This window comes from Lepidothrix coronata, unplaced genomic scaffold (assembly GCF_001604755.1).
Source record: "Lepidothrix coronata isolate B3197 unplaced genomic scaffold, Lepidothrix_coronata-1.0 Scaffold2, whole genome shotgun sequence".
Lineage (NCBI taxonomy): Eukaryota > Metazoa > Chordata > Aves > Passeriformes > Pipridae > Lepidothrix > Lepidothrix coronata.
Window position 1 is genome coordinate 302,230 of NW_016690182.1, and position 72,089 is coordinate 374,318.

The window sequence follows — 72,089 nt, forward strand, 5'->3', positions numbered from 1 at the left end:
TTTTCTTGCGAAGTGGCAAATGGAACGCAATATGCATGGCTCACAGATTCACAGTCACTGAAACAAATCCAACAGCATGCAGTTGTCATCAAGAAATATGTCTAGGAAAACCTCTACAGCCACGCAGTTTCAGCACAGCATGCGAGTACCAACCAGTTCTTCGATATTCAGACAAAGAGATTGCCATATATAGTGCACATGAGGAGTGCTGTCCTTTGATTTCTCCTTTTAGAAGAAATCATCCTTGCAGCTGTTCTCTATTGTCCCTCTGTCTTGAATATCTTCTTTATTTAAAGAGACCCTGGAAATCAAAAATAGAGTCAGAAAGGGGTCTTTGTCTGCCAGTATTAAAATCTTGTGAGTCATGTTTTCCCAAATCTTTCACAAAATTCAGTCAGAATTCAGCTCACAGCTTCAACTTCAGGAATACTGTGAAGGTGACTACAAACAATGATATTCATTTAAAATTTGAAAAGCTCATTTAGGCTGAAGTGTGTGATATATTCGCATATATCTCTTTTCCGTTTCATTTACAAAGAGCAACAGAATTGTGGAGTTGAACAATAAAGCTTGAAAGGTTTCAGTTCCATTCCATTTTCAAGATGCAAATGAGGCAAGTTCTGAAATCTGCAACCCAGCTTCTACTTGCTGATTTTAATCTAAGAAATGGCATATTTACTAGGCTACTTACTTAAATAGAAGGTTTACTTAAAAACAATATCTCACTGTATTAGAGTTGCAAAGATTTTCAGACCCGTAACATTGCTGTTCTCTTCAGAAACAAGGAAATATGCAAATAAGTTGTTATTTATAATAAGCTGCCACTTGCTATGTTAGTAAAATAATTATATTTACCAGTTAATTGACCTTGTGTGCACAATAGGGACGAAAATAAAGAAATGATGCATGAAAATTCAGAGTAACACTGGATTGGATTGATTTGGAAAAGTATATTAACTGTTAATTTTCAAAAATAGCAAGCAATTAATTGCTGCTGTAATGAACATTTGTATTTTACTCTGGCAACCATACTGTGTTAACATAATGCATTGCAAGTCAAGGCAGACCACTTGATTGCAGTGTTTGCACTGTAGTAAGTGCAGTTTTGGTTTAATGTTAAATTTTCATCTCAAATGTTCTCACAGGAATGCAGATGTTGTCCTATTTGTCGGTCTCGTTAAAACCTTTGTCATGTGAGTGCCAGTGCGTGTAGTAACACCTAATAAATTATGTAAAGTGTTGCAGTGTGCTGTACTTGTATGACCATTTCAATATACTGTAATTGTTTTCCACACTTCCCCCACAGGTTAGTCTGGCTTCCAGCAGAGGCAGAAGTGAATAACAAGCCAATCAACATACAAAATGTTGAACAGAGCAGCTCAGCCACAGCCATCAGCCAAACATGAGATTAGTGTGTGGTTGCAGACAGGACGGTGAGTCTTTACACTTGGCTTCCTGAGCTTTGCACATCTGCTTCCTGTGTCTTCTGAATCACATTTCTGTTGTTTATTTGTCAAAATAAGTTGTTTCCATGTCAGCAATGGATGATTAATACCATGGCAGAGGTAGGACTAGGTTATGTTCACTACAAATTACCACCTAGGGTCTTCATTTTGCCTGTTTGGAGCTTTGGAACTGTATCTTGAGGAACTGAGGCTGAGCCCCCAGTCTTGATTCTGAATGGTAACTGCAGGTAATGTGGATGATGCTGACCAGCACTTGCAGTGAGCAGCACGTAGGGGACCCTGCTCTGATGTGTAAAGGCACTTCTGGGTTTTCATGAGGAAGTTTGATTGCATTTACAGTGTGTGATTCTGCCTCTGCTGTCCCCAAGTGGTACATCTACTGTGGTAGATGTGACTTTTGGAGGCTGCTGTCCAAAGACATTTAGTTTGTGGCTGAATGAGTTGTCTGTAGAACAAACCTGGGTCTGTTATTTGCACTGTGGTACTTGGAGGACCTGTTCTTGGTAGATGTTTTGGCCTGTGCCTTTCCACGGATCCCACTAAGCGAGCACTTGCACTGGTGCCAGTCAAGGAAGCTCCTTTCTGTAATGGGAAGAGCTGGCACTGCCAACTGAGCTGAAGCCACAGGTCCTTCTAGATGGGCCACTCTTTACAGATTTTAGAAGGTGGCAAATTTCAGTCACTACTAGCCTGTGGTGGTTTAGCCAATAGTTTGAAAATTAAAATCTCTGAATTGTATGGCAAATCCCCTAAGGCATCCAGCATGGTTTTTTTGTGATTTAACATGTTTTTCCCTCCATTTTTTTGCATTTCTGGAATTCACATACTGTAAGACTAGATGGATAACTGCCCATAATTTGGCTCAGTTCTGGAACAGTCAGGTATCTACAAGTTAGGAAGCATTGACTTTTGCTTGTGTAGGTTGGTGCCATTCTGTGAAACATGTAGAATGTTTTTGCTGTATCTTTTCCAAAATGGAATATTTTACAATCCTGCTCTAGTGCAGTACACCCTTATGAAAGCAGCTAATCTGTGCTAGTGATTGTGTAAGAATAAAATGGAAAAAAAAATGAACACAGGAACTTCTCTTCTCTGAATTTATGGCATTACAGTCCTTCCCATGGCAACACAGATAGTCAGATGGTTTGGTAGCAAAGTACAAGCAGGAAGAAAAGGCAAACAATGACAGAGAAAAAAAAGGCAAAGAAAGCAATGTGATTTTCTCTCAAAATGTAATAACTAAATGGTAGAAGAAAATCCTTATAAATGGTACTGTCTACTTGTAAAGAATATCCTTCATGTGTTCATTTCTTTCTATTAGACTGGCTTGTCTAAAACATATACAGAAAGCCCTTTAATATCCCATTATACTGTATACTAAAGCATTCAGGTCTAATACTATTACTGATAAAGAAACCAAAAGCATATTTACAGAGACTGAATGTCTATAAAGAGCAGATCAAGCAAGTCTCTTGAGAAAGGAAAGTCCCATATCAGATTATTGCATGAAAAAAATAGCGTGCTCATCTCAATTACAGCACCAGTTGGGTTTATTTAAAAAGGAAGTAATTCTGGGTTTATATCATAAAATCACTTTTTTAAGCCTGTAAACATCCAATAAATTAAATTTTTAGATAAGATCCATTTTGCAAAAAGCTATTTATGAAAAGCTTCAAATAATAATTAGAGAGGATTTAATAACCTAATCACTGACTAATACTAGCACACAGTAAGTACTCTGAATTAGATCCTTCTGTGGAGTTACTGTTTTACCTCATCTCATTTGGCAGTTTATTATACAATGTAAGTTGCTCAAGCCTATAATCCCTACACCAGTGAATGTGTGTAGCAGAAAAATTCCGATTGGAGTCTCTTGAGTTTGTAAGTAAAAAATCTTTAATAATGTTTGTCAGGGTAACAATCTAGCTGAACCTAATGCAAAAGCAGAGTACAGTGTTATACTGTAAATGTAAGAATATTAATATCTGAAACATAAAAGGAAGTTATGCTGTTTAGCATAAAATAGACAAATTCAATATTGTCGTTATGGTAAAGAATAGTAAAGCGTTTTCTTTAAAACTATGTGCATATTATGGCTTGTGTTAACTTTAGTGCTCTACTAAACGTTGTAGATACTCCACTAAAGATAATATCAGCCCTTTTGTTTATTACAATGTACTTTGAGTCAGACCCTGGAATTAATTTCATTCCTGGTCATGCAATTTACCTTTGAATAAAAATGAGTGAAATGTCACCCTGAGCCTGGCAAGAGAGAGAGAGGGGTGGTGGCCCAAAATCAGAAGCACTAACACAGAACAAGTTATATCCCTTAGAACTAAAACTACCACTCTTACTACTTGAATCTTTTCTAGTGAGATTTAATTTAATTTTTAAGAACTTCAGGGCAGGTTAATGAAGGTCTACTCCGGTAATAGGCACAAGGTATTTAAAATGGGTCAAACCAAAACCCTAGACAGACCACTGCAGTACTTTGGGACTTCAAAATCCTGAACGAAACTTCATGTGTTAGCAACACTTGGCCATTCTTGCTCTTAGAACTGAAGCTATCAGTGGTCACTCCCACCATCCCTCATATTGGAACTGTTTTCAAGGAAGAAAAAGGAAAAATTAAAAACTGCCAGATCAGCAACATGGCCACTTCCATAGGTACTCCTCAGGTGTCATTAAAAAGTTTCCACTGGAGTGGTGATGTGGCAGTGATACAGCCACAAAGATACAGCTCCTAATTACTCCAAGTGGTGTGTGCCCATCGAACTCCACCTGAAAGGCAGTCAGGTGGCCATAACAGGGAAGAGAGAAAACTGAGGATTTTTAGGCTTCGAACAAAAGAGTTTTAAAACGTGTATATATATGCCTGACACAAAGTTAGCACTTAAAACCCTATGTAATTGCATGCACTGTGCTTGTGGAAGTGTCTTATTGCCACTGCATTGCTATTAAAATGCAAAGCAAGTGCAAGCATGTCATGTTTATTAAACCACTAAAAAAAATGTTCCAACAGCGTTATGGCTTCTGTTTTCAAAGCACAGAAATGGGCAGGGCAAAGAAGGGGGAGGAATCAGAAACCAAATTCTCAGTTTACTCTTTCGTGCCTCATTATTGGAACATACAGCGTGGATTATGTAGTCCTTGGAGATGACTGCAGTAATAATCTTAAGGTTTAGAATAAATGATCTCAAAGTACATTGCAAATTTAACAGTTTGATATCAGACTTAAGCACGAGATGACTGCAGCTATATCTGAGATTTTCTAGGGAAAAGGCATACAGCAAGGGAAGAATATGTTCTTTTTTTTTTCCCCCTCTAAGAAACAGCAAAGGAATCATAGGTGTGCAGGATGTAATTATGCAGGCTGAAGTGAGGCCACTTCACTATAGCTAATTCCTTGTCCTTTACAAAATGTGCCACAGATGATTAGGTTGTCAGCTTTAGGTATCATCTGCAAGGTGGCAGCTCCAGTAGCTTACCCAACAACGTGTCCAAGTTTTCAGAGCGTGGGATAAATCCTGGCAGGGCAATGTGCAGCATTTCTCCTCGGTTCTTCATGACCCCACGTTCTGCATCAGTAGAGCTGTAGATCCAGTGCCTTCTCATTCATGCTTTCAGCTTAAAGTTTCCATTTATTAAATCAGCCCTTCCATTATCATCATTTATGTACTATTCATACATCATTTCTATCTATTGTAGTACTTCTTCCCAGGATTTAAATAACTCTGGCACCAAATAGCTTGTGCAATCTGAACAAAGAGTCTTAAGCCATCAGAACAGCTTTATCTAAAACATACGTACAAACAAATGAAAAGAAGAACATTATTTGTGTTCTTTTTCTGTTTTGTGAATAGGAGTTATGCAGGAATAGAGATACTCAGCATTGAGTACCTTCTGGCAACAGTCAGATGCAGCCCCAACATGAAAAAAGTTGCTATGACTTCAGAATGAACTCTCTCTGCAAGTTCTGGAGCTGTTCCTCACTGTCCAGTTAATTACATATCTTCTTATTTTTTATTATATCTGAGATATTGCTAAAGACTTGATAACCTTGGGCTTGTTTTAAATTTTAGCTCTCTCTTCTAAATCCAAGCGTTAATTTCAGTCTGTTGCTAACACACCTTTCTGGTTAACGTCCTTTGCTCTTCTTTAGCTGTTTCTTTCATAAATCTTCAGCCAGCCAGATATCACCAATCCAGCATCCTGTCCAGATTTTTAACTTGAAAAACTGCATTGCTGCCATTTCTTTGCATCAGAACTGTTGGATGTTGTGCAACATCACAAATTGCTCTGAGATCATGAGATAAAAATAGACCGTTGGGAATCCAGGAGAGATTTAAGCCAGTAACCACATATAATTCTTGCACTCCGAAGACTTCATTGCAGATGCAGTTTTTGAGAGAACACGTAAAAAAAAAATGTTTTCAAACTAAAGCTAGGCTCAAACTTGGAAATTCCCCTTCAAAAAAAACAAAAGTCTACTATGTTAGTAGAGTTGTGCTAGAAAAGAATGGATATGGGGGAAATATGAGTGATGTCTAAGAGGGTCTTCTCCAAATCCCCACTTTTCCTCAATAGCTCTCAGAGAGCTGATAGAGGGATGGTTCTGGTCATTGCAAGCAGTAGTAGAATGCACTTTAACCTAGGTTTTCTTAGGCCCTTGTGCAGCAGAGGGTGAAGCTCCCAATACACATCTCCCTCTTCCTGTGTATATCTGAATATGTATATCCAGAATCCTGCTGAAAAAGTAAAATGGGAAGCACTGACATCTATATTCTTTGATATAATGTGTAATGACCCAAGTTGCATGAGCTGTGGCAAGCCCTTGCATGTGGTAGGTGAGGAAAAAGGGAACGAGGAGCAGCTGCTATTTAGGCATATTTTACAATTACAGTAGTTTTGTTTCATTTCAGTTTCAAAGTGCATATTGTATGTCAAGTTTTGATGAATGTATATTCAAGACAGGAACATTTCATTCATACCTTTTGTATTTTAGGTACAAATTTCAAACGGATGATCAGAAATTACTTTCCCAAACCTGTCAATTCATAGGCTTCTGACAAGGCAATTCTCAATCCATTTGAACCCCCTCTGTCTTTCCTTGCACTCTGTTTTGCTGTGTGCTTCTCTGCATTCTGCAATGTTTCCTTTATGAAATTATACACTTTTATGTCCTACCTCAAGGTGGTTCATAGCATGTAGGAAGTCTGAGTCTGTGTGAAAGGGAGAACCTCTTTCACAGATTGTGGGCAGGACACAAGCACTTTTACTGTCAGTCATTTAGTTTTGGAAAGGTGGGAATGCTGGCTAAACACATTGCAGCTGCCACCTTGGCTCTCAAAATTGAAATGGCACTGGTACTATATTTAAGAGTACATATAAGAACAAACATGGTTTGTGGTGTTTCACACTTGTGCTTATCTGTTTTTCAAAAGGGGGAGAATTCGTTCTTGCATGTCCTGTTAAAAAGTTGTACCATAATAACTTAATGCAGGCTGTGCACACCTTCCTTCTCTGGGTAAGCCTGGTCAGAGAACAATGGTTTCAAATTCCTGAGTTAGAGTGTTCAGAATGGAGACTTGCTAACATTGTTTGCTTTTTACTGTGGAGTTCTTGTGTCTGTGATTTGGTTTTGTGTGATAATTTAAGGACAGATGTAGAAACATTCCTTCCTTGCATCCCTGGAAGTAGGCTGGCAGTATTCAATCTTTATTACATTAAGATGATTCAAGGCTGAGAATACTGATGCCACCCTTCCCCCAGCACTCTGTAGACACACAGACACATGCACACAGGCGTGCACACAGAGTATTATCTCTGTTTGCCTTACTAATGTCATTGTGCAATATTCCATTTTTCTCTCTCTTCTTGTCCCCAGGGTCTGTAACAAACCCCTGCTGGACCTTTTATCCACCCACTAAGTCCAGATTAATTTATTATACTCCATCTAGTTTTTGAACTGTTCCTTCTAAATGTGTGATGGGGCTTAGGGCTGTGCAAAGGGGATTCAAGGATAAGGGGAGAAAACATCCTCAGGCTCCAGCTTACAGTGAAAGGTTGTGTTACAGTACGAACACCTCTACTATTATTATGCATAGCCATGGAAGATGATGCAGGAGGAATGACTGATTAGAGCTCATATTTAGCTAAATTAACATCTCAAGTCCATTTTTTGTGTAAATCTGAGTTCATCATAATCTAAAAGCAAATATTTGCCTTTAATATCTCTGATTTATGCATAGAATACAGTGTACTCTTCATTTCCTTCTTAATTATTATTATTTTTTTAAACAGCTTCCAGGCAGAAAGTCAAAGCCTGCTGTGTTTTATATTATACTCGGCAACTCATTTTCCTGTTTTTTTTAATAAAACATCTAATTAATCCATGTAATCTGAATGCTTTCTGTTTAAACTCAATGTGCTAATGAAAGAACTGAATTAAAATGTAGCTAATTTGTTGTACCTATGTAAGTAATAGATAGGTAAAAATATATAGAGATTAAAAGTTGAATACTTTATGACTAGTATGTGAATGGTGACTGAAAACAAATAATAATAATAAGGGTAGCTTTGAGTAGAAAATGTCTGAAAAAAAGGTCTTTAATTAAGTGAAAATTATGCTCCTCATTTTTGCCATCTCATTTTTGCTCCTTGCATTACATAAGCTGTGTCTGATGATCGTGCATTGGTACCAATAAGACTGCTATTTCTTTTCCCTTTTTGGGAAGTCTCAATGGGAGCTTTTTACAGGATCCTGATAAAAAGAAAGCTTCAAAGATTGTTGCAACTCAGGCCTCTTTATCTTGGGTTGAGCACAATGAATGACTAGTTATGTTAGAAGTTGCTTTATCTCTGTTTGACTCAGCATCTTCTCTGGGGAAAATACAGTCAAGAGGAACTGGGGCCAATCATGTATTTAGAAATTAAGTGTGTAACTTCAGGTGGCAAAGTCTGTAATAAAAGAAAGGGATTAGAAAAATGTGCCTTTTGATGAATTATCACCAGTACAATTTTTAATGGAATGTTTGTCAGGCTTTTGCATGAAATACCAGCAGCTCTTTAGAATTATTACCTAGACAATTTCCAGTAATGACGAAGTTGAAAATCGATGTAGGAAATATTACTATAGTAAAAGTAAAAAGATGCTTCCAAATGGTAATGTACGAACCCTCACAAGGGAAAGCTTACTTGCCTATGAAGCTTTCCCAGTAAAAACATTATAAATCATACATAAGTCAGAGTATGAATGAGAAAAAGACAAATAACTATCAAGATAAAGTTTAGAATTACTTAAAGTGTTCATGGTGTGGCACAGACAAATGCAAAGAGAACATGTTTGTTAAGCACGGTCAGCAGAAACCTGGCACCTCACAGTGCCTGAGTGGAAGCTTGGAAGTCCTGTTTTTTTGAAAAATGCATTAGATCCATTTCTCTGCCCTCTTTTACATCTGCACCAAAATCAGTCATGACACATCACTGCTAAGTAGTTGTGTAGCAAATGGAGAGTCATTTTTTACCCAGGAAATCTCACTGTTGAGGCAGTGTGATTTTTGCATGGTCTTGCTTTTGCCTATTTTTGCAATTGAGCCTACCAAGACAGAAAAGGATGTGTGGCTTCCCCTCTAGCATAGAGTTGGTAATTCACATTTAGATTCCAGCATGAAATCTCAGCCCTGTTGTACCAGTGGCAAAAATCCAAATGACTTAAACAGGAGCAGCAGCCTTCTGATCCCCCCTCCTTTGCTAAATTCAAGATACCATTTGTTCTTTGCAGTGACTATTTACACTGCAAATACAAATGGGCACATTTTAAACTACCCAGGAATCTCAATGTTACCAAATCAGTTGGATTTTTTTTTCTAGATCTAATTTGAAATTACGATGAGGAATGTCATCACTGATACCATCCTATGGCTTCATTCCTATTGTGCCCAGGATCACTTTGTCTTCATATTGTACAGAACAGTAACAAGAAGATTGTCTCCATCCTTCTTATGGAGTTTTATAAATTATGTGCTGAATGAGGGAGAGCAGGTGGCAAAACAAGGACATGAGTGACGTGGGAAAATCAAATAACAATAAAATAAATGATGTTCAGCAGGGGAGCTTGGGCAACATTTTCTCAACAAAACCACTCTTCTGGGTGGGAAGCTGCTAGAGACATGTACCTTCTGCTGTGTAGGTACAAACAGGACCTACACATGGCTGGCACCTGGACAGTAACAAAAATAGGAATAGTGACTGCATCCATTTTCCAAGAAATACATACGTATTTATACTGCAATGTTTTGTAATTAATGATCAACTCAAAAAACATCCACGAGATCATAAAAGCAGCTAATAGTGAGCAGTGCAGATGCCCAGATTAGTTTCTGTCATAGTTGAAGCCAGAATGACTAATATAGTATTCCACTTCAAAAGAAAGCTTTCTAAAAGATAAGAAAGCAAATAAAGATCCACCATCTATTTTAACTTTTAAATCGCCACCAAATCATGCTCTTGTATTGCAGAATCCTTACAGAAGTATCTACAAAAGTCTTTTCTGTAGATACATCCTTATTTCAATGTCACCATATCTCACCACTGGCTACAAGTTACCTTCATCACCAACATGTTTCATGGTAAGAGAGTTGGTAAGATCTCAGTCACCTGCCGAGGTAGCTCCACATGGAGCCTCCAGAAAAGATTGCAGATGACATCAGAATTGTCTTTCAAAAGGTTCCTGTTTTAATTTACACAAGGACAGAGGGGTGAATACTGAGCTATTTACAAATTCAGCTGTGCCCTATTTCAGTCTGAGGCAAAGTCACATTGCATAAAGGTAATGCTGTATGCCTGATTCAGATAATTTCTGACAGTTTCCACTTCTCTCTTCTCACCTTGCTTTGGTATGAAGGAAATGCCTTACCAGGGATTTGGGTTGTGTGCTCTCCCAGCACACTGCTTGGCCAAGCACAGCAAGAGCTGGTAATTCCCCTACTATGAAAGCATATCCTCTTTTTTATATGATGAGCAGGATAGCAGAGTTTCCTGGTCTTTAAAGCCCCGCAAGAACAGCTGGTCAAGGCTGTAAAATGGCAGAGGTGCTGGGAATCAGCTATGGTCTCATTCCCAGCTGGCAGATTGAACAGGCTTCCTGCCTGAAAAGATGAGTGGGTTACATAGAGGGAGATTTTGCAGAAGAGAAGGCAGAGAAAGGCTCTATGGCCAGGGATTTCTGGGGTGCTGTAAAGAGCTGGGTTTTGCTGCCTAACTTGCAGAAGATAGGCAGCCCTGGCAGTTTGTCCTGTTCTCAGACTGAAAATAACAACTTATTCTAGAGGATTTTTACACCAGAGTGCTGGTAGCTGTCCCTGCATGGTGAGCTCATGTGTGCTGCTCTCTGCTCCTGATGTGAAAGGTAAAGGCATTGCTGTTATTGATGCTATCCTGCTGTTACCCTCTCTTTTTGTGTCATTTTGTCATTCTTCTTCTGCAAAGGCAAAAATTTAGCTGCTTTCTTAAATCTTTGCTGGCAGAGGAAATGTCTTTGGAGCTGCAAAAATGCAGAAAGCCCTTACAGAGGTTCACCATAGCCTACCTATTGCCCCTGCAGGCAGTGCTGCAGGTCTGGCCTGATGGTGATTCGTCTCTCCCTTGCTTTGAAAAGAAAAGAAATAGGAGAAATCATAAAACACACTCAAGTCACTTGATTTGAGGTGGAAGTGCAGTTGTGAGAGCCATTATATAATGACACTTGGAAAATGTAGTTTTGGACACTTGTCTTTATGATTTCACCAGGAAAAAAAAAATGATTCCTTTTAACTTGTATATTGACCTTTACTTACTTTTATATTTACCTTGACTTATGTAGATTTGGGTCTCTGTCTACTGCTGGCAATTTCGATGGCAGCTTTGTGTCCTTTGGTACCAAGCACTAGTAACAGACAATCACATTCCTGCAAAAGTAATAAACTGCTGCATAGTGGTTTTAGTTCATCAAAATGGGGCTGCCATATCTTTCCTGTTTTAATCCCTAGCATAGTTCAGTCTCCCTTTGAGTGGGGAAACCACATAAATAGAGGAAAAACTTCTAAAGAGTTCTCTAATAAAAGTCCTGAGATAAGGAGGAGGCTGTTTCAGGTGAGGATTGTTCTTATTTTTTTCTACCCATTGATGCAGATGATTTCATGTGGCAACACTTTCATTTTAGGAATTCAAACTCAAATAATACTGTTTTTTCCAGTTATTCTGCTCTTGTTAATGACTGAAGCTTAGGCTGAAGCTATGAATTTATTTATGACTTTGACCTCCTTTGAGCCCCAGTTTACTTGGAGTCAAACTGATGATTGCATAGAGACTATGCCTTTTTATTTTAGCTAACAATCTGAGTTATAGAGGTAGCTTATATTTGAAGCCTTCAACAAATATTTACTAAATGTTTGCCATTTGTGTGGGTAGAAAGGCCCTAGGAAAAAACATTGAGAGGAGCACAAAAGCTGTAATGCACAATAGTGAATGAAGACTAAGCAACACAATTTTACTAGACAAATCTGAGCATCTGTTTAAGAGGAAAAGTCTGAAGGGGGTCATCCAGTCCTATTAACAATCCTAATACAGTAAATGTTCTGCTCTTTCATACATAAAACTTTTCAGAACTGGTCACACGGACTGGAACTTTTCAGTGTTTACATCCAGGACCAATTGGACAGATGTGTTTAGGGAGGATTGCTGTTTGCTGATGTGATGTGAGGGGGCTAAACACAAGTTCAGCAGCTATTTCTGACTAAACAGGAAATAGCCAAAGCCAGGCTGGCTCCGTGCTTTGTTGTTCTGCAATGTGTCACCTTTACCAAGGATAAAAGTGAGTCAGATATTGAATGTCAGTGCTGAAATTACTTTTGTTTGTTAAAACAGGAATGCAAGTTTGTAGAAAACATAAAAGTATCTTCATGTACACACATAATATCTTTTAACATGTTTGAAGCTCTATTTTCAGAAGCCTACTTCAAGTGTACCTAATGCAAAATGTTGCAAAATAATTCTGTAAGGCACAGTTGTTTACTAATAATAGATATTCTATGCAAAGCTGTTTGAAGTGCTGCTTTACAGTCATCTGCTGAATTGAAAAATCCTTTGCAAACAACATTTTTACATTTCAAGGTAACAGTTAAATTATCTAGACTTGGTATCCCACACTCAAAATTCCTCTTTACGCTGTCACAGGGAATACTTATTTTAAGCACATCCAGTAAAATACATATTTTAAATGATATTTTACAGTTCAGTGGTTTCTCTAACCTGGAGATCCCAGATGGAGGTGAAGTTAGCTTAAGAATAGTCCTGTGAGCACAATTATTTCCACTTTGCATACAGAGAAAATGAGCAATGAAAACTGATGGTTTGTTGAAGGTTGCACACAGGTGCTGGCAGTAAGAATAGAACCTGCACTTCTTGCCTCCCACTCCTGTGCTTTCACTGTAAAGCCGCTCTTAGGCTTTGCACATCATCCTGTGATTGAGTAACTTTCATTATATCAGTGGAGATTCAGGAATTCTGAGCTAATTAATGCTCTGGCACTTTTCAAACCCTCGTCTGCTCTTTACCTCTGATGGTTCCATAGGGTTCGATGACTTGCAGTGATGTGTCTCTGAAGAGACAACAAAGAAAGGCAAATAAAGGATGGGGATTCACTAACCTTGTCTGACAAAGGTAGGGGCCATACTCAGAAACATTTGCTTAGGTTTTATAGGCTTCTTATTCTTTTTAAACAGAGGGTGTAAAAGCTTCTAGGAGGGACCCTGTCATGTTAAAATCTGATAGTTTGAAAGTTATTCCTTATCACTGCCAGCTGCACTGCTCTTCCCCTGATTACAGTAAATCACCTGAATTCTCTTTTGAAACTCTGCCTTTTCCACGAGACCAAGGTAAGAACCATGATTCCTGTGTAAGCCACAAGAAATCAAGTATTACAAATACTCTGCCAGCTGTACTTCTAAATAATTAGGGAGGGACATAAGCTGCCACTCTTTGATCTGGATCAAACCTCCCAGAAGTTTGGGTTAAGAAGTGTTGGTTCAAATTTGTAACACCACTGTTTGCAACCCGCTGTGTGTAGAGTTAACTGTTTTAACTTTTCTGGTAGTAAGAAGATTAATTGTGAAGACAATAAAGAGGCCAAGCTATTAAGAGTGATGAATTTTGGAGCAGGTAATTTTTTCAGTCCAATTAACAGCACATGGCCTGTCAGTAATGGTCAGGCATCAAGAGGCAGTACATTGCAAATAACCAGGAGGACTTAAGAACATTCATCATTAAACTGTAATGCCATCTCAATTCTCACTGTTACTCTTGGTCTCTCTCCACATGGCAAGGGTTTATGTTTTGTTTACATTTTACTTTGGTATTTTAATATCTTCCAACAACCCACAAGTGGGTCATGAGTATGTATATACCCAAAATAGGTAACTTACCATGTTAGAAACAAAATATACAAAGCACAAGTTCTTTCTAAAACTGCTTTTGTTTGGTGTCAACCAAAATCATAGAAATACGATGTTTTGTGAACCTTGGCCTCTAAATATGACTTTAAAATTATCCATGCATACTCATCACTGCAGTAACTGAATGCTCTAAATGGTAAAAAAAAAATAATATAACTTCCTCTCTAAAAATCTATGAGCAAAACAGTGTGAGGAACACAGGGATGAAATAACTTTACAGTGTTAATAGGGTTTAATATATAAAGCATTAAGCACTGCTGTAGCACTCATAAAACACCGTGGCTAATGCTTAAACTTGTTTGACATTGGAGCCTTTTTACTACTTATATTCCAACATATTTACAAATTGAGAAGAGGCTTGTTGAATCTTGTTCCATGATAGACTTCTGAAGTATTCGGGCTGGCAGTTTTCAATTACTTTATTTTGGCTGAGATTCAAAGCAGGACGGCACAGGGGGAGGACGGCGTTGACCAGCTGAAACACAAGGGGATAACACAAACCCTTAAAGAGGAAGAGCCCAAAGACTGGGCTCTTCTTGACATGCATCATTAACTATTAATAGAGATTCATTATTTTGTGGATTTGTCACAATTGGCTCTTAGGACAGGGTGTCTACATGCTTTACTAATTATCCCTAACCTGCTTGGAGGCACGTTTGTGAATGCCAGTCATTTACTGCCAATTTACATACTTGGAGGAGGGGTTTGGGAAGAGAGATTCATGATATAAAAACAGGTTAGAGTTAATGCATTAATGTTACCCTCCAGATCACCCTGTGCTATGGCTTGACACACATCCATCTATGTCCTAAATAAACCTAACCTCTTGCATCCTTCACAAGTGACAGGAAAGCTGAACGATTTCCTCAAGATTTCTTGAATTCCTTGGAATAATGTCAGTCATTGTGTGAAATTTTAGGGTGTTTTTAGAGCATGAAATTATATATTTATGATACAGTCCTGATTTACTTATTTTATATGAAATGTCAATGTTTTCTTTTTGCATAACCCACCTTGAAGTTTGTCAGGAATCATATTCCTAACGATCCATGAGGGAACATAAACCTCCTGTTTGAATGCCTGTTAGTTTATTTTACTCCTTGCCTTGAGGTTTGAAGTGACTTGTTTTCACACAGTAAGAGGGTGGGCAGAGCTCAGGGTGTAGGTGTTGGGTAGTAGCATTAGCCACCCATCCCTAATCCGAGGTGTCATGCCTGACTGTACTGTGCCGTCATCGCCGCGCTCGCCGTGCTTTGTCATCATTAAGTGGGTGGCTGCTGTGCCAAGATGCTCCTGTTCAATGAATCAATTGTAAAATGAATGTTAGACTTCTGCAGGGGGAGGTATCGTGCCTCCTTCTGTGACTTCCCACCCCCAGACTTTTTCTTCCTCTTCTCCTCTGACATGCTGCAACAGCTTTATGAAAATCAAATGCTTTAATTGTAAAACTGCCACTTAATTGACAACACACAGGATTTTTTCAGTGCTCACCTAGTAGAGATCACTTTATTTGGCATTCCCCTATTTTTTTTCATTTCTCCATCTTACCAAGCAAATTTTAATATTTAAACACGTGCCACGTTGTTAAGGAGGCAAGTGTCAGCATCATATTGAGCTTTAAACAAGTAGTTTGAAAACTTCACACTTTTTCAGTATTTCTTTTATCCAGGGCTGGGTTCTTTGGTCAGCTTAGGCATAGGACCCCTAACATGGAAAGCACCAAGTTCTTCCTGCAGGACAGAGTTCTCCAGTCCAGTTCTCCAGAACAGAAGGGTTCTGCTGTACACAGTCTGCTGTGGCTTGAGACTCCCAAGGATTTCACATTTGCTCCTTCAGCTATTATTTAGGATGATGCCACTCCAAAATACCAACCATTAAGCTCCTCACAACTCCTCCTCTCAAATGTACTGCAGCCTGGAAGTGATTTCAATATGACTGGAGAAAATTTTTGCCTCTTCCCTTCGTGAGGGCACCGTGAACAGGATGCTCAGTTACTGTAGAGGGGCTGCTGCTGGTATGGGGAGGTCTCTAGCATGCCTTCCACTGATAAAGGGGATTCATTACTTTTCCAGAGCAGTTCCTACACGTATTTAGGCTGAGCATGGTACAAAACTGCCCCCTGCCCTGCTGACAAAGCAGTCCTTGGCCTCATTTGCCAGCCACAGAAGGGGCTGTGTCCCGCCATGTAGGTCTGTGTCACACATGTCATGAGCATGTTTATGGGCACGTGGGTGCTGCAGAGGACTACTGTACTGTGGGGAATTTTAGCAGACCTGATCAGAATTGGAATAAGCACATTTTAAAAAAGAAAAAAAAAGGCAAAATGTAAAAAAACCCCAACAAAAAAACAGGCTGGAGTGAAGCCTGGCAGGATGGAGCCTGTGCAGGGTATGCTACTGCTGGACCTTCCCAAGGAACTGCAGAGCATTTCTGTGGGGTGCAACTGTTTTAGATGTTGCTTGATATTGATCAGTTTGGAAAGTCTCTCTCACCCTTGTCACATAAACCTGTGGAAGAGGGAGTCTCCTCCTAGCATGAGCACTAGTGGTGAGCAGCTTTGCACGCTGTTCAGCTGGCTCACACTGTGTGAGACCAGCTTTTCTCTGCACTCACCTCACTGAGGTTGCCTACAGATAAACGAGGGTCTGTTTTAGCTGTGATTTCTAAGTATCTGCCTGGGGGTTATTTATCCCATTTATTCAGAAGTGGCTTCTTTTAAAAAAGAGGAGGAGGTGAAGAGATACAGCTTCCTAGGTAGTAGTAAAGTGCATGCTGCGTGTGCATGACAATATAGGTCTCCGAGGTTTAGTGGATCTGGAATTATGCCATTTGTCTCACACTAATTGAAGCATGTGTCTACAAGTGTGCACTGCAAAACATAGGATAAATGATGGTCATAAAATAAGGGTACTGCATAATCTATCTTATTATTAGATAGGCGGTTACATTTTCAGGTGCTGTGCAAGTATGTTTGTGAAGAAAAGATGCCCTTTTTTGTGTATACATATGTGTATGCATATTAAGCTAATAGGATTTATTTCTGCTAAGCCAGTCTCAGACAACACACAGTCTTTTACAGCTTTTCAAAATCTTTTCTGTATGTCCCTCATGTTTAAGACAGCAGCACTTTTAAAATTCTGAGTCCAGAGTTCAACTTAAACCTGCTTCTGTTTGAGAACAAGACATCTCAAAGAGTAAGCATTGTATCTTAAACATGATTAAACTTCATTTTCTCATGCACTGGAGTCTCTAGAAAAAGGTTTCTGTATTGTGCAGTTTCAAGAGACAGCTGCTGAGGCTGGACTGGATCACAGTTTAAAACAAACTGAATGTTACTGGAAAGAACTGGCATGTCTCTGTTCCTGACAGAGACACTCCATGCAATATGAAGGCTAGGGTAACATGGACATCAGTGTAATTTGTCATTACATTTATTATCATAGTGTACATGAAATCTCACTGTAAATGTTTTCAAGAAAGTGAATTAATGCATTTTTGTTATGTGAGGTTTGATTTCAGCAGCCAAGGCAAATGGATCTGTGCTACTGATTTTGGGATCAGATATTTATATGTCATTTCTGTTGGTTTTAAATTAAAAAAATCTTTTCAGTAAGTCTTTTATCTTCATTGCTATGTCTACAGTATTGCTCAGCTGTATTGAGCTATGCAAGTGGGTGGGGAAGAAAATGAGAAACTTAGTCATAGTCTAAAGATATCAAACCATTAAGAGAGGAAACACTTCTGCTGTGTGCCTGATCCCTGCAAACAACTGAGGCATCCACTCACAGACTTGGGGAAAAAAAGGGGAAAAAAAAAAACCAACAAGGAAAAAAACCAACCCCCAAAGACATTTTCTATCTGTATGCTTCAGTGCATAGCAAGTGGTGTATGCTTTTTAGGCATGATTCACAAGGCAGATTCATGTGCAAGTGACTCTAGGTACAGCAGTGGGGGTGGATCTGGATCGTGTAAGGCCAGTGCAGAATGTAGGAAAACATCTTCCTCCCACTCCCCAGTAAACAATGTCAAATCAAAAGGTTTACATTGCAGTTTTATTGTTAACACAAGAAGAGATCTGGGTCACACCAAAGGTCCATTTAAACTTATATTCTTTCTAGAATAGTAGTTAGTGTCTGATGCTTAAGGAAGGGTAAAAATGAGGACAGATAGAGACAGACCTGCAAACACTAGTTTGCATTTCTTGTGAGTAGAGGTAGTATTTGAACCACTGTGCCCAGAGCAGCCACTGGAGTTACTCTGTGACTGTCACTCTACTTACACATTACAACAGTCTGTGAAAGTAAGCCTCTGCAATTTAACTGTGTACTGCATGAGAAAGTACTTATCTTTGTTCTTTGTTTTAAGCTTCCTACCTAACTAATGGGTACACTGACAAATTATTGAGATGTGAGGAAAAAAATTATTCATAGGCAGTTTCTCTTTTTTATAGCCCTCCACCTTACCCACTCATTGTTATCACTTTTTCAGTATGAAAAATCCTAATTCTCTCTGTGTAAGAAAGTTATTCTGTACCTTTAAGCAGCATTGTTGCCACTGTTACCTTTTCTGTACTTAAAGAAAAAAAGAACAACCAACGAACCGAGCACAAATTCCCACATACAAAATCAAACCATAAAAATAAAAGGAATCATTCAGAAGAAAAGTTCATTAGAAAGGTCAGCTCAAAGCAGAAGTTAGCACCAACTCCACAGCTGAAAGATGACAAAAGTATAACCATGAGGAAATAAGTGCTGTCAGGTCTTGATTTCAAATCCCAATGATTGGTCAGAAGCATGAGAGATATTGTAGTGTTTTCTCTTGGCTAATAGAAAATAAACCCTAGAAAGACTGGGAAAACTCAGGATGAAAGTTATTATCAACCTACTCTACGAACTTTTTGCTTGTTTCACTCTCATGCATTTATATTTATTTCAAATGGGTTGATGGCAGCAGCTGATAAATGAGCTGCTGTCAGTTGTAGTCCATTGTGTTTGTCATCAGTGTAAGTTCACTGTAGTCAGTGACGAAATTTCACCTGCTGTGTGAAAGAAAATAAAATGCACAGTTGTGGTTGTAATTAGGGTTGAAAATCAATAGTAAAAGATGTTTTAAAAATGAGAAGGACGGTAAAAGAGAAAATGAGGAGAAAACTGTGAAAATAGAATTAACTGGGGACAGATAAGAACACTGAATGCAGAGGCATATTGGAGGAAATGGAACATTAATCCAAGGTGGAACAACTACAACCACTTTTTGCGAGAGGCTTCATTTTGAGTATAAGAAAGAATGTCTTTTCTAGTAAAAATCTCTCTTCCTGTGGTAGTATGTGCATGTGTATGAGCCAAAAGTGGAGCTGCTAATGGTGCCTTGAAGATCTTCACATTTTTTCTGCTTCATTCCCTTGGTGGCCACCATCCTGGAAAATGAAGGACTTGGATGAAACTCACTTTAGAATTCAGGAGGGGACATACCTGAATTAGTGAGAGAGCAGCATGTCACAGTACAGTTCACAATAAAGAATGCTGCACCTAATTTTTTTTTTTTTCATTTTCCTTAAAACTATTCTCTAATAGCCTTTGAGACAAAGTGTCTGGGGGTTTGGATATGACCAGATGGCTGAGCACTGAGTAGTCTTCTTCTAAGTTGCTCTTAAAAAGCACCTGTACTAAAAGGGTGGAAAATTGAAAATTCTTGTTGGCTCCACAGGGGATGACTTGTGTTTGGTTTTGATGGAGTGGAATATCTTTGGCTATTGCTGATTATGAAAGGGCTTATTACTGGCTGGGGAGTAGAAAAGGCAAAGCATTTCATTCTCTGCTTTTCTAAGCTTTCACCTCAAGAGCATCAGCTTAGGAAATAGTGTGTCAGAATGTCAAAGAAATGCTCGAGCAGTTTGTTCTTTTTGTTTTATCTTTCTCTAAATATCAAAAACCCTGATCGTAGAAAAGACAGTTTTTCTCTTTAATAAGAGTATTTCCAGTACAAAGCTAGTACAATATGACAGGCCAATACAATAACCTTATTAAAGCATCTTCTGTATAACACACAAATGTGTGAAATGTTTTTTCCTCAATAAATAGCCTTCAGTAAGGTACATGTATTGTGCTTAGGCACTAGACTGCATTCTCATATCACTTTGAAGCTACATCTGCTATATTTTAAACAGTAGCCAACAAAGTATGACGAGATGGCAGAACAGTTTAATATCATGCCCTTTATCTGCCCAGAGAGCACAAAAGAAAAATAAAGCAAATGGGTAACACAGAAAGGGAGAGCATGTTATTCTATCAGTGCAGACAATTCTGCTCCTGTTTGGCACATCAGTGGTATAATACAGAGATAAAAATGAATCCTTGCACAGTGAACTGAATATTTCCTAGAAGGTCTTGTTGGAAATTGTTTCTGATGTTGTTAGTTAAGGAAGATTTATCAGAGTTTATTTAACAGAGATCAGTTTCCCAATGCACAAATCCACATGAAAGTAACATCTCATGGGTATTAATGAACTTTTTTTGAAGGGACAATAAATCTATCAAACAGCTGGCTTTGTAGAGCTTTGGTATATGTCATGTTAAGGAAAGATGTCCAATAAGCAAAGAGATTTCATGTGGTTTTTGTAGAAATGTACAAAGGCTAGATGACGTCTGACACTGCGTGCGCTTGTAAGGGAACAAAATGAGAACAAAAAAGGAGGCAGACAGCTGGTTCAAGCCCAGTTCAGCAAACATTGCCCACAAAGAGCAATGTTTGCTTTTACATCTGGGCATACAGGCTTTGAGTCAGGGAAGTCTATGGAACTACTCTTAGGAATAAATAACATCCAATGGGACTCCCTGCTCCTGCAGGCACAGTCACAGTGCACAGAAAGTGTAAGCTGTGGTTAGAGTAGTACTGTAGCTTTCTCATACCTGTTTAAGGAAAGTTTGTGGGCTTCTTTGGTTTGCGTATCTCAAAAACTCCTGTAACTGTAGATAGAAACAACTTAAAATCCAGAGCCTCTGTTGACACACAGTGAGGCTGTGGGTTCCAGAGTCTTTGGAGTCAGCATGTCCCTTGTGCACCTCTGCACACCCTTGCTCCAGACAAGGTGAAATTGGATTCTCGAGCTGAGTATGTGGCACTCCACAGCACTGCTTACATGTGGATCTGAGCTGATTCTCAAGTCCCAGCTTGTTCATCATCAGTGTTGTTTATGCACAAGCCTGTGCTGAAGTGTGGATTTAGGCAAAGCTCCAGAGCACACCCACAGGCAACAGCCCAGCCATTCTCAGCTCCCTGTGGAGAACGGAGCTCCATGGTGCTGGCAGGATGGGTTGGATACCTGGTCCAGCAGCACGAATCCTGCTGCCAGTTATCCTGAAGGACAGGGAAGATGGGCTCCAGCTGAGCTGTTAGACAGCAAGGTGCACACCTCAAGTCCCACCATGCTAAACTTCATCTTTTCCCCTTTCAGTGGAGGTGTGGCAGATGACAGCTGTGCATCTGCAGGACTGAAGCACCTCCCCTCTCACTGCAGGTCCACAGGCTGGTCCTCTGCTTATCACATGCACTTCTTTTTTTGAAAGTAACAGTGGCAATCAGCGAGGAATCCATTTGCTCTAAAAAAACCCCTAATTCTCACGTGGTATGAATTGGAAAGTGATTTAATATTTCAGATGGTAATGGTGTGCCTTCACCCTGAATGGTAGAGTAAATGGCTTCCTTATATAAATAGGTAACCCTTAACATTTACATTTTTTAAAATGTCAGGATGTAAAACCAATTGGAAGGTTGAAAGAGGGGGAAGAAGTGTTAGCACTGCATTGTTTACATAGTGTACAGAACACAGCCCTGTAAAACCTTGATAGAAGTCTAAGCTTTGCTAGTTATGGGAAAAAATTGTAAATAACTAGCCATATCTACAAAATCAATTGCTCAGCCTCCTCAGATTGAAAGTTGGTTTAAAATTCATGAGGATTTAAAAATAATATGCTTCAATTTTTTATTATTCTAGCTCTTGATTATTTTGAGATGTTTTTGTCTTATTTTCTGGCTTTTTTTTTTTTTACCAGAAGCTCTTGAATCTGATCAGAATTTTGAAGGAAAAATAATTAAAATCCCCTACTACAACACTGCGAGATTACGGTTACAGTTTTTGAGAAATGCCAGTACCTACTGAGATAATGAATCTTTGATCTGATTACAGAGACCTGAGATCTGGAAATTAAAATTTACAGGGCAAGAATTAAGTGAAAATAGAAACAAAAGTACTGAGCAAATCAAAGTAAGGATGAGTGCAGTCTTCAACAAAAACATAGGCCCAATTCCTCAGATGATGTGAACAGCCATAGAACAGCAAAAGTTTCATTAGCTGAAGAGTCCTGGCCCAGGGATTATCAGCCAGTGTTGATCCAGTGAAAGAATTTGAACTGTATTTCTGCTTTACAGTTTGGTATTAAAGGACCATCATTAATTAAAGTCTGTTATTAGGACCATCATAAGAACTTCGGATTTCTTGAGCATGATGCTCACACCTGCAATAACTGTTGAACATGTGAAGTGATGCTGGTCTCACTGCAGGGGCTGTAGGCCATCCCTACCCTGACCTGCTGAAAAGGAAAGAATCCCCTTAGGTTATCTGGGAGATACAATTCTTAAGTAACTGATTTGAATTTGTAGGAGTAGGTAGTGTTTATGACTCCTCTCTGCACAAGTATTATTTTTTTAAAGTTCAAATAAACACTATCCTGACACATATTTTCAGTTTTCTATAAGCTATAAAGCACATAGTGATAAGCTTTAATGCCCATAAGCTTTAATGCCCATATTATAAAATGTTTCCCTGCAGATGTACAAAAATCTCTAACAAGTTACAGAACTGAGTATATAGACTGTAGAGTTTTGTTCTGAGATGATTCAAGGGACAAATTAATATATAAAACTGGCGAAAGGAGAGAGTTTTCATACAACCAGACCCTCAGTTGGTGTAAATTAAGATTAACCTGTACATTTCTTAGGGACTTATGTGACCTAAGGATCTGATTCACACTTTAAATATTTCATTGCACAATGAAGGAGTATCTTGTAAAATATTCTGGAAAATTGCATTTTTAGGCTTAAATATCTCTAGGAAAATAGGAGGGAACTCCAAAACCTCCAAGAGTGGTGTTTCTAGCAAATATTTCCAGGCAGTTGTGCTCCTAAATTCAATTACGCTGGTGGCTCCAGCATAGATCCTGCTGGACAATCATCTACATCATAAAAAGTGCAGGTCATTTGCCACAACTGAGCAAAACTGTCATTTTCTGCCTAAAAGAAGCTGGGGCTAAGCTAAGGCAGAAAATAAATCCTCTGTGACTCATAAAGGGAGCGCTTTTTTAGGTCAGGTCAAGAACAAAGACATTGGCAGCGCAATGCTGAGAGGCTTAGAGTGGTATATCCCTAAGGACAACTCCCGACACCAACAGGAATTTTTTTTTTGATGGGGTGAATGGATTTTGAATGGATTTGTAAATGCCCTTAAAATAATCAGTTTATTCAATTAGCAAATTGTCCTATTGTCCTTAAAATATGGAAGAACTATTTTTTTTATTTTTTTTTTTTTTACCAAATATGATGTTTAGCGTCTGTAGCAGGAGGAGAAAAGAAAGAGATGGCTCTGAGAACAGGAACAGAGTAAATGCTCTGGGGAGGGTGAGGCTGAGAGGGAATGTTACTGCTGCTCTCCCCTCTGCCAGGCACAGGCACACACACTTTCACAGCACTCCACAGTGTGGAGCAGGGAATGGAACAGCCTCCCACCTTGGAGTCAAGGTGTTTGCTAATATTACTGAAATTAAATTATAATTTTGCCTCCAACTTCAAATGTTCCTGTGAGTCTTCTTGTTTCTAAGATATTTTTGTTTGCAGAAAAGGCCCAGAATCAAACAGCTGCTTTCCTAATTTCCCGCATGCTACATTTTCTACTTTTTTTTTTCTTTCAAAAACAGCATGCTTAGGTTTTCCTTCCAAATCCCATGGTGCTCAGTAACAGGAACCATCTCGTGGTGTATTTGCAGTGGATCTGCGTGTTAAAGACTGATACTAACCTAACTCAGATGGGAGAAGGTAAAATCTTTCCTGAAAAGCCAGGTAGGAGAGAGTGCAGAAAAACATGGTGTGCTTGCTTGTTTTAGTCCATGACTTCTTCTGGCCTTGGGTTTTGGATTCAGTTCACTTTGAAATTATAAACATTCTTTAGAAAATAATTTTAGAGAGCAGTTTCAGGTTACTTGTTACATTAACATTGATTTTATTTATTTTTTTCCCCCCAAATACTGTTGTGGGCTAACAATTTTATACATGTAAATTTTATTCATCCTTCTGCTTTTGACCAAGGTTTAGAGTGGGCTGATTTCAGAATCAACAATATGCTCCTTTTCCTGCCCAAGATGTTCCTTTCACACAAACTCTCTACTTCCCCATGAACGCAGGAAACTTTTCAAAACTTTTCCACATGCTCAGACAGTAGAATGAATGCAAAACTGCACTGTGAGGAAAGACAGCCCTCTCTTCAGTCTCTGCTAGACCAACATGTACTGTAAATCTAACATTAAGTCATTTTCAAGTGGCATTTCTAGCCTGACTTTTTAGCTGAAGAGCTTCAGATATAAGCAGCCAAACTTCTGAATCCTCGTGAATCCTTGTGGCTCTTTGAAGCTTTGCCCATCATTAATCAGCCCATCCTTAAAAAAATATTCCAGACGTATGCACCATATGTACATGCATGTGCTTCTGTAACTATTAATAAAACCAGCAATATTGTCGTCTCTATATAATTATAATCCTCACCTTATGGAATTGCCTTCCTAGTGTTTGAGGTTTAAGACACTGGATCCCCATCTCTGTTGTATAAACATTTTAAAAGCATCACCTAGTTGCAAAGCATTCCCCAGATACATGTTTTTCTTTGAAGATATTCCTACTAACGATGTGTTATTAGTGTGAAGGGCCAAATTATCTACTCATCTAATTGGTTCAGCTCCACTGTGCCACAGAATTTGACATTATCATTTCTCAGGGTCTAACATAATTCATACAAAAGATCAATTTGTTATACTTATCATGTTAGTATAGAGAACACTTAATAACAGGACATTTAATGCAGCATTAGCTTTCCAGCATTTTTAGTGTAGAGAAAACATCCCTTTTTTCTTAGCATTAATTTAAGCAGTCCTTATTCAAATGGTTTTGCCCCTCTGCTTTTATAAATTAACTAATATAATTGTATTGTAAATATTTATCCTCCCTAAATTAATGTGGAATCAAAATTAATTAGTTTGAAAAAATGACTTGCCATTCAATATCACATTTAAACATATACCAAATTAACAGGATAATTTTTCTGCTCTGCTCCCTGCTTGTAAAACCTAGCCAGTGAAAACCTCAGGATATGGTTTCCTTGTTCTCAGTTGTCATTAAGCGCGGGCCTCTTTTGACAAGTTTTTGACACATTGCTCTTCCATCAGGTTCCTTACTTTCGATTGTGGAATGACAAGTCTATTTTGTGGCGGTGTGAAATGAACCATGTACTGCTACCGCTGTCTCATGTCTCATAATGGAAGGTTCACAGCATGGACAATTGGGAATTTCTCCAGGCAGGGGAAAAGCACTTATTTTCAACCCCTAGCTTTAATCAATCAAGGAGAAACTGGAAATCGCTGTAAAGTAATGAATGTCAATTTATGTACATGCTATTGATTTTAGAAATTTAATGCTCTGTTTCCCTATTTTGTGTTGACCTTATGAAGCTTAAAGATGAACACAAAAGGTGAATATTCTTGAGACAAAATTGGTTTTCCCCTGGAAATGCGAACAATAGATTTTGTACCTTCTGTGTATGGAAGGGAAAATAAAGAAAAAGGAAAGAGAGGGGGTCATCTGGAACTTAAAGCAAAGGGCTGTACCAAGTCAAGGGATTGGAGGAAACAGGGGCACGTTATTAAAACCCATTTGTTGCAAAATGGACAAAACCGTTCCTGCAAGACACATCCCAGTTGTTGTTGCGATCTTGGCACACTGAGGGTTTGGGTTATTAAAATTTCCCCTTCGGTTAAGTGCAGTTTTGATTTAACATTTGTTATTTTTATATAAAGTGTGAAGGTATTGTTTTGAATAATTCACTGTTTATCTACCTTGTAGATTGCATGCTTTGTGCTCCTTCATAGCACTCTGACAGAGTGAGAGAGAGATTAGTAAACATGACCCCAGAAGACCTCTGTAAGTGCCTGTCTAGCATAACTTATTGGCTTCACTTTCTCTGCTCTGAGGATCGTTAGCTTTGCTGGATACATAACACACGAGTTTTGCTATTGCTTATCTTCACAAAGTTTACATCTCCCTGGTTTTCATTCCCAGATAAGAAGCTCAGGCACTGTCAGCCTGTACTCTCAAAAACGCGCCCTCTCCCCTGCAGAGCAAGAAAACAATGACTTCAGAGATTATATAATTTGAATCCATGTTGAAAAACCTCATTCTCATAATGTTATTTCTCTAATTCCTCCTAAGCAAACAAATTCCTAAAAAACAATTCCAGTAAGAAACTACATGTTATGCTGGTGTTTTAATCAGTCACAACATTCTGCCCCTACAGAAGCAGTAGGAAAACACATACAGAATGTTTTGTTCACTTGGAGGATTTCTTGTTGATCTCCACTGTATATTTGTACAAAAGCTCTCAGGGGACTTCTCATGTTACTTCCCTGAATACACAGTAACAGGATTGCACAGGAAAAGCGCTGGTAGTAGCAGTATGCTCTTAACCAGCATATTCCTCTACAGCTCTGACTAGTGCAAAAATTGAAGCCAGCTCTGAAAGACAGGTTTTTCCCCTCTTTGCAATAGTTTTACAAATGAAATCACAATACTCCCTGAGATTACTAGTGCACTTGACTCCACGATCAATTTACTCCGTTTTCAATATAGACTTTGACAAGGATGATTTGTTTATGCTGTCACACAAATCAGTCTCAGTAAATTAGACCTGTCAAAGTTACTTTTTCTGCACAATACAGTTTGCTTTATTTTTGACACCTGTGCAGTTGGGAAAGCTATTGTAAATAGTGTAAAGTCAGAAGGTAAGCTATCTGCCTTTGGATCCTGCTCCCTGTGTCANTACTGCCAGGTTTCTTAGACCATACCTACCTAGTACATGCCACTTAAATAATGGAATTTTATGCTCAGTTCTGGTTGTCAAAAATACATCTCCACAGTTCACAGGAGTGTTTTGTACTTTATTTGGAATCGATAATGATAAAATTGTTATTCGAAATTTGGATTTTGAATTTAATACCAGTGTGTACTGAAATGCACATGAGAATCAAGGATGCATCTGTGAGAGCATGCAGGCAGCAGAACTTTGTACTGCAGATCATCACATCACCATCAAAGTATCTACACATCATGTCATTGCTGCCTCATTAGCTCCTTTTTTTTAATTACTTTGCCCCCTTTTCATCATTGCATTTTAGCTAAAATCAAGGTCTAGACTGTGTCCTGGGGTCAGTTGGACCTCTTGCATAGCCTCGGTGAGCCCCAGTAAACTGAGGTGAGCTCCCTCCCTGCTCTGAGGTCTTGCTGCCCTCCGTGTATTGACAGACTGCTTGTGCACTTGTCCTAGGTGGAAGCAACAGCTCAATACTAATGTACCCAAGTTTGTTCCTTCTCATGGCCTGATACATGTGTGACCCAGATCAAAACTGAACCTTGACACCAAACTACACAGCATGCTTCGGGGAACTGAAGGGGAATAATTGTAATGATAATTTCTTATGATAACAACACACCATTAAATCTGTTTATGAAAATTAGAGTTGTTTAAGTGGGTTAGTCCTTCTATTCTGAAGGGTCAACAAGAAGAGCCCAGATTTATCTGTGTGACAAAGTTGCATCAGTTGTACGTGCATATTTTGGTGCACGATTCTATTTGCCTGCCTTTTTCCGTGCCAGGGAAAACTTTCAGTTTCATTTAGACTGATGTGTGGCCACCCTGAGTTAAAGCCCAATAAAGCCACTTTAAACCAATGTAGCTCAGATGTTTTACGTAACAGGCTGTGTTTAATCTGGAGCAGCCTTTTTACGTCGACAGGCCCTTAGTGCTCATTAAAGCGATGGAGTGATGTCTGCTCAGATCGAACCTGAGTTTTGCACTTAAGGAAATCTTCCAAATTGAGGAGGAAAAAATGTGAAAATACTGAGGTAAACTGAAATCAATAACTGCTAAAGTAAAACAAGGCACAACAGTGATTATCAGGGTGATCTGCTACTAATTAGCTGAAGAACCAAATTACTTTGGCTCTCTGGTTCCTTAACTCTGCTTCTTACTTTCAATTTACCTATTTCTTTTCAATTTGAATGTTCTGCTAGAAAGTAAAACACTCAGTGCTTAACAGACCTTCATGGTAGAGTTCATTTGATCCAACCAGGCCCAATTTATAGCTGCTTCTCCCTAGAGCCTTTTTATTTGCTAAGATTATGATTTGCTGTTGCAATATTGGGATGTCAACAAAAGAAGCCAGAGACAAATGTTATTGATTGATGGTACCCCGTGTTTCTGCAAGAGAAGTGCTTTATCAACATCATAAAGGACCTTATCCTTTCCAAAAATGGCGTTTTTTGTGGCCATGAAAAACAAGAAGGGTTTTATCATTAACATTGTAAGCAATTTTGTTTCTGTGTGTCCAAGAAATTCCTGGTGCATATTTGAAGTGTCCCTTTTTATTTGAAACTGAAAGTAAATAGTAAATGCGGGATTTTTAAAAGGAAACTGATTTTTAGGCAACACCGTTGTCAGAGGGTTTATTGTTGCAGTTTTCTCTTTCTTTCCTCCAATTTACAATTTTGGATGGTCAGTGATTTTTATTATTTTGAGAGTAGAAAAAAATTAGTTGAATGGTCTTGTGTATTTTGTAAGACACAATTTCTTTGTTGCAGAAATCTGTCTCCATAATTGGTAAACTGTCTTGCAAACCATAGCTTGTGTAAGTAGTTTTTACTTATATGAATAATCTCATTTACTTCCTTGGGGCAGGAATACTTAAGTAGTCTTAAGGAATATTTAAAAGATGAGGCTTTTGCTGGCAGTAGTTTTTAACTCATACTATTCTGCTTCCTTTTCTGTCCTTTAATTAATATGTGCATGGATCTGACCTCAGAATCAAGAGAGGCTGGATCTCACCGGCTCCGACCGGTGGAACCTGCACTCACCGGAGCAGTTCCAGTGGTTTGGAATAAGGGTCACTTGTGCCTATTAAGCTTTGCCCTTATTTCAGTGTTAGGATATGACGTGCTGCAGGCATCAATGCTGCACATGTGTCTGTTGATAGATTTGACAGATACCCCTCGAGAGCTGTCAGGGCCCCACCTGCACCGACGATCCCGATGCCCCTGCCCAGCCCCTGGCACCCCGCCCATGGCCCAGGAACCCCTCTGCAGCTCAGCACTGGGGCTGCTGTCCCTGCAGTGTAGGTGTGCATGGCCCCAGCCCTCCTCCTGGAATGTCGCTTGGATTCCAATTGACCTTGGACTCTGTGTGTAACCTGCTGTTCACCTGTGACTCCCTGAGCTGTCACCAGGACCCGCTGCTGTCACTGCCCTGCTCTGCTCGCTGGGCTCAGGTGCTGTGGGGCTGTGCCCTGGGGCTCAGCACCAGCCTGTGCTGTGGGCTCACAGCCCCACTTGTGCTGTTCCCTGATGGGAAAGTCGGGGAGCTGCTTGGAAAAGCTGTTATGGTTTGTGTTTCACAGCTAGAGGAAAGCCCAAAGAAGAAGAGTGTATTGGTAGGTTTTGCAACATCCATTAACTTCTAAAAGCTCATTTTTCCTAACAGAGATTTACCATCTCTTACCCCAGAGGATGTGACACTGTTGTCCTTATCTTGCTGATGGTGCTCAAACTCCTTGACTATTGGGAAAAAAACAAAAAAAAACCAAAAAAACAAGTAACTAAAAAAATGGTTTGCACAGATTCCTTACTACAGCTCTGAGCTTGAGATCCTTGCTCAGGCAGTTACCAATGAACCCGATGTTTCTTCAGCACACCTGGCCTCAAACAGTGGACAGGCTATTGAAGACTCCAGCTTATCAATGCTAGGATCAACTTTTCCTTTTTCACTCAAGTCCCTTCCACCCCACTTGCAGTTCCCACCCACATCAATTCCCTTACCTCTTTGAGACATTCTTTCCCCTTGTCTCTGGCTTCAGTTGCTTGCCTACCTCAGCATCATTATCTGATGTGCCCCACTTCTCTCTTTCCTAAGACAAGTATTCCTCCTCCTGGGTATCCTTCCATTGTTGTTTTTTTTTTCTGGGACCCCCAGCAGGCAAGTAGGAGTGAGGACAGAGGGAAGGCATTTCCCTGTCAGACCAGTCAGAACACGCAAGACTTGTTATCCAGAACATGTGCACACTCTCCCAGCGCCCCATGCATGCTTCTTACCTGTCAGCCACAGATAACCCAAATAAATTGTCCTGTTGTCTGCATTCAACCCCTGGGCAACATGATGAGTGGATCTAGTCTAATATATGTGCACTATAGGTCTGATTTTTCTGTTAGTTTATGACCACCTGCTTTCCTACAGTTGTATTTGATTTATAGGGTGTAATAATGCGGATGTATTTTTTGTGCAGATGGTACAGCCTCTAACACTACTCAGTAGACCTTGTGCAGAAGGGGGAACGTGTCTTGAGATCCTGAAGCTGTGTACAGTTATTAGTGAAGGAGTAATTTGCACTTCTGCAGCTCTCCTTAGTGTGGAAAAGGAACAACTACTAGTGCCAGGAGTTGTTACACCTGGCCAGTGAGTCTGGTACAGCTGTGAAGGTACAAAAGGGCTTTCACATGACCATTGGCATCTGGGGAACAAATTCATCTGTCAGCTACCACAAAGCCCTGGTTTAGGGATCTATTCTGCATCTAGTGGCTATCAGAGAGGAGTTTGGGGACTAGATTGTCAGCTGAGGCCAGTTGGACAAGGTTCAACAGGGCCAAGTGCCAGGTCCTGCCCTTGGGTCACAACAACCCCCCTGCAGCTCCAGGCTGGGGGCAGAGTGGCTGGAAAGTGCCTGGCAGGAAAAGACCTGGGAGTGCTGGTCAACAGCAGCTGAACATGAGCCAGTGTGTGCCCAGGTGGCCAGGAAAGCCAATGGCACCTGGCCTGTACCAGCAATAGTGTGACCAGCAGTGACCAGCAGGACCAGGGCAGTGACCATCCCCCTGGGACTGGGCACAGGTGAGGCCACACCTCGAGTCCTGTGTTCAGTTTTTGGCCCCTCACTGCAGGGAAGACATTGAGGTGCTGGAGCAAGTCCAGAGAAGGGCAACAGAGCTGGAGAAGGGTCTGGAGCACAAGTCTGATGAGCGGCTGAGGGAGCTGAGGGTGTTCATCCTGGAGAAAAGGAGGCTCAAGAGGAGACTTCATCACTCTCTACAACTACCTGAAATGAGGCCGTGGCCGAGGGGGGGTCAGTCTCTTCTCCCAGGTAAGAAGCAATAGGACCAGAGGCCTCAAGTTGTGCCAGGGGAAGTCTAGATTGGGTATCAGGAAAAATTCCTTCATTGGAATTGTCAAAGCGCTGGAACAGGCTCCCCAGGGGTAAAATTTATACCACCATCCCTGGAGGTATTTAGAAGGGATGCAGATGTGGCACTGAGGGACATGGTAATGTGGTGATTTGGCAGTGCTGCATTAATGGTTGGACTTGATCATCTTAGAGGTTTTTTCCAATCTAAGCAATTCTATGAAATGTTCCTTCATAGCCAATTCCATGAGGTGCTGGGGCCTTGTTGTAAGGCTGTTAGAATGTTCAGGGAAGGTCATGGCTTCTGGGTATCTGGCAGGATTAAACCCAGAGTTAAACTTGGAGTCTGAATTTTGGAAGCAGCAAATTTGTGCACGGCTGGCCCACAGAGAGAAGGGAAGAAGGTTTGTTAGGATTTGGGTAGTATACAGAGGAATGAGTGCGCATGCTGGGATGGGATTTAAAGTTTCAAACCAATTAGAATTTTAATTGTTTCTTTTTTTCCTGTTTGTTAGCAATTGTGATTAACTACCCTAGGCCAACAGATAGCTAAAGCACATCCCTGTGTAGGGATGCCACAGCCCTACCTGTTTCAGAAATTTCTAACAATGAGTCCTGAATCATCTCTAAAATATCCACAGTGCTCAAAGACTGTATAAACCTGGTAAAAGCAGCGAGTTTGTTTACTGCTAACAAATTTTAGGGCAAATTGAGAATGTTTATTCTCTAAACACATTCCACTGTAATTTTGAAATGATGGCTTTTTTCCTCTACAAATAACAGTTTCAATATCCTTTGCTTCACGAGTGTTTGATCTAACCGCAGTTGATGTTTAGCCATGGTAACACTCAGGATCTTTTTTTCATGCCTGTTGCTTTTCTGCTCCCCCCCCCTCCACTCCCCGAGACAGATTGATTTGGAACCTATCCAAGTTCTCTCAGGAGTGGTATCAAATTCACTCTGTTGTCTCCACACCTGACCCATTCTGGCTTCCTTTAAGCACTAAAACTAGCAAGGGCCCAGCCGTGATGGAAAAAAAACCGCAACAACCAAACAAAAAAATCTCCTTATATGTTATTCCTGTACAGGAAAGGTGGCTAATGGGGGAACAGCGTTTCAATGGATGTATAACAGACTATGTTAAAAGGGAAATTACTAGTCAGGTTTCTTTTTATATCAGATCATATTTTAAAAAGAGGGAAAAATAAATATAGGCATTGCTAGAACAGCTGCAACTACCTCTGCCCCACTCCATCCGTTTATATGCCTTTACTCATGCAATAATAAAAACAGCCCTTTTCCATATTCACACTTTAAAACACACACTGCAGTTCAACCTGGTATTTCATGTAATAATCAAACCAATTCCCCTGCTAATAGCTGCACACACATTTGTGCGTCAGTTCTTTAAATACTCAACCTTTGGGAAATAGGCCCAGGGTTGGAGCAGGAGGCACTCAGGCTGAGCATACAATGAGTTTAAATGGAATAAGCTAATTTGTCACTGTTTTGTTATGATTGAATATATGTGTTTAGAATGAAATTTAATTTAAATCCAATTTGTAACATCTCTGTGGGTGGGACAAAGGAAAAAAAAAACCCAAAGGATATATTAACTAGATACTGTACTGTGAATGTAATAGGACTTCTGAGTTTAATGTTCAATTAAAAAGCCCTGCATGTTCTTATTACTGTTTACAGGAGTGGGTTTGGGGGAGATTTATTTTATAAAAAAAAAACCACTGTACAACCCTTTTTTTTGTCACCAACTCATTCAAACTCTTTACCTAGTACAGTTCAACCATCTGTTATTCTTGAAGGAAAATTCAGTCACAGAGGTATCAAGAGATAAAAAGCTCATTTTCATATAAACATTTGCCTGAGTTGCCATGTTGGGGTTTTTTTTTGGTGGTTTTTTTTTTTTACTTGAGAAAATGAAGATGAATTAGTATCCCTGGCTGTTGTGTTTTGATATGAACCAGAAGAATCTAAGTGGAATAAACAAGCGCGAGCCTTGTGGGCGCTGATTAGTCACAGGCGGCAGCGCTGGGAGCGGCGCTGCACCCGCGCCAGGCTGCGGACCCGCACCCAGCTCTGCCCCCTGCCAGCGCCGAGCCAAGCCTGGCATCCTCTGCTCCCCCACCCTCGCCCGCTGCTGTGAAGTAGCTGGGGAACGTGAGGAATGGGAGGAGGAGAAGCAGCGCTTTTCCTGCTGGTCAGTGGATTGGCAGTTTGTTATCGGCTGCCTGACTGGGAGGGGGTGTCAGAGTTTCTAGTTGGGGTCCCAGCTGGTAAAAGTCAGGATTGCTTGTTGGGCTGCAGTGAAATGACACTACTTTACATTGGATGTCTTCTATCAGTTTTTTTTTTTCTGTCTCCTTTACTTAAGAAAAATTTTGCAATTATCATATATTAAGCAGGGTGCTTAAAGAAGGTTCAGAAAATGATACTACCCCAGGAATGATAAGTCAGAGGGAGGGAGAGAGGGTGAGCAAGAAGGTACTCACTGTCCTTTATGTGAAGGATTAACGGCTAGAATCAAGGTATCTAAGTTTGAGTGTATTGGCAATCATTAGTTCATATCACCTTTGCATTGCTTATTTAACCTTGAATGTCTGTATCGAATATATCCTTTAAATAATCGCTATTCATAGATAACATAAATATATACCTATAATAGATCCTGCAAAGACAGATATATTTATTATAGACCCTTAAAATACAAACAAATAATTAAATACTTTGTTGCTTATACAGTATGTTCTTTCATTTGCATGTTATTTGCTTAATATTAAGTAAGGACTTATTACAAGCTCTCAAAACAGATATATCCCTTATTGAGTAATTAATACTAATCTTGCAAACACATTAACAACACAGAGGCAGTAACAGCTATCTTAGGAGCTGTTACAGTCCGTCTTATAAATCCTGTCTTAGTGTGTGGATTAGTTCATGTTCCTCTGGAGATGTGAGAATCTACAGCATTGATCCTGATGCCATGCATGAGGCCGAGTCTGTAGGGATCTCTTCCCCTCCAGAATTTGAGGTTTTTTTGAATGCAGCTCTAACAGTACATTTGAAGTGTATGAACATGTGGGTGGGTGAGAAAGACACACGAAAACCACACCTGCAATTCTGAACTGCTTCAGAGTTTTTCATTGTATTTGACTGGGATTAGGAATAAGCAAATTAGGTCTTTAAAATTAGTATTTAAAAGTTAATAGAAAAAAGTAAGAAACCGCTTTTAGAAAATTTGTTTATTAAAGTCAACAAATAGTGTTGTGGGGTTTTTGGGGGGGTTTTTTGTTGTTTTTTTTTTTAAGTCTCAAAAACCTGCAAGCATAATGTTTTTCCTCAGATATAAATATGCTTTCAGGTTGTGACCTCCAGAAATTACTTCCATAAAGGGAGTGCTGACTGAAATGATTGTAAGCATGATTTTACTGTAATAACTTGCAGAATAGAGACAGTGCAGTAAGTGTGATGGTTTCATATACATTTACTTGAGGCTTTTAAAATCACTTTTGTGGCTAGATGGTAGGACCACCCTGCTTTATCTTCCATATGTATATTTATATTTACCTGTCCACAAGAGCTGTATTAGCCTGTCTCTGAGTAGGAAGTGCATGGTATCTCCTGCCAGCATTGCCTACACTGGCTGTGCTACACCCTCACAGAGCCAGTGATGTTACCTGCTGTCTATGCCTGCATTAAACTTCCTAGAAATACAAGAGCAATTTTATGGACGCAAAGAGGAGTGTTTTGGGTACAGTCCACGTTTACAATTCTAATTGGGATTAATAAAGAAAACAGATAGACCATACACACACAAAGGTACAGTGGCAGAGTATTGATTGAAATTAAATGGGTTCTGTTCATGTAACCAAATTAACTCAAAAGTAAGCTAGGTCCACATTCAAGGATGTGTAAGAGCTGAAGTCATTGTGAATCCAGAACCACTTTCTGAGATCTGAAATACCAGGTTACTGCAAGCATGGCAATAAATATTTATATTTACAGTCTTGTTTGGTTTGAAACTTGGCTTATCACATATCTGCCAGGACAAGAAACACTGTTACATTGATTGACTGTATACAGCATCTCTGACATAGTCTGTCTTAGAAATGAGCATTCCTTCAGGTTTCATCCTCTTTCCTTTTCATCTGCACTGTCAGATCAGTGTTTGTAGTGGCACAAAAGGGGATATGCTACGAATAGTCCAACTTTCATTACACTGGTGCCCAGCAATGCAGAGGTGGATTTCAGTTCATCATGGGAGAGTCACTGTAATTGTCTCAGAGCTTCATTAGCTGTCAGTCCTCCCCTCTGTGTCTGACATGTCAAAACCCAGAGACAAGCTGCTAATTTCTTGTTGAAAGCAGCCACAGTCTCTAGAGCTTGAAAAGATATACAAGCTCCTTCCTTTTATGCTAACACACCTGACAAGTGCCAAATGCTCTTACCTCCTGGTGAAATCTGAAATCAACAGGTTTCATGGGTGCTCAGACCTCTCAAGTGGCTTTTTTAAACACAGAGACCACAGTGCCTCAGCTGAGCTGGGTTTTGGGGGGTTCTTAGCATCCATCTGTGACTGCCACGTGCATCCTGTTGACAAGTGAGCAAATCACTTAGTCCACATCCTTGTCAGCTTCTTGATCTCAAAATGGTGCCCTAACAGGTCTGTGGTAAACTCCTGAGTATTGGTAATGTGTTCAGGTTTTATGGTGATGGTTATTTTACAGAAGAATGTCATAAGTAATATTTGGATCCTTAAAGTGTTCATATGAAATTGTTCACACTGTGTCTATCCTGACTCCACAGCCGGACAAGATTTAGGTCCTTCCTAGCTCCTAGTCGTTTCCTTGAGTTGGAAACTCAAGAGCATGTGTTGGAACCCAACCAACACGGGTGCACCATGTGGGTGTCTGTGGGTGCACATCTGCCCTACATCTGTAAGATGAGATGCTGTGACAGGCAACACAGTTTGTCTTCTGCTGAAACTTGACTTTCTCAAGTAGGTTGGAGGCAGCTTGGCAGCTTCGTTATTCCCAGCCTATTCCTAGCGGATCCAAAGCAGTCCTGGGGTAGGTCTGTGAAGGCTGTGGGTTCTGCCTACATGGTTGCCTTCAGCAGCAACATGATAAGCAGCAGCTTGTGGCACCATCACACCCTCCCACACTGGGGATGACTAGAATGTGCAGTTGTCTTCCTTGTTTCCTAATCTAGTACATGATTTTATAGCCCTTGGATCCCGCGCTGATCCCAGACAGGCATACGGATCTCACACAGTGTTACAAAGGAGGAAACCCTGAGAAGTGCTAAACGTCTACAACTTAGGCACAGTTGATAGTGACTCTCAGAATTGCAGCTCTTCTTTCATTAAAGTCTGATATATGCAACCATTTTACATTTTAAAAAGAGTTTGTTGTTGGGGTTTTTTTTATATGAATGGCATTGACCAAATATATTGTCTAAACACACAGATGTTATCTAGTCTTTACAGTGATTGCTTTCTGCAGTTTTGGAGCTGTTAATTTTAGCTCTCCATTTCTACAGCTAGACCTTTTGGCATCTTCATGGAACAGGAGCAGTGTCCTGATTTAGCACAGCTCCATGACACTGACATTGTATAAGTGAAGGAAGGAAATAGCTCCCTTGGTATGTGCTTTTACTGTAAGCAGCATTGGGATATTTGTTGAGATTCATTGAGGACTAGAGGCTGTAAGAAGTTGTAGAGTACTGTAGCTTTCCAGCAGAGGACAAGGATAGGGAGGCTCCAAAGGAAAGAGACAACATTTTAATTCTAGTAATGCTTACTATCCTCTGCTTCCAGGATGAGCAAAGCAGTAAATATTGAACAAAGAAGTAAATATCAAGCAAAGGATGTTGATTTGTATGCACAGCAATTGTTGGAATAAAAATCAGTTCAGACCCCAGTGACTCTTGCCAGTCCTTGTTATGGCTATAGAGATGTGAATGCACAGAAAGTAAACACAGCTTAAAATTCAAGGTACCCATCAGATTGTAACTCCAAATAGATCGTTCTCCTTTCCAGAAATGACTGGAAAGTTTCCATAGGAGGGGAGAGGCCTCAGGGGAGCAGGACCTGTGGAACCGTGTTGTGTGGGGAGCTGTATCCCCAGCCCTGAAATGCTGCTGCTATTTCATTTGTTTTTAAGGAACACAAAAATCTATTGCAGAGCAAAACAAAATGAGAACTCTGTATCAGAGTAGATGCCAGACATGCATTAATAAAACAATAAATGAAATTAATAATTTATCCGAGGCTGTTTTTACATTTTGGGTGGGTTGTTTTTGTCTTTTTTTTTTTTCCTAACACTAGTAGAAGGATATTTCCATTCAAACTAAACTGGAGTGAAATTACTTTTACTATAGATAAAACGTATTCAGATGAGTGGCATGCTTTCCCCACAAAGCTAACTGCAATCCCAATTAACACTTCTCAAAACTGAATTTATTTTTTTCCCCCTACTTCCTAATGAGGTTTTTTCCTCCCTGCTGTCTTGATACAAAGCTTTATGCCGTATGAGTGTGTTCATATGGTGCTTGAGTGCGTTATCTGACCTTGATTGGTGTTTTGGGAGCCAGTTAAATAGATTACATAGAGGTTACCTTGACAACTGTCTTTGCTGATTTAGCAATGCAGTTCATTCTTGGGCACAAGACTCTCAGCAACTGTGGAATTCCACTGACTTCATATTAATCATTAACACAATGTTCTGGGGAGGCTCTGCCGAGCTAGCAATAAGGACTGTATTGAAATTATTTTTTTTACTGGGTAAATGTTATAGACCAAGATATGTTTACAGTATGAAATGTTGTTCACAGTCATAAAATGAAAATATATGTTCCTGTTTATTTTTTCCTCTCTCTTCTAGTTTCAACAATAATATTGGAATAATAAATCTCCTATCATGTCTGATGGGAAAAGATGGTCTTTTAAATGAAACTCTTTCCTTAACATTGATCTTACACTGTACCTTCTTTTAGGTCTGTGCTGTAACCTCGCAGGCATGACAGGTAGTTAAATTCAGTGTGCAAAAGCTTATAAGCCTGGAATCTGATCTCTATTAACTCCAAGGAGATTGCTTCCGATTTACATTAGCCTTACATATGGGTCAGAATCTGGCCCTTTTCAAAAGATGTTTTTTAAAAGACAGCCACTTCCTTTTTCAGAGCTGTTGTCCAAAATTGTTTACAATAGCTTAAACATTAAAGCTTGTGTGTGACTGGGGCTTTGGGCTTTGTCTTTAAAATTAGTATTTTTACTTTTAAGCACCCAGCTCAACCAGCATTTTGCAGGAGGATGTCAAGATCCTGGGACTGTATTTTGCAAGAGGCTGGAAACCTTGTGGAAATTAGACAAAGTTTTTTATGAATTAAATATGAAAATGAATAATGTAGTCAGAGCAGGGGCCACACCACGGTTTTTCTTCCAATGTCATATTCAACGTATCTCGTAATGTCTTGTCCATCCTCCCCATTTTCAGTCGGCACCGTTGTACTGCAAATCCAACTGGGTTTTTTTGGGTTGAAAATGCATAACTGAGTCATGCAAAATTTCATGTACAAAGTGAAGAACAGAGTTGAGGTCTAGAACACACGGATTTCACATGTGGAGGAAGATTGTATGGAACTTGTGGACCGACATTGACTAAATATTTTGCTACTGCTATCAGGTGATGAAATACTAAACTTTTTGTTTAACTGCCAGCATTAGTTCTCAGAGTTAGTCCATTAAAAATAAGACAGTCATTTGTACTTCCTGGAGCAGTTGTTTGCAAACTCAGAAAGACAGAATTAATCATGGTGTCTTCAGCTCCTGATTGTGAGTTCGTGTTCGCCCAGTTTGAGAAATATTTTCTTTAAGCTGAAATTATGCTGAAGAATAATTTTCCCCAGATTTGTTCTTTCATTCTTTGAGCAGTTTGGTGCTGGGCCAGTATCACAGGCATGAGCCCTGTTTTTTGTTTGGGGTGAGGTCAGTGCACACATTGCTGGGCCGGGCACTGCTGGGAGTTGACAGCAGAGCCTGTGGCCACCACAGCTACTGAGGGTTTTTCTAGGTGTTTTCTGCAGAGAGCACTAGAGATAGTTGGAACTTTTCTCCCAAGCAGGGTCTGGGAATGGTCATATATTTTTTCTGAAGCCAAGAAGGACCTTTCACTCACTTCAATGCGGAGGACTCCACATGACTCCACAAAGAGGAAGCTTTATCTAAACTGATTTCAAATTTTTTGGAGGCAGGTGTCTACTATCATTCATAAATGGCTTAGGGAGACTTTACAACTGCCTTTGTACTCCTATTTTGTGTCCCCAAGGTTGCCTTGGCATGCTGACAGCATTTAAGACAAAACATTGGAGGCATCAGTGGAAGAGATTGTGTGGCTGAGTTACTGTACCCAAGGACAGTTCTTCCCTGGTCCCCTCCAGCAGAACTCTTCTGCATGCCCAGCTTAGGATTTCTTAGCATAAAAATACACAGGTCTGGAAATGGAGCCTAATTTTGGACATGCACCAAAGTATCTCTGATACAGTATACTTAAATTTATTTTTTGCTAGTGCAAGTAAGATCAGAATCAGTCTGAAGCAGGCTGGTGGGGCTTGCTGGAAGATTTTCAGAAGAACACCCAAATCCTTCACTGTGAGTGGAATTACTTACGGATTGCTTAAGGAAAGAGCAGAACTTTTTTTACTAAAAATTTTAATCTGTCACTTTAAAAGACGGTGAATGTTTCCAATACATGCTCTAGGGTGTTTCACAACTGGCAGAGCTGATTTATTTTGGAGGCCTGTAACCCTGCGAGAATTCAAAAGTACTTTTTTGGGGCCTCTGATTTCAAGTTACAGGGTACAGCTGATAGAGACTTCCTTGACACAGTTTCTCTTTTTTCACTTCCAATATCTGAGTTTGAATATTGAGCATAGTGGTGCCCAGCTGCCAGCCACCTGATTATGTGGTGCTGCAAAATTGGTCCTCCTGGAGAAGGACATGAAATAGCTAAAGTATAAATAGAGAGAGGGCTGGTTTAGGGTTTTCTATTGCAACTAGGACAGTTCCTTTTATCAAAGGAACCTACAAGCATGAAACATCTAACTTCTACATTTTGTACTAGAAGAGTTTCCAACTATCTTTGACTCATTTGAAAATCCAAGGATCAACAAAAGTCTTATTTTAGAACAAGATCCATTGCAGACTGCTTTTAGCCCTATGCCATTTTTACATCCGTGTACTCATTCCTGCAAGCTGTGACTTCATGTGATCAGAATCCAGCCCATCACTCCCATCTGCCTTTCTGACACTGCAGGAAAAGCAGGGAGATATTTTTGTCTTTCCTGATAAATAAATATTTCCCTTGTTCATATGTGAATCCCCTGTGTAAACCTGGTGGCCCTATATACTGATAATTGCCACATTTCAGCATTTATAGGAAAATGGGTTTTCATAAGTATCAAATTACCACTGGTAACAGTTTTAAGAAAATGTAATTTGATGCCAAATATCTATGCATATCAAAGCTTAATGACTAGTTAAGACAAACATCCCATGGTAACATCTGGGATATATCTATGCTTTAGCTATTTAACCAGTGTAGTCAGAAGTTTCCAGGCAGTGTCCATCTGGGCCTGAGAAAATTTTTCCAAGACTATTAGATACAGTTTGAGGTCTACAAACCTGAGATTAATGGCCATTTATAGCTTTTAAATTCTCTGAAACAAAAAAGCAGAAACTTTCACAGGCTCAGATATTACAAGAGCCACTCATGGATTATGAGGAGGATATTTTAACTAGATACTATAGAAATGATGTTAAATTATGAATAGCAGCCAGTGATATATTCTCACAAGACATGGTCAAAACAATCACTACTGAAGTTATGCAAAGAGTTAAATAAGGCTTTCTCCAGGCTGATGAAGCAAGTGGCTCTGGAACCTATTAATTCTTCTCCCGGAGAATACTTCTGTGGTATTGGGGCATGGTTCCTGATGGGCTTTGGACTGGAACAAAAGACATGTTTAGATGCTGATGCTGGAGGCTGCTCTAACTTATGCTTGGGGACTGTCTAGCAATTAGGTTGGGATCAGGGGATTTCAGAAGTCACCTTTGCACCTCCTGTTTTGAGCTGTAGTGTGCTTTTTTATCTTGTATCACAGATCATACCAGGGGAAGGGACTGGAGCAGTAATTTACTGTATTACTTTTCCCTACGCACCAATAAATAGAAAACATTTTGTATTTTTTCCAGATTTATTCTTTTGAAATAACTCCAGAATTTAGGATTGGTAAATATTTGTCTGGGAGGAAAAAAACCTTAGCAGACTTTCATTGTTATATATGTTTCTCTAAAAGATCCTTAATGGAACAAGATAATTCCACCTGTGCACCATCATTCAATATAAGGGTGAAGTTGTCAACAGATTGTGCAGGGAGATGAGCACTCTGGTTTCCTTCATAGTAAAGTAAGATATATGTGTGTTATTTCCTTACATGTCACCTGGAAGGTTTCCCCTGAGTATTGCCAAGTCATACAATTAACACTGCTGAATTCCCCACAGGACTCTGCACTTCTAATTTTCTACCCACACTAAGACAGTGATTTCAGCCCCAGCCCAGCTTCAGTATTGAGTAGCAGTCAGGTACAGGTAACTAGAAAACTTGTATGACAAAGGCTTTGGTAAAGCAAGACAGAGGACTAGCTTAGAATACAAAATTATTTCTCTGTCTTTGCTTTAGTTTTCTTTTTTTAGGGGGTGGGGAATTGGGAAAAACAACCTCTCAGGTCAAGGTTGAAGACTTTGTAGTGCAGAACAACAAAGCTTGACTGTGATAATCTACAGAGCACCTGCCCTGAGGATAAACAAACAGTTCACATTTTTGTGCTTTCAAGTACGGTATGAGCAAAATAGCATGAGCAAAAGATCCTTTTGAACCTTACAGAAAAGGGAAAATGGAAATCTTAAGAACAAACAAAATATTTTATATCTTGTGATGGATTTTGTAACAGAAGCTGCAGCATGCAAATTTAATTGATCAAAATCAACAATGTCATTAACTACGTGGTTGGATCCAAGACCAGAAGGTGTTTTCCCACTTTTTACCAGTTCATTCTTGAGCTTAATTTTGTCTTCCATACCCTGCACCTTGCTGATGGCAGAAGCCCACTGCTCACCTCATGAACCATGCCTGTGTTTAGTTCCTCACAGTCTTTATTTCACCCTGTTACAGATTCCAAATTCCAACCCATGACTTAGCTCCCCACTGGAATTTTTGGTCAGGCCATTCCTGTTGCTTCATTCTCTGATCCTGTGAGCAGTACAAACTGCCTGTACAAATTGCAACTGAAATTTTGCCAATTGATTTATTTTTTTTCTAAGTTGACTGAACAGCTGTTATGATTCTCTCATATCCAGTTTCCCTTAAGCAGGGTGATTTTTCCAAAAAGTTTTCCTAATTGCTATTCTTTAATAACCTTTCCATGTACTCCAGAACTTCCCAGCACCTCCTTTTCTTTATAGCCTGAATAGTCATATTTTTAGACTCTGCTGTTCTAAACCCTTCTGATAGCTAGTTGAATTTTCATAACTAACACACCACACACCCATCACATGCTCCATGCTGATCATCCCACTGACATACATGCAAGTTTTTTCCTCCCTCTTTTGGATTTCTGTTGTTCTAATATGGTGTTGCTGAAGCTCCAGGAGAAGTCTTGCATGATCTCTACTTTGTGCATAATGTACTCTCCAGCCTTTGTGAAAATGTTATTTGGGGTAATCCTTCGAGGAAAAAGTTCCCCTTTCAAGTACAGGACTTTGGTCTTCTAGCACAAACATTGAGCAAATGGGCTTCTCATAACTTTAATTTTACATCAGATGGTATTCTGATTGATACAGAAATTAAAAATGACTGAGGAGGGAGAGCATTTACAGACTGCACAGGGAACCATTAACCAGGAGTATGTTAAGCATGGATAGTGAGCTGTGTGGTGTTCAAAGACAGACCAAGTGAAAGGGAACACAAGCCTCAGGAGTTCACATCAGGCTGAACAGCAACAACTGAGTCCAACAAACAGACACGCTTGGATTTCCTGAGGGCAGACTGTCCTGTTTAGGAGACTGGTTGACAGAGTCCCTTGGGAGGCAGTCCTGAAGGGAAAAGGAGTCCAGGAAGGCTGGACATACTTTAGGAAGGACATCTGCACAGGAGCAGGCTGTCCCCATGTATCAGAAGAGGAGTCAGTGAGGAAGAAGACCAGCCCAGCTGAACAGAGAGATTTGGCTGTAACTCAGGTTAAAAAGGAGAATTTATGACCTTCGGAAGAAGGGGCAAGCAACTCAGTGGTGGACTTGGCAATGCTGGGTTAACTGTTGGACTTGGTGATCTTAGAGGTCCATCTGAAAAGATTCTATGATTCTAAGCTTGCTGGTGTCCTGAGAGTTGTTACTGACTACAGCCAGGCTCCATCTTGATCCCACTGGAAATCCCTAACAAAATTCCTATTTATTTCCATTGCTGAACAATCCTGGGAATAATAGAAATATCTATATGCAAGGAAAATGTGTGTGTGTTTGTGATTCTCCTCTGGGTTCTATTTTCTGTAGAATCAAAGTCCCAGTTCCCATTTCATGATGAATCTAAGTCTTCAGTTCAGCTTCACTTCTGTTAGCACCACAGAGAAATCTCTGACAAGACAGATGTCTGCAGCCACCAGAAGCCTTAAATTGAACACCTAAAAATAGAAAGCTGCAGAATTTATAAATATTTTTGCAAATCAACCTTTTATAACTACCCTCCTTTTGTAGCAGTGGTAGTTAGCATTGAAATCCAAGTATATTTCAGCAAAAGAGAAAGCTGACCAAGCAGCCCAAGAAATTCTGCAGAGTTCTGCAAAATGCAGGAGGCCCAGGGAAGGAAATTACTGCATGCCAAATTTTCCCACTGATTTCTATTGTCTCTACTTATCATATGTAACACTGGGAATTCATTGTGGAGCACTGTATCTTCCCCCAATTCTTACCTAGCTAATAGCCTGATTATGTTTTATGACTTTGTATTCTCATTCAACATAATTTACTCTTCAGTTAGAAAATAAGACTGTCCCCAGAGACACAGCCAGCCCTTTGTTCTCTTTGTTCACAAATTAGTTTGGAGAAGGATCGACCGGTAGTGTAGAAAGCCTGTATTGGATCTGCTAAGATCTCTTCCTATTCAGATTTGCTTTCTGTGGCTGGAGGCTACTCTTGATAGTTATTTGGAATGAAATATTGTTCATCCCCTTAACAAAGAGATAGTTGGTTCCATTCAGTACTTCCATGAACCTCAGACAGTGTTTATATAGCACGTATTCAAAACACGCCAGCTATTTCTTACCATCGTATAGTTTCTCTGACCGTGGGCTGGGCTTCTCTTTTGTCAGAGGGCTTCTGTTTACCTGGCATCTTTTTTGGTTCTTTGGTATCTTTCTCTGTGCAATCACTTCCTAAACTGTCTGAGAAAATATGATTATGAAGAGGAAGAACTGCAGAATTCCCCTGAAATAAGTTCCTTCAGCTTTTCTTCCAAAGACTTGCTCCTCTCTCCCCCTATCTCACACCTGAGGTTGGATACTCCCTTCTCCATTTCCCTGACTCCAGCATGTGGATATTGCTGTGGAGCCCAGGAGCAGGTCACTGTGAATGATTTCCATTTATATCTCATGTCTCAGTAAACTTCCTCCTGAGGACTTCTCTCTTGTGCATCCCCACAACCTGTTTCTTTCTGGTTTCACATTGCTACTGGATTGACCTGTGTCAGATGAGAAAAAGTCAGGAGACTCTTTTAAATAGAAAGTTACTCAGCCTGACATCTTTACTGTTGAGTATACCTCTCAGAGTTGATCTCTACTACCAAGACTTTGCCAGGAAAGTCAAACCAGTAAAGGCTTCTTGAGAAGGATTGAGTTCTTCATATAAAAACTGTCTGTATTGCTAACCAGGCTTCCCTAATTATATAAGCCATCCTGCAGAAGATTTCTTTTGCTGCTGTAAATTGTGCCAGCCCAGGTGACTTCCTTTCTAAGCTATTTTGGCAAAATGCTGCCTATGCAAGCATTGTAGGCTAAACAGATCCCTTATGGTGGATTTTTTTGGACCAGGTGAATTCTTTCTATTGCCCTGCTGTGAATATCTATGAAAATCCAACTTGGGTCAAACCAAAGCCTTTGGTTTAGCTGCAGTAGTGGGAACATGGGAGGAGGAAGGCAAGAGGCCCCTCTATTGAACTTAAATCTTAGGCCCTGCAGCTAAAAAAGCCCCCAACAGATCTCAGTATGCCCAATCCAGCAAAGTAGCTCACACAGATAGATAGATAGATAGATAGATAGATAGATAGATAGATAGATAGATAGATAGATAGATAGATAGATAGATAGATAGATAGATAGATAAACTATCACCAGAGGATGTGAGCATTGACAGTATGTATCCTTCCTCTTCTGTGTGTTGAAGTCATCATGGACAGGACATACTGGGCATTTTCTTATGCTTCTGCAGCCCTTTGAAAATGCTGGGCCAGATGCAAAACTCCTTTAGATTAATGCCAGTGCATCTCTTTACACCAGCTGACAGCCTTGCCCACAGTTCACTAAATGCTATTTATTATTTTATTTTGTTTGCTAGAGTGACAATGGAAATGACATTGATACACAGGTCAATTTAATCCTGCTGACATAGCCTCGAGGAGTTTTTTGTTTATTTTTTATTTTTGCTCTTTCCCAAGAGAATCTCCCTTACAGTTTTATATTTGCTAAGGTTTATTAAATAAGATCAGCATATTAGCAGTCTCATAAGCTTGTTATTTTATGTATCTCTTTATTTCTTTAGCTTTATTAATCGTTATGGTACTTGAAGTTGCTAGCATGAAAAATGCACTGTAAGAATAAATAACCATTATTATCAAAGTGCTTTCATAAAATGATCTGTAGGATTAAATCCTTATTAGAGCAGCATTATTGGTCATGATTATCATTATTATTACATATTAATTAGTAGTACCAAGATAGTGCAGCTTTCAGAGTGATCTTTACCAAAGTCAGTTAAATATGAAGGTTTCAAATTTCAATAGATTTAGTGGTTTAGGACATGGTAGTGGGATTATAGTTAATATTATTTATTCAGTTCAGTACTTGAAAAGAGCTGATGATGTGCTCAATGCTTGCGCAGCAGAATTTGCTGCCTGAAACACATGCTCTAAGAAAGGGAAAGGAAATAGTTGCACTAGAGTAGGGCTTTTTTTTCTGAATTCTGAAATCCAGGAGTTCAGTGTTGTTTATGGCTCTGCCACTTCCTGCAGCTATTTAATTTTGTGCTTTGTCATTTATTTAATATTTCTCTGACTCAGTGTATTGATGTGCATAAAGTATGTTCCATTAATTAATCTGTGTAAAGCATTTTGAATTATAGCTACCGCGTAAGAATGGAGCAATTTTTCCCATACCTGAAGAGAAGCTGTAGTTGACACAGATTGCCATGTTATGTGTGTACTTTTCATAGATGTGGTGCCTGTTTGGTTAATGTAACTGTGAGGTGACATGATGGGCAGATTGTGTACAGCACACTTCTCTCTTTTTCTTTTATCTGAAATGATACTATTACTCCTTCCCTTTGATGCAGTAACCTAGTCAAGCTTCAAGAGACATAGGATAAGAAAAGACTGACAAATAAAATATTATTATGGCAGGTGTCACGAGATGGTACTGTTATATAAAGTCTCCCAAGTTCTTTTTTTTTCCCACCTTATTATGTGAGCAAACGTTCAGTCTTTGGAAGACACACTGTGTTCGTAAATTTTCTTTTGCAAGGTCCTGGATAGAGAAAGTCAAATAAATAATTTGTTTTGTTGCCTCAGCCTCTGGATGGAGTTGTTCTGGAAACAGTTACTCTCCAATAGACAGGCATTAGTACTTGGCTAAATGCCTGAACAAAGCCATTGCCCTGCTGTTGCCATCTCTCTTCCAGGTCTAATTTTGCTTGTTGCCTTCCCTCTTTATGCCATGCCTCATATGTAGCATCCCAGGATTTTCAGAGGAAAGACTCTGTGTGAGATACAGAAATCCAACTTAGGCACAGACTCTGCCTGCAAAGCAGGACCAGGTGAGGAACTTAACAATGACAGTCCCAGAAGACAGCATACTGAAGGGGAGATGGTGAGTGAGGCAGGAGGATATGCCTCAGAGAAGGACAGCCTTTCACTCTGGCCTCTGAGTGCATAGGTGTCCCCTGCTACTCTGAAATTGGTCCTAAATATTGATATGCAAAAAGAGCTGACCCTTTCCTACGAAAACAGAGTGAGGGAGAGACCATTTCTTTTTTCGTCTGTTAATTGGGCCTCTTCTAGGAAATTGGAAGCTAAATGTCCCTCTGCCAAATCTGGCATATAGAGCTAAATTTAGGTCTCTCATGTCTCAGAAGGGGCTCTGCCCATCAGGCTTTTTGAGTGCTGTGGGCTCTCTCAGCCTCTTCCACTGGCACTGCTCCAGTTTTACACAGTGAAACACTGGCAGTTGAAAGAATTGCTTGATGAGATGTCCTAACTTTGTAACCTGCCATGTGAGTGATGTAACCTTGTTTTACAGGATCTTCCTGTCATAACCTTTCTGAATTGAGAAGAGCCAGACACTCTGAAGAGATGAAAGAGATCTGGGTTGAGGTCCCCATCCAGGTGAGGCAGAGTGGGGTTTAAAATGCAGATCACCCAAGTCACAGGCACATCCCCTATCTCCTAGAACGTGGGGTTTAGTACATGTTTTAAAGATATCTACTCAACTGGTCCCTGCTGGTTAGTAAATGGTCTCCTGTGCTGAGTAACCTGGTCTAGATTCTTGCCATTAGTGTGCCACGGGGGGCTTAACATATTATGGACATAATGGCTCTTCCTTTAAAAGCACCAAACCCTTCTTGCACTCAGTGTCATTTTGGGGTATGCAAGGAATGCACGAGCAGGCTGCTGAGAGCAGCAGCTAGTCATTTGAGCAGTCTGAACTTTTTGCTTGGCTGCTCTATTTAAAATGGGTACCAGTGGAGCAATAGATTGGCATCTGATGTTAGTTAGAAAAAAAACCCTACACACTTAAGTGAAACAGTAGCAAAGTGATTTTTTTCTGTAAATCTCTGGAATTAATAACTACAGCTATTTGAGAAGAGAAACAGTATCATTCATACTGAAAAATATTCTATTCCCTCCCACAGGGGAAGCCTGTGTAGGTGTGGAGCTGTAGTCTGGGAAATTAAAAAATGCAAATTAAAAAATGCAAATGTAAGAGAGAGGCATTGCTTGCTGCAGCGCTCTAAGGGTTTTCTTGAATAGCAGCAAATTAAAGAAATGCTATGTAATCAAAGTTTATATCAAGCCTATGAAAGAAAAGCAGCATTATTTCTAAATATAGTGATAGGACTCTCTGCTCCTGATCCTTTACATTGTGTACATATTACCAGTAAATTACAAAGATACTGTATTATGTGTTTCAACAAGTCCTTGAAGAAAATGCACATTACCCTTTTATGTGCCACTTTATTCTGTTGTATTAAAACATGATGATTAGGAAGGAAAAGGTAGTTGGGCTACTTGTTTTTTCAGCTGGGTTCATTCAGGTTTTTTCACTCCATTTCCCTTTGCTGTCAGTACCAACAAGGGCTTCCCAACCGCAGCTCTTCGCTGCCGATGGTAATACAGGTCAATCACATAAGTGGCATTGATTGTGTGGAAGTTTAGATAGTAGATCTGTTCTGCCTTCTACATCCTCTCTCAATTTATCCCTGCATAACCCTGTCCTCCTGCTTTTCTCAGTTCGACATCAACTTCATTTGTGGTCTGTTTGCAACATTTCCCACAAAAGGCCAACACAGCCCATCTAGGGAAAATAAATGTACGTGCAAATACTATTTGTTCACTGTTTCAAGGTAAGCACAGTGCAGTGAGGAGGAATCCAAGCCACATGGCTACTTAGGAACTTCCCAGCATAAGGGTAGATAAGGGCAATATCCAAATGGATTAACAGCACCGAGAGTGGGCAACGTGGCTGAGGAAGAGAGAATCAGGCAAATGGTGCATCCTAGCAACACCCAGGTAACCTGTGGTCTCCAAGGCAATATGTAACTGGTTTTGAGAGGGATGAGATCGTTGCCAACTAAAATGAAAAATAAGCTGTGATGGAAACTCATATTTATTTGACTGGTAATTACAATCACTTCCACCAGCAGAACTCGGGCACGACTAAGAACAGAGGCGCAGCCATGAACCACAAAGCTGGGAGTCTCACCAAAGGTAAGGAAATTAGGTTTTGATTCTTCTGTTTTAAAGAACTTGTATTCCTTTGTGATGTGATGATTTCACAAGTTTCGCTATTTTTTTGTGGTTCTTGGTCATTCCTCTTTGGCAGAAAACTCACTGGGACCAGAGGTTTGTCCATGACTATCTCTGGGCCCCTGCAGAGACTGGGTGGGAAGTAAAATAGAAATGGAAGTTTCGTGGAGTCTTCTTTCCTCAAATGTTGCAGGGGCAACTTGCAACCACAGCGAGGTGCAGAGCCTAGAAGTTGTGGAAAGTAGAGCAGATTTGTATAAAAGCAAAACAGGCCTTACACAAATGCTTGTGTCCAGAGAATTCAGATTCTTTTGGCTGAAAATATGCCTGCAGCCTGAGCTGCACACAGAATGCAGCTCTGTGGATTTGGCAGATTGAGGAAATGAAGACTTCAGCAGAATCTCTAGGTACTTGAAAAAACTAGGCCAAGCACACCCAGGTAGATAGCCACTGAATAAAATATTTTTTAGATCCTGATTTTAATTAAAATAAGGCATAACTACCCCATTGTGACACTGCTACAGTTTACAAGTCTTTCTTCATTTATTTAATCAATCAAAGTAGATAAATCAGCAAATAGTGCTTGCAAAGTCTCCTAGATTAAGAGATGAAACTCAGATAACCTCCACCAAATATGTTAATAAAACCAGAATTAGCAAAATCCTCCAAATAACTCTATGGATGAAAAATACTAAAGGGATTTGAAAACAGCTCTTAACAACAGTTGTAAATAGCATATTTTTTAAATTAATACTGTAATATAGGAAATGCTACCTACTGTTCTTTCTCGTTAGGTGTGGATATTTGAATAAAATTAGGCCTGGGTTGAGATATCCTGCAGTAGAAAAAAATGTGGCATTTTCAGCAGCTGTTATCACCATGGTGTGGTGAGGTGAGCAAAGATTCCTCCGGGGCATCTTCTTGAGCTACTTCATATATTTCAATGACTTTTCCTTTCTCTTGGGCTGTCAGAGGGAAGAAAAACAGAACTGCATTGGGGGTGCAAAACACTCACTGGTAGGACTATGAAAGTCACTTATGATGTGACCTTCACTACCTCAGTGGTGAAAAGATGAACTTCTCCAATCCCAAATGATTACTTCAACGGAGTCACCATCACTGTTTCTTTACTCACATATTGTATCTTAACAGGCTTTTGTAACTAGTCTAGCTCTGATTCCAAAGTGACAGTTTATTAGAAAAGAACTTAAGTGTTTCCATGATTAGCATTCTAAATACTTCATGGTACGACATATGAAAGGTAGGTCTACCTCTCCTTTGACATTTTAATCCTAAATTGAGGTGGCCACTTAGATTTTACAGTCATCAGTGTGTCTCTGTGGTGTGCATTTAGCAGCTTTGAAACTCTTCCAAATTGTCTGGCTTTAGCTGCTGAGAAGAATCCATTACTCTCAAATTCAAATACCATCATAAAATCTGCTGTAACACCAGGGGTCCTCAAAAGGTCTTTGTCCAATTCACCTAACATTATCAAAGTGCTTGTAACTGGACATTTATGTTACATTCCTAACTTAGTCTATTTTTAATGTAATGGGCTTTGGGAAAAGATGGTGAATTTCTCAAGGTCTTAAAAGAAACTAATATATCTTTTCTATTGGGTCTTCTGTTATTTACTCTCATCTCTTGCTCCTGACAGCTAGAGTCAAATTCTGCTAACAGTAGTTACTGGTTTTATGGGTGTATTAGGTGTTCTGCAGCCTCTAAAACAGCCAAAGAAGTTACCGAAGTCATTACCATTTCTATGGCAAAACAAGTCGAGGTGTCAGGCTTGTCATTTTCAAACAAACTAAATCATACCTTCCTGCCCTGACATCACTGGAATTACCCATCTGTTTCCTGTATTTTAGTGCCTTGTTGATTTGAGGAGTGCCTCACTCACGTTTCTAACTAAAAGTGATGTGCTGAAGCACATCAGCAGGCATTGAAGCAAGCTTGCAGCACCTATTCAGTGAAAGGATTGAAGGACTTTTGCCTCTAAAGCTATTAATCTTGTAACTTCCAAGCAGAGAAATCAATGACGTTTTGGAAAGTCAAATTGTTCATAAAGGAACTGTGGGTGGTGTCAGTGAAGAAAAAAAACATAGTTACTGGAAAATACAGACAAATGTTTGTATTTATTTGATATTGGGTGGTGTGTATGAGAAATGTAGCAAATACCTGTAGCAAGAAACAAACAAGGAAATTTTTGTAAAAGCCTTGTTGACGGAGGAAAGGGGAAAACAGATCTAAAACCTGAAGAAGCCAGGCTGTAAGAAGTAATAATCAAATGCACATAGTAACTAGAGCTGGAGTACAGTGCGTAACCTTTTCCTTCAAATGTGGATTGAAATCTTTCCAAATATCAATTAATCCCTAATCTACCATGCATTTCCTAGTTGCTTCCTGTGCATTATTAATGGACTGGTCACCCTGAGATGAAGGTAGGAAGTAAAAGCAATTAAATTCCTCTCCCACCCCTGCAGATACAATTGACCTAGAGGATTCAGCTACAAGTGAAAATGAAAAAGCTCCAAAAAAGAATAAACATGCCCTTCTTGCCTGAGCCAAATTGTGTAGTTTAAAAAGCCACATGCAAAAGCAACAGCAAGCTCTCTTTATATAAAACATCAAATTCTAAGATTCAGGGCTAATCAAGGAAAAAAGCAAGTGCCCAGTCTCTGCTGATTTTTGCTGGTGTTGTTTGTAACTGAATGAATACTTTGAGCCAGAACTCCAGACACTGATTCTTTTTTCAGTGTAGAAAAGAAAACCCCATCTGTCTCCTGAGAGGTATTGATCCCATTTGAATTTGAAGAAACAATTTTAACTTCATGTTTTTGTGGAGGGTGATGGCCACAGAATTCAGGAAGGCTTCTGACTGTATAATATGGTTAACTCTGGCCTGAGAGGGATACAGTCATCCTAGCCTGCAATTATCATACAGATCAGTCAGCAAGGATAACAAGGAGAGCTCTGTGGCTGTTGTTTGCACTGTAACGTTAAAGACTCGTGTTTGTTTCCACAGTGTTGTAACGCCGAGGTGAAAGTCTATCCCTTTTGCCCTGTTTTCAGCATCATTGGAGATAAATACCAGGCTAAAATAGGCATATTCCCAAATCACCCCGATTGTCCATCTGTTTAGAAAAAGTCTCCTACCTTAACAAAGATTATGTTACCAAACTCAGGGTGTATAAAGAACTAGCTGGAAGAGAAGAAGGAGGAAAATACTGACAGTGCCTACACAGGGAAGAAAGAGGAAGGAGTGTCATATGGTTTTGTTCATGCAGAGGGTCCTTTCTGAATGTATGTGAGTGAGGTCCTTGGTTATACCCATCTTGTATGTGACTGGAAGTATTTTCTCACAGTTTTTTTCTCTGTATTTCTTTCTTGGTCTTGTAGGACCACAACATCTTTGAGATATTGCTCAGTTGAGTGACAGGGAGAAGTGAGGGAAGGAAGAAGGAATTATTAAAAATGTGAGCTAGACCTCCTTTTGAGCTCGAGACATTTGGGCTTTCTTATGATAAGAAATCTCAGAAGGGTGGCAAGAGGAATGCAAACAGTTAGAAACAGAACCAGTGGCCCTGTAGACAAATGGATCATAGGTTTTCTTGAACCCTTATTTTGCTGGTGACAATAAAGGTTTTGACAGCAATACATGGTTCTCTGAATCTGTGCTGATCTCAGGTGAGTCCAGTCCACAGGCAGTGCTGGCTCTTCTGAGTGACTCTTTGGTTTGGTTTAGAAATGAGCACCTGGGTTTGCACAGGAGCCCAAGGTGTGCAAGAATCCTTTTCTTTGCACTCAAATGTGATCGTTGTGGGAGGGATAAGTCTAGAAGCTTCACACTTAGGAACAGCAAGGTTTCAGGGTCATGGGACTGATGTGGAAATTGTCACAGGAGGGAAGAGGAAACTGAAGTCCAAAGGAAAATCACAGAGGAGAAGAGCTGGGGGTAAAGTGAAGGAATAAAGTTCTGGGAAAGCAGCCATCCTAGGGCTTTGTTGAGCTACTGGCTTTCCACATGGTCATATTTATTTCCTCTGTAACATTGCATGTATTTTTTCAGAATAATTTATGATAAAAAGGGCAAGTTTTTTTGAACATATTAGTTTTTTGCATAAAGCCATCAACTACTTCAAAGGACTTCATTATCTCTTTGGGGATAGTCAGTAGATGTTGCCATTAAGATACACAGCAAGTGAATCAAATTTGGCTCTCCTTGCCATGCAATCCTGTTGCAGTCAGGAGAATTCCAGCAATAGAAACCAGGGCTAACTCCTGCTAAAAGGGTGAGTTGGGCTCACAGTGGGGCACAGATGAGGATGACTGGAATGGAAAACAGGAGGTGTTCCTTTTGCATTGTAAGGAAGAATGGCTTTAGAAACAGAGAGTCAGAAAGATGGGCTAATATTAGCTAAGACTGAAGTGACCATAAAACCACAGGCAGGATGCACATTGGTATTGTCATAAAATACTCAAACAAAATTATATCAAGTATTAAAAACTGTGGTTACATGCCAGCAAGACTAAAGCAAGAACTGAGTAAAGTGACAGAAATGAGCTTTGGTTGATTCTGCGCCTTTTAATGAGACCATTGTGCCCATTCTTCATAACAATATAAATTAAGGAGAGACTGTCCACTTTGATATTGAATTTCCATGTTTGTCAAACTGAGTTTCTAAAGTGATTTTTTGCCTCTTTTTCTTTTCAATAGACAAAAAAATGTGGAGATATTATATTCTGATCACTTGTCAAAATTCCTTTTTTAAAATCAAAGCTGCTTAATGTTCAAGAACCCTTTTTATGCATATAAATTACTATTTTTTACTCTTCTATGATTTAAAACCGATTTTATTAATATTAGCAAAAATGTCCTTGCAGACAGACTGAACTCTTGTGCCTTAACTCAAATCACAGCTAATTATGGCTCAGCTGTAAAGTTATAAACCCTTGAAAAACAAGGTTTATAAGAGAAGTATTGACACAGCCTTAACTATAGCCATGTGAATGGAGCTACTGTAATATTGTTTGGAAATACTGTTCTAAAAGGGAATCTTTTATGAAAAGAGATGCCAGCTGTTCACTTTGGAAACATTTATTTCACTGGCCTGTGATAAAATTGGCTGTGGAAGATATTATTCTGAAACACAGCAAGTTCTTAATTTCATTACGACCTGAAGTCACTGAGGAAGACACGATGCCTAAGAGCTGAGAAAAGAGATTGTCACTGTGTTTTTTGCTTATATTGCTTTTCAACAAATATACACATTTTCTTAGAATAATTCATGCTGGGCAGGCCCTCAGCTGGTCACCAAGTATCTCCTGCTCAGAGCAGGAGAAAATAAAGATACACCATTTTGATTTCATTTTTGGAACAAAGATTTTATTTTTATTAATGAAACCAAACAAACAAAAAGAAGGCTTAAGAAGGCTTGCTTTTAGAATATATTTTTTGGCTTTGGCAATACTTTGCCAGAAAAGAGCCACTTGCTTTGCTTTGAGGAGCAGAAGTCTTACAAGCATGGCTAGAACCACCTGCCAACTCCAGCCATGCTACACACAGACCAGAATCACATAGGAATAGGTAGATAATTGGCTTTAACCACAAGAACCCAGAATTTAAAGAGATAGAAGAGAGAGGAGTGTGTCCTGTTGGCTGACTCATGACGATCTGCCATGTGGATTCTGAGTCAAAAAGGTTGCTGTGTCTGGGAGTGAGATCCAGCATCCAAGAGTGCTGGCAGGGGAGATGCAACAGCTGAAAATGCTGCTCCAGTGATATTTTTCTGAAGAGAACCTAACAGGAAATAGCTGTCTACCCTCAATAATAAGATCTGGCACGAGTCTCTTGTACATCACATGGAGTTGTTCACCTCACAAAATCCCCCTGTCTCAAAAGTAACAGGGAGGTATGGAGTGGTGTAGCTCTATATGTGCCCAGGTACACCTGGGTATGAAGTCCTGAAACATATCCTATATTATCCTATATTATATTCTATATATCTTATATCCTATCATCTTTTAATGGTGCAAAACTCTCAGAAATGCAGGGGAAGAAAGAACTGTTTACCTGAGTTATTTTTCTGTAATGTACATGCAGTGCTAAGACACATCCATGTGTGTTCATTCCTTACTGTTAAATCTTCTTGTCCTTGAACAGTGATGATGAACTTCTTGTACTGGCCAGTGTCTGCTGCTATTATTGACTGCAGTCTCTATCCTCTGCCATGTCATTGAACTTCCATCACCATTGGCTTCATTAGCAATTATTGTTTTGGTGAAAAAAAAATCCTATACCACATATTATGGGATGACCTGAGACCATTATGGAACTGAACGTTCCCATAAGGATAATCTAGCCACAATATATCAAAGTGCTGAGAAAATATCCTTTGTCTCAGGTCATGTAACCAATGTGGCTGTTAAATGTTTTAAAAGCAGTTATATAACTGGCATTTAAAATGTTTTATTGAAAACCCTTAATGCTACTGTAACTAAAATGACCTTTAGTGGAGTAACACACATCACATCTTAAAATGGGATTTGATTAAAAATATCAAATGTTATAATGTGCTCATGGCTGTACGTGCACCATCCTGTCATACCAACCACAGAGGCAGATGCACTCATTTTGGCTTTTCAATGTTATTTTCAGCTACAATTTATAACCTAGTTACTTTACAAGGAATGATTGTTATGAGCTTTTAAACATTCCTTGCAATATTTGACATATGAGCACTTTATTATTGGTATTTTTTTATGAACAGGTGGTATCTTTTAAGGCAGATGTTCCTAAACAGAGAGCATTTGATCTAGGGAGAGTTGGCTGATCAGAGGATTTTCACTGGCTTCTCTTCTCTTCCCATGCTATGATTAGATCTTTCTGAGAAACAAAAAATGCATCCATTAATCTGTACTGTCGTACAAGAAACCACAGAATTGCGAGAAAGTAGAAAGGTGATTTTACATGCTAATGCAAAACAAGACAGCTGTGAATTATTTTTTTTTCTCTTAAGAGATTGCCCTTACTAGAAGCAATTTTAAGAGCCCCACAGAGAAACGTAGATGTAAAAAAAAATATTAAATGTCATGTTACAAGTCATATACTGCTGATGTTTGGAGTTCTGAAACACAAAATTATCTGAACAGTGAGTGGAAATGTTTTTGAACTCAGGATAACAAAGCTAGAAGTAGAACACAAGTGGAAAAAAAAAATCCTTGAATAACAATTGAAATGAGAGATTCTTTAAAAAAATGGAGAAATGCCCTCTCTGAGACTACCTGGCCCACTAAGAAACATAATCCTTTTTTCACTTTCAAGTATTCTGAAGAGGGGTAGGTGGAAAAAAAATTTACTCCAACATATGAGAGCAAAAGATCTTTTTATCTTTCTGCTTAATTTCCTTATAGCTTTTTTCCCACAACCTCATGAGCACTGGTCATTCCAAACAGATTATCCTCATTATTTTACAGCTAGGAAGTTCAGTCATAAAGGAGTAAAGCAGGGTGTCCAAGATCACTGAGAAGGCCCAGGATAGGTAGAATCAGGAGCTGAACAGAGTCCTTAACACATGCTTCCATCACATAAATATTCTCCCTACCCCAAATTCCACTCCCAGTGCATATGCAAATATCTCACCCATATTGAACTGATATGTGCAGGATGGGCAAGACTTCTGTTGTATATGAGATTGTCTGGAGCAGGATTCTGCAACCAAGCAGATGAATTTGTTACTGAAGTGTTTTTAAGTAAACTGAACAAATGCATGGCCAAAATAGACATACAGCTGTGAAAAAAATCCATCCAGGAATACTGGGGGAAAGCTTTTCAGTGTCAGGGAGAGAATGAAGTTTTATATGAATAAAATGGACTTGATAACCTCCCCGTGTCTGCTCACACTTTCAGAAAGTCACCTCTGCCCCCACAAACTTACAAGATACAGCCACCACCTTGGTGCAATTCTACTAATTGAACATTCAAGGCAATAATTTAGCAACAGCTGTGGCAAATGAGGGAGGGTCCTGCAGGGAGGCAAAGCTTTTTAGGCTTTGTGGATGCTGCTGGGAAAGAGGCTGCAGGTCTGCAATGGTGAGAGAAAGGCTGAAAAAGAGGAATCACTTGGGGGCTGGTAGCAATTCAGAGTCCTGGAGAAGCCTGGAACCACAATGAGGAAAGATGGGAGCGTGAGGTGAGTAGGAAACCTCAGCAAAACAAATGTTGTACTAAAAATTGTTTGAGAAGTGATGCTTCGGGTACCAAATTTATTTCTCTGTGGCTGGCATTTGACTGTGAAAACCGTAGAGGTTGGCTGGATGAGACAGAGTTGGTGCTGTTATTGCCAGAGCTGCTGCATGTAAAAGGGGACTGATCTCTGGAGCCACGAGTGTGCCTTAGGAAAATGTTTCTGAGTTGCTGAAAGTTAAGAATCCTGTTAAATACATTTAAACAAAAGCATGGAGAAACCTCTAATATTGGTAGCAATTGCACAAAAACTCTGGAAGTTGAAACCAACCAAGTGCTGCAAAGAGGGAAGTTTGAGGGAGGTTGAAAATAACTCTAGTTGTGAAGATTATACTGAACAGTCAGATCAGCATTTGTGCTCAGTCAGACCAGGACTTGTCTGCCAGAGAGTTTGATTTTTGCAAAGGGAGAACAATGGAGTCGTGCATGCAAAAAATGATGCTTTGTGGAGGGGAATGTTTCTTGACCAAAAGGAAAAGACAGACTTCGGGAGCATGGGCCAAACTGATGCTTAAAATTTATAAATGTGAGCGAGAAAAATAGGAAGAAATAGAGAAATGGAATAAGCAGAAATTATAATATTCCTCAATAAAGAGCTCCAAAGTCACTGGATAAAATAGCAGGCATAATGGTGGTGGCAGCTCCTGTAATCTGTTGGGCCATGGTGGAGATAGCAGTGAGTTTGTAGTATGTTACTCATTTTGGTACCTTTGCAATAATAACTGAGTACTAACAACAAAACTGTTCTAAGAAATGTCGCTGTGGAGCTGGGAAACCAGAAGGTTTCCTGTGGAATTCCTTCTAAAAGGGAATAACTCAGAGAACAGTGAATCCCAGTAAATGTTTATACACTAAACCTCACTCGCTGATGAGCAGCTCAGTCCCCCTTCAATATAGGGCCCGGGAGTGGAGCTGGCAATTAATCTCCAATTGCTTGGGTGGGAGCAGTTCACAGCTGAAGGGGCTCTGTGGATTATAAATCTGGCAAGCAAAATGGGAACTCAGAGGACTGGTAATGAGGGAAGTGCCAATAGATAAAGCTATAATCATCAGAACTGTAGGGCAGATAGTTGACACCTATATGGCAATTTTCAATTCAGTAACTAAAGCTAACGGAGTTGCCTAACAACACCACTGAGCTGCGATTACAACTGGCAGCATTATGTAACTGTGACAACCAGACGAAGCGGAAAAAAAAAACTGAGAGAGAGAAATGCATATATATTTCCAGTCTTAGTTACTGAAGGAGTCTGGGGGATGGAGCCCCATATTTGAAAGCTGCAGAGAGAACATACTCCAATCCATTTCGGATACTCCTCCTCAACACCCCAGGGATCTACACACACACAAAGAAAAGGATTAGACAAAGGCACTTTTTTTTTTCCCCTGCCATGAAAGTGGCACCAGAACCATATTTTTTTCCATTCATTGAATAATGCAATCCAAGTACACTTAAAGAACCTGGAGGCATGGCCAGCCTCAGCTCTAGCCACCAGTATGGAATTTTGCACTGCAATGTTCACATGCTCAAATTTACCATAGCAACCTCCACATCACATTTAATACACAGAGACATCCCTTCTCTTGCCTGTTTAAAGAGCCCTTGTTAAGTGGTTTTGCTGTATTTTAGATGCCAAGATGTCGGTAAGATTGATGGAAGGGTGCACAATCAAACTTGCAAGGAGAGCCTAGCATCTAGCTCATTATGTAAGAGAATTAGCAAGGCAGTTCTTTTGACATGACAGTCCATTATGGCGGCTGTCAATCATACCTTAACATATGCTTTTTTTGTCCTCTTCGGTGATTTTTTTTTTTTTTTTAAAAAAAAAAAGGCTGTTCCGTTCCTGTTCCTCAATAAGGCAGTGTGTAGATGCTTTGTGTGTGTGCACAGTAGCTGGTGCAGATCTAGATGGGCATTGCTTTCTCCACATAATCGCTGGGTAACATATAATTATGCACGCATGTGTAATCTGGACTTGTGTGGCTCTTTGTCCCAATTATATGTGCACAGAGGCTTCAATCTGCTATTGCTTCTCATCCATCTAATAGTTTTGGCCCTTACATATGAGACAGTGGTGCTTGGGTGTTTTGGTGCAGAAATTCAAGATTTACTACCTGAGGAAAATCCACCTGGAAGGGCAGTTATATTTATTAACTCCCTCTCCAGGAGAGGGAAGAAAAGAACTAAGAGTTGTCCTAATGACAGTGAGACCAGAATAATATCTACCACTTTTCATAAAAATAGTTTCATATAAAGAAGAGAGATTAATGAACTAAGCCTGGAAGATTATTCACTGTTAGAGTAGTTGGTAAGTGGGGAAACAGAGGCACAGGGAATCTCAAGTTTCTGATTCCAGTTCAATACCCTTCCTGAAGTCTTCTACAGTTGAGCCATCTCCTATATAAAAAGGAACAGAGATGGAAAGGAAGCAACTTCTGAGAAAGGCTCTTTTCATCTCTGAAAAAAAAAAAAAAAATCTGAGAGGGGGGAGGGAGAACCAGAAGGACAGATTGCCTCTGAAAAATAAAGAAGGTCATCTGTACAGGCTCATCTTGACTGGTGTGCTCTTTTGAGAGCGATGGTAACTGGCAGTAATGCATACAAGGGAGTCTGGGAAGCTAACACATATCAAACAATAGTGCATTTGCAAACATAGAATATGTATTACAGTAGAATTATCTTTTCATGTTATTTTTAAGAGGAAAAAATACTCTACAAGGCAACTCTTCTAAATTGTAGCTTTGTCTGCTTTGATTCATACATGTACATCAAGCACTATAGTTGAGACTAGGAGTACCCTTTACTGGTTTTGGTCCATTTATGGGAGGGAACACATGGATAACTTGGGAAAAGAAGCTTTGTTGCTGCACATCCATCTTTCTGCCACTCCTTTCTTAGTATCTCTTCATTTTAGCCCATGTAAAACCAGTCTTCTGGGGCAACAGAAAGATAGCTGGTAAGACAATGCTGCACCAATGGGAAAGATGTAGCACATCTGTCCTAGTAAAGATGAACTTCCAGAAGGAGGTTGGTTCACTGGGAAAAACAAGGTTCAGCATGATAAAAATGCTTTATCTTGATTAGAACTTTTATTGAGGTGAATAGGAAAGTGGGATTGCACTTCAGGAGCCCAATGAGAATGCAAAGGTTTGGGAAGGTTTCTTCCTGAAGTAAATGTTTTTCCTGAAAAGTCCTTTAAAATATTCTCCAGTTTCTCTCTTAGTTTATCTGGAAAGGAGTGATGTGTGACTCATTGCTTGGTGTTATGGTGTTACCTATAATCCTCAACAGGCCTGGATATCCATATAAATGCAGATAAATTACACCCTCTACCCCAAGGATCACGCAGATTAAGGTTTCTGTCCTGGAAGTTGCTGACTGAGGCAAATACTCTTGTTCGCATACATGAAAATAATTTCGAAGGGGTCCTCCAGAGCCAAGGCTTAAGAGTCCTCCCAGCAGAACAGGTCTTGGACAATTGGTATCATAAACATTGTCTTTCTGCACAAATGGATCAAGCATCATTGACTTCACTGGTACTGCTCAGATGTGCAGTGGTGTGCAGATGTTTGCTTCTGACCTTTTAACGTTATTTTCCATTAAAGATAAATGAATGATGCCCTGAAATACCAAACAGGAGTCCATTCATATCATTCTAACTGACTGTAGGTTAGGTGGTTTTCCCTTCTGTGCTATCATTTGATATTCCTTAATAACTATTCTTCTTTATTTGAGGAGGAGAATATATACACACACAGACACACACAACCTATTAAATAAATTCAAGGATGCTTCCTTCTACTATTTCATCCTGAACCAGCCATGTAGTGACTCTTCTCCTGATCTGGTCTGCAGTGAAATCAATGGGAAATGTTCTATTAAATTCATTTGGCTTCAGATCAGATGCTGCCATTGAAAACTGTAATATAGGCAGCCTGGTCTTTGTGATATCTACCATAATGGCACAGTGTGGTCCCAATCCTGCAGTCTGACTCTGGGAAAATCCCAATTGACTTCAATGAGAGCTTTCCTAAACTATAGATTTCACAATCAGGTAATGAGAAGCAATGAGCATACGCTGCCCTCTCTATTAGATCCTGTAGTCAGACTGCTTCTGATGGGCTTCTATAAAGTGATTTTTCTATGGCAATCTGTGCTTGCAGCAGCACCTGCTCTGTTAGTCTCTCAATTCTTCACTTAACAAAACAGCTTGACACCTCAGGTGAAAGATTCTGAAATGTTTTAATTAACTAGCTTGAGCACCATTTGATTTCTATCTCCCTAGATGTTTCAGAAATTCCAAACTGCTTGATTCCGTGACTGCCATCGAACAGGATTTGAATGTATGAAACAGGCTTCTATAAAAGGAGGAAAAGGTGCTGAGTTTATATTGTAGAGTTTATATTGTAAAGTTTATATCAGGCTACTGTAAACACTGTGTGTACACAGCCCGTTATCACTGGGAGATTGGACCAGCAGTATTTCTCAGGCTGCAAGAACAGTTCTAGAAATCATAGGCCAAATCTTATAGCTCTGACTTAATCCAAACTCCTATTGATCTTGGAACTTTTGGGTTGAGGCTCATCTTGAGTTTCAGAGAATTAAATGAAAGATCAATGGGAAGAGCAAAAAAACCCACCTACGGTTTTTTAAAACTATTCATTTTTTCAGGTTATACAAGAATATGCATTTTGGTGGGCTGACATTGCACAGAAGCAATCAGAGCCCTCGGTCATAAGAGAACCTCTGGGTCGTACGGTGAAATAATTACTGAAATGTTCTGGCCATGTTAGCGTAGCTCAGTTCAGTAGGTCAGTGCTGTGCACCTACCACCTCTCAAACAGGGATCAAAGGAAGGCAATAAAACACAGTGCTGGCAATCTTTCCGAGACAGCCCACACCTCAGGCTCCCACGCCCAGCCTGGCTGCTCGGGATGGCACGGGAGAGCTGGAGATACGGGCTGGGTGTCTGACTGCAATGAACAGGTTCCTCTTAAAGAGCTCAAAATGGACCTGTATTGAGCTGGGGCACAGTCAGGCAGGAGTAGCTATTACAGTTTATTTACATGTATCAACCAGAGTTACTTGCTTACAGGATTTGATATAAGGCTTCTGAAAAAAAAAAAAATAATGGGAAAAGTAGGCATGTGCAAGGAAGGAAAGCCATCAGATGTCTCTTGTGGCCAGCGGGAACTTCTTTTAGTTCTGCCAAAATGATGAAAATATACCTTTAGTTAAAAGATAAAAGCTAAAATTCTCCTGTAACAACTTGCCTCCACGATCTGAAATATCACAATGCTTATAAAGGGATGAAAGCAGAACAGTTTTACCAGTACAGCAGCAAAGCACAGTGTACACTTCTGGAATCCGGGATTTGAACATTATTTAGTCTATATGGAATGGGTTTAAAATGTTCTACACACAGGAAGAAACACCAGTTACCAACAAATCTTTAATAATTGGGAAAGTGCTGCTGGGAGAGAAAAATATCCTTTCTTTTTTCTTTTTTTTTTTTTAATCTGGGGTTATGACACAGGTATCTTTGCAGAATTTTGTAGATTACTGCTCTGAAGTCAGAAACCTTAATCTGTAGAGTTTTTTCCCCTCTCACATTAAACCCAGTAAGCTAAATGAAGTGTTCTGTGCTCCGTTGTGTCTTTTCATAGTTCCTGAACAGAAGCCAATTTAAATAGTTAAAATCCATTTATGGGTAATGTTCCTCACAAACACTGCACCACTGAGACTATTTGTCTTTCTGAACTTGTGCTACCGCTCACTGCATTAGCAGTTTAATCAGATTTGTTAATGAATAATGTTTTGCTTGCAAAGTATATCTTACGTGCATTAAGCTCTTAATTGTGGAGTTGCCACAAGCTCTGGATAAAAGGCAGAGCATGCTGAAGGAGTTGGGGATTCCAGCTGGGTTCCTGCTTCCCCTTGTTCCTCTGTGTAATTCCCACTGGCTGGGTAACAGACACTGGTGAGCCCAGCCTGGCTTAGCTGAACTTTCTGGGTGCTCTGAGTCCTTAGTGGGGCTCAGGTAGCAGGGGCAAAAAAGATGATTTTTGTGGTGTGCGTGGTGAGGTTTGGTGGGGTTTGTTTGTTTAGGGTGTCTTTTTTGGTAACTTGTTTATTCCTGGAAATACTAACTTAACCCCCTAGAGTAGTTTCTGTATTGTTGATTACTGATGTGGTTTTCCCTACTGATACCTTTGCTCTAGACTTGGAGTTTACTTGCAGTCTGTGGCTTAGCATTTTAAGAAATTAACCAAAAAATGGAAGTTTGAGGTAGGTCTTGGGCTGTTTTAGCCTGGTATTTCTTAATGCCCGGTCCTTACTTTCATCTTGAAGTTCATGTCTTTTTCTTGAGTGGATTTAATTTATTAGTCAAATCTATTTACAGTTGGGCATCACAACTCCACAAACTGGGCAGTCCTTATTAAAGTACACACTAGCTTGTACATTCTGACTTGTGATAAATCACAGTACTGTGTATGAAACTACTCATTTAATTGCAACATAGAACAGTGGGGCAGAAGTAGGAAGTGAGGAGGTTTTATTTCTCTTTGAAGTTAAACACTCCACTTCTCATTTTCTTATCAAGTTTTCAGTTTCATATGCCTTTGAAATACAGCAATTATATAAAACACTGCTTTGAACTATGTCATAGAAAACTGTGTGCCAAATTTTTTTAAGCCCTGGAAGTACATATAAACATTAGTTGTTTCACATAAGATCTTGTTTTGTGGGGTTTTTTTGGAATGCAAACTAGAATATTGAATCAGAGTAAGGCACTTCTTTAAGGACATAATGGAGTCTAGAAATCATCAAGTAGGAAATCAGGTCCTGAATCTACATATTAGGGATCAATTCCTTCCTCAATTTGCTTGGCAAAACAATTCTGCAATGTTTTTAATATATCTATTTCCCTCTGTAGTGATTTCATTTTTTTTTCCCTCAGGAAAGACCAGTGTGGTCTCTGTTTGCATTATCTCAAAGTGCCTTCCTTAAAGCATCTTTTTCAATACCGTAAATTGTAACTTTTATTAAGTCATTTTGAAATCTGTCCAGCTTCACAGAAACGAGGCAGATGTGTTCATCATCGGGGTGGTTTTGTCTGCTCTGTGCCTTCAGTGTAGGGCTGTGCCCCGGAAACCTGAGGAAGCTCTGGCTGTGCCCACACACAGGGCACAGCTGCCAGTGCTGAGCACTGGCAGTCTTGCGCTACCAAAAGCACCCGTGGGCAGTGAGCTGAGCTCAGTGTTCACTGTCCCTTACCTCAGGTGACACCTCACATGGCTCAGCCATAAGCAGAGGTGAAGCACTGCCCGTGTGGGAGACCACTCATGAAAGCCATCACAGATCCCTGTTACCAGCACCTTTGCCCATCAGCCCCGTCCTTTGTTGCCTCCCGGCCACTGAGCTCTTTGTGGGAGGCAGCAGCTAATGGTCCTCCGCCCCTGAATGTCATCAGAAACTGCCCACACACACCTTCCCTCAGCTGGCTCTGGAGGCAGCAGTCTCAGGGGAAAGGTGGTGCCAACAGCTGGGGCTCCTGGCAGTAGCACAAGGTACTTATTCAGGCAGACTGTATTAAACGTCCCTCTGCCTGCTTCACTCACTTGTTCCTGCCCTTTCCCAGCTGATACAGGGAATTGCCCTGCTTGAGTGGTGCTAATTCAGGAGTACGTTGCTCTCCTGGGTTTTTTCCTCTAAATAAAATAAATAAATAAATAGGAATAAAATAAATTCCTTTGTGCTCTCCTTGCGCAGTGGTTTCACAGGTCGGGATTAGCTGGTGGCACAGCAGCGATGTTGTGGCACCACAGTGGCACAGCTGCTTCCCTGGCAGGGCTGGAGGGCTGGGGGCCCTCCTCCCACGAGGCTCCGCCACCAGGCACCGCGTCCAGCTGGCGGGGCCACCGCCGTGTCCCCAGGGCGGGGTGAGGAGCCCTGGCCGGGGCTGACGCGCCCAGGGCGGGCGCGGGGCCAGCCCCGAGCGGGGTCACACCGCGCACGTCACCGCCACCGACGGCTCCCCTGCTGGCCCGCAGTTCCTTCCTGGCTTTATTTATTCCTTGTGGCGAGCACCAGCTGAATGCTCCGTTTTATCCCCAGCAGGACAGGGCACACCCAGTGAGGAGAAGGCAGAAAGTTCATCGCGGCTCCAGCCAAGGCTGGGAGTCTCCGCGGGGTTACTGTCGACAGGAGCGAGAGAGGCTCATTGGACTGGGGAAATATGAGGAGTAAAACTTAAAGAAGGAGGCAGAGCCAAGCGTGTCAGCTCTACCCAAAGCAGAGCTAGGTAAACCTGCCGCTTACTGGGTCACACCAGCTGCCGTAGCCCTTCTTCCTAGTGAAAAGGCACGAAGAAAACAGATTGTGACTGAAAGCCTGATCTTACGTTTGCTGCTCTGACACTGTATTTTGGTAGTCAGACGGATTGAAATTGTTGAAATTAACGTATATGTGCTTGATTGCTTTTGTTGTGTGTACTTCTGTGATGCTTATGTATGGGGTGGCACACCCCAACATATCCCACTGATTCTGGAGCTGATCCTTCTGCTTTGAGACATCCATACAAGTTTATCTGACTGTTCTTCCTAATCACTGCAAGGCTTTTATTTAGCACCTATCACTGCGTCAAGTTCTTTGTATCTTCTCCCTTCCCAATACACTGTCACTGCTTGCCCTTCCGCTGATTCCTCGGCAGCCCCCTTGGCAGAGAATATTTCAAAATGTTGCTAAGCTGACACCATTTTTCTGCAAGCTTCCCTCATAAATCCAGCAGACTTGGAGGAAGTAATTGCTCCATCTTTGGCTCAAGATAACTTTTGACACCATGTAATGTTTTATAAACGCTCAAGAGGCAGGTTTTTCAGGAGAGAAGGCACACTACCTATTATTAAGTGTATGAACAGTCAGCTCTGGCTGATTTTATGCTGGTGTTTAAAAACTTTAGAAGTTTTACTTCAGTAGAACCAGGATTTCACCTTTTTGGTAGACACAGGATGCTCTCAGCTGTTCAATGTGATTATCAGCAGTCACATCCACACCAATATGATGATTTCATTTCTTAGTTATGTTCCTGCTTGCAACCAGACACCTCACCCCTAATATTCCTTGGGTAGCTCTGGTATCTTTTTATGTACAGTCCTACTTCCTTTCTGAACACAGTACTGAAATATGACCAGGTGCCAAGGTATAAAGTGCATATGAAGAGCAGACTGGCTCACCAGCACACCAACTAGTGCTGCAGCCAAGGGTTTGTGTACAGGCTACATTTTTGTGTGAACTGAACTATGTATGCTATAAACACTTGAGGGAGAGTCAATGAGAATATTGTTACATAAATAAAGTCATTTATTTTTTTGGCCTAAGAAACTGCTGTGACTAAAACATAGAGGGAGATCAAAGAGGAAAAAAAAACTTAAATAAGACAGTACTAATTGGTGAGTCCAGCTTCCCTCTTATAAACTGGTCAAGTGGGCCAGTGCAAGTTCTTAAGCCCTGGAATACCACTGGAATAATACTGCAGAGCATAGGAAAGGGGAGGCTGTTCTTGGCTGGGTCCTGGCTAACACAGACAAGTTATCTAAAGGTGTAGCTGAACCACTGAGCAGCAGCATGTACAGAGAGTGGTGCTGTACTTCATTTGAAAATGAAGCTTTCTCTTTCATTAAGAACACATGTAAATATCTGAGGAAAACTGATTTTTTAGAACACTTTAGGAAATGGGCAAATTAAGTCTGACAGACTAGTGATAGATAAAACAATGAATCTAAGACAAAAGGTGCATCAGGGAATTCTCAAGACATCTTTGATAATAACAAAGCCAAAAGCCCTGTGAGATATGGAAAGATAATTTTCTTTCAAGATATGGATTTTTTTTTCCTAATTTTCTGACATGCTGTTCCTAGTCAGAGGCCTGGGAGCTTCTCCTCCATCTGCCTGCAATGCTGGGTCTTGCTTGCACAAGACATCACCAGTGAGTAAAGTTACTAAGACTTCATACTCACAAAGTATTGTTTTTATTCCTGTTTTAACAGGAGAAATAAAATATTGAGGCCTTACTAGTATTCAAGAAAGGACAATTAAATGTTCAGAAGCAGGTCATGAGCTTATCTACACTGATGTTAACTAGGATAAAAATCTTAAGAGATTTAAATGCTTATGATTCACAGCGTATGTAAGTACTGACTGATGAGACTTAAGGAAATATTTCCCTCTAGGGCAGGCTTTTCCATAATCAACCATTACAGGCACGCTTCCTCTGGTCCACGATACCAGCCTACAGGGACAGCAAGTGTGATCCAGAATGGCAGTTCCCATCTTCCTGCAAGGTGACAGCTGTGGCCGACAATCCCTGTTCTCTGGGAGACGTGCCTATGGCAAATGTACAGCCCATTTGGGGGTTTCATCGGGCAATATGGGGTTTTCCACTTATTTCTTTTTCCTCATTTTAAGCTCCTGCCCAGGTAGCCTCATTGGAAACACTTCTAGAATCACTGTGTGGATTGATTGTTGATCTGATGTTACACCCTACTAGTCAGTGGCTGGTCGAGCAAGGAGTGTTCTCATACATATGTGTTGTTGTTGAAGACTGGGCTGTGGACTATGCAGAGTATAATTTCAAGACAAGATCACAGTTAGTCTGGAAAAATATATATATATTGGGAAATTACTTAGTATGCTCTACTGTGGTCAGAGTATTTCTTCTGTAGTCATCACATGCCTTACTTCAAGGACAGCAGAAACTGTGAGTGGGACTGGCAGGAAAGCAGGTGTGACTTTGAACAAGTATGGTCCTGTTAGATCAGCAGTGAAACCCATCATCTCCTGCCACCAAAGACAGGGGTCCTGTGAGGCTGCTGCTTTTATGCTGTGAAACTAATGTATGGATACATTTGTAGGAAAAGGGAGGGCTGCCTGAGGTACACAAGCAGGGGGATCAGCAGCTGGGGTGGGTGCCTGCGTCTTGCACTTCCAAGGGGCAGCTTTATACACTCAGTGGAGCAGCTTGGCATCCACTACAGTGCTGTGATCTGTAACAAGTCTCCTGTACCGTGAAGGCACTAAAAGTTGAAATCAACTCCCTTTTCTGTTGACAGCTCTTTATGATCCTCTCACTGGAAATACTGAAGTTTGCAGTTAAAACGGAAATATGTTTAAGAAGTATACTTTTGTCTGTGTTTGCCTTGGCTAGAGGCTGAAGTGAGTACAGTGTGCAAGTGTGGTGCAATAAAAGAGGCTTCAAGAAAGAAAAGAGTATGAGATGTGTATGTTACAGATGTAAATATCACTAGCACAGCTGCGCTGCAGAATAAATTGAAAGGTTTATAATGGGTTTCTGTCAAGAGGTTGCATAATGGTTAGGAAGGCGATACATGGTTCAGGTCTAGAAATGGCAGCAGATGGAAAAGTATTGATTTATATTAGTGACACTAGAAAAATAAAGGAAATAATTGAACTACAGCAGCTAGTTTCATGCTAAAAGTACAGTGTTCACATTCCAGTTGCTTGCTGCTACTAGGTGTCAGGGTGACACCAGGGGAGATGCCTGTATGTCAACCACTGATTAGCAGCTTTGAGGACCAAATAATTTAATAGCTATCAACACGGAATTTAGTGGCATTATTCTGTATTCATCTAGTGCTACTGGAAGCAGAACTTTGTCTTAATAAGAAACAAAACAAACAATGTGTATTTCTACCAGATTCTATGTAAATCACAATTCTGCTCAGCACTGGAGAACGGGGAAGATGTCAAAATACTACTATAACCTCCTATGTGCTGATCAATCTATACTGACTGACCCTGGATGACTTAAAAAATGATGATGAGATCACTCCACTTTCCACTACTGGACTGGAGTTTACATGAAATGGAGGATCACTAGAGCAGAGCATCCCAAATACCCCTTTGTTCCCAATTAAAATCCATAATGGAGTTGGTAAGGCACAGAAATTTTATCCCTGTACTGAAGGAGGGTTTTTTTCTGGCCACATAAAGCAAAATCTGTTCCTTTGTGCCACTTTTAGAGGATCTGGCTTTCTAACTTGGGGCTTGTAATTCACCTGTATGGGGGCTGTATCTAGACTGAATGGTTTAGGAGAGTTCCCAGTGGGTCCAAGTTCCCCAGGCATGCAAATTGTTTCTCTGCTGCCCCTGCAGCCAGGCTCCTTCCCATGAAATCAGGAGGGATGATGGTGGATTGCTGGGTCTCCCCTTGGGAGGGGCTACCAAGAGAGCTGAGGCAGGAATCTGAAATGGGAACATGCTCCTGTATCTTCCAGCTGAGCCTATGGTGTAAGCATGGGCTAAACTCTCAGCTGAAGAGCTGCATGCAAAGGGGGTCCTGCTCTCTCCACTTCTTTACTCTCCCTTCCTTCATCTCTCCCTTCTTTTCTGAGCAGAAATGCTGAGCTGAAGCAGGCTGGGTTCCAGTTGAGTCTCATTTCCCACAGGATACTGTGCTGCCCTTTCTTGGAGCTTGGACAGAATTCATTTTGCTTAAATGCAGCTTCTCTTGCAAATGTAGTTGCATGGAGAGATGCACCTGAATATAGGTCTTCGTGTAACTTAGCCCTGGAACAATAAAAGTTTTGTAAATTAGGATTAGGACTTTAAATCTGAGCCAAAAATTATACAGGGGTCAACTAAGGCTGTGAATTGTGTTGTGCAAAACTATGTGCTTTCGTCAGCCTCTTTGCTCACTTAACTTGTAAGGTACAGGCTCCTCCAGCTGGATTTGCACTGTGGTGAGGCAGCTGTCTGGCAGAGGTGGCCACAAGTTCACACTGGCAGAGTGAGGCCTGAAGGACCTTTCTTGTATTCCTTTGGAAAGAAGGAGTGTGCCGAGTTCTGGGGTTGCAGCTGACTTATCCTGCCCCAGTAAGTGACAGTGCAAAGCAAGAAAGATGACTGGGATTTCTGGAGGGACCTAGGCTTCCTCCTAAAGGAGTGGCTGCTGCAGGAGCAGATGGGATTTGTAGGAACCCCAAGCTCCATCTGTTCACAATAGATGTGATGAGCCCAAGATCCAGGGCACAGCTGAATGTGATGACCAGCCCAGCACTGTCAGCTGGAGGTGAGGAACAAGTGGGTCAGAGCAGCAAGATTAGAAAACAGGCAGGAAAGCTTTCTTTCACTAGAAAACAGCAGAAAACACTTTCCACCACTGTTGAAATATACCTGTAGTAGAACCAAAGTCTAGCAAGACAACCTTCTAAATACCACTGGCTGTCCTTTGAACAACCTTATTTTCCCTTCGAAGTTGCCCATGGTTGTGGCTGTACTGAAGGAACCAGAGCCGACTGCAGCCTGAAACCTTTTACTTAGTGGGTGGAGCTGGCACAGCAGCATTTGTAACCTCAGAAGCTTGAATAACCCAGTTTCTAAAATCATCTTACTCGCCAGCCTATGCAAAGAACATATAATTAGAGCAGCCTTGACTATTTCAGTTGAAACAGCTCTTGCAGCTTCTTGTTAGTTCTGATAACAGGAATGTTGCTGCTTCTGCACTAATTGGTGTAACAATCTTCCGAGGGCTCAGTCTTGCAGTCAGTACGTACCATTCCTGCTGAGCAGGCTGCTCTTAAAACTAAGGGACTGTCAGCCCTGGCAGAGCAGAGAGCAGCGTTGGCTGATGTTCTGCAAGTTTTTCTTGCATGAAAGGTAGAAAAGACATTATCAATTGTTATTGATGCAGTTCTTCACTGTAATCTGCTCAGCTAAACATCCATCAGGATGTCCACAGCTAACATCTGCCAATGTCCACAAGCTTAGCTGTGACCAGGAGCCATCTTTCTCTGCTGCAAAAAATTAGCCCCCATGGGTAAATGATGAGTTTGTCTCAGACAGCATCCCTTGCTAATTAACTCAATACTTCATATGGGGAGACTGCTTAAGCTACCTTGTTACCTTTGACATGTTTGCCATTCTCCAGGATGGGAGAGCTTACACCTTATTTTGGCTGTGATTCTCAGTTAC

General features: G+C 40.3%; 1 long non-coding RNA gene across 2 annotated transcripts; it reads left to right on the forward strand.

Annotated features, from left to right (window-relative positions):
- Positions 1-1,327: 1,327 nt before the first annotated feature.
- On the forward strand, positions 1,328-49,822 carry LOC108497319. Of its 2 annotated transcripts, none has more exons than XR_001874757.1 (3): positions 1,328-1,433; positions 48,125-48,210; positions 49,749-49,822. It is a non-coding gene; the product is annotated as an uncharacterized LOC108497319 (long non-coding RNA). The 2 variants fall into 2 exon arrangements; XR_001874756.1 differs by having other exon boundaries at positions 49,746-49,815.
- The last annotated feature ends 22,267 nt before the right edge of the window (positions 49,823-72,089 follow it).